The 72,089-nt window shown below is 42.0% G+C and overlaps 4 protein-coding genes across 8 annotated transcripts in view; 2 read left to right on the top strand and 2 right to left on the bottom strand.

The window, feature by feature from the left end:
* Positions 1-23,751: 23,751 nt before the first annotated feature.
* LOC110519960 (membrane magnesium transporter 1) lies at positions 23,752-33,296 on the bottom strand. The gene is made up of 5 exons (XM_021596874.2): positions 33,156-33,296; positions 32,890-33,054; positions 28,909-28,961; positions 28,672-28,775; positions 23,752-26,949 (listed from the first exon to the last, which is right to left on the bottom strand). Exons 2-5 carry the CDS (start codon positions 32,966-32,968, stop codon positions 26,793-26,795), a joined length of 393 nt encoding a protein of 130 aa, XP_021452549.1. The 5' UTR covers positions 32,969-33,054; positions 33,156-33,296; the 3' UTR covers positions 23,752-26,792.
* Positions 31,470-45,994, top strand: LOC110519961. Of its 3 annotated transcripts, XR_002472914.2 has the most exons (5): positions 31,470-31,862; positions 39,266-39,342; positions 43,148-44,171; positions 44,393-44,548; positions 44,645-45,994. XR_002472914.2 is itself a non-coding variant. In XM_036974079.1 (4 exons), exons 2-4 carry the CDS (start codon positions 43,830-43,832, stop codon positions 44,810-44,812), a joined length of 666 nt encoding a protein of 221 aa, XP_036829974.1. In that variant the 5' UTR covers positions 39,088-39,342; positions 43,148-43,829; the 3' UTR covers positions 44,813-45,994. The 3 variants fall into 3 exon arrangements, 1 of the variants encoding a protein (XP_036829974.1); XR_002472915.2 differs by lacking the exon at positions 31,470-31,862 and having other exon boundaries at positions 39,083-39,342; positions 43,148-44,182; XM_036974079.1 differs by lacking the exon at positions 31,470-31,862 and having other exon boundaries at positions 39,088-39,342.
* A 2,759-nt stretch (positions 45,995-48,753) lies between these two features.
* LOC110519957 (protein FAM122A) lies at positions 48,754-60,550 on the top strand. Of its 2 annotated transcripts, none has more exons than XM_021596871.2 (11): positions 48,754-48,996; positions 49,513-49,766; positions 50,319-50,397; positions 50,512-50,565; positions 51,357-51,400; positions 51,595-51,649; positions 54,129-54,230; positions 54,349-54,434; positions 54,559-54,623; positions 58,341-58,449; positions 58,644-60,550. In XM_021596871.2, exons 2-11 carry the CDS (start codon positions 49,657-49,659, stop codon positions 58,786-58,788), a joined length of 849 nt encoding a protein of 282 aa, XP_021452546.1. In that variant the 5' UTR covers positions 48,754-48,996; positions 49,513-49,656; the 3' UTR covers positions 58,789-60,550. The 2 variants fall into 2 exon arrangements, with proteins under 2 accessions (XP_021452546.1, XP_021452543.1); XM_021596868.2 differs by having other exon boundaries at positions 51,595-51,673.
* Positions 60,551-70,970: 10,420 nt separating this feature from the next.
* LOC110519956 (calcium-binding protein 39) overlaps positions 70,971-72,089 on the bottom strand; it is a 12,910-nt gene continuing 11,791 nt past the window's right edge. For both annotated transcript variants that reach the window (XM_021596867.2, XM_021596866.2), the window contains exon 8: positions 70,971-72,089. This exon is cut by the window's right edge and continues 2,331 nt beyond it. The gene's annotated coding sequence lies outside the window, so the exon portion shown is untranslated.

The raw sequence follows: 72,089 nt of genomic DNA, 5'->3' as shown, positions 1-72,089 counted from the left end.
GGAGTCTGTTTCTGACCGTTTGAGCAGACACATGCACATTTGTGGCCTGCTGGAGGTCATTTTGCAGGGCTCTGGCAGTGCTCCTCCTACTCTTCCTTGCACAAAGGCTGAGGTAGCGGTCCTGCTGCTGGGTTGTTGCCCTCCTACGGCCTCCTCCACGTCTCCTGATGTACTGGCCTGTCTCCTGGTAGTGCCTCCATGCTCTGGACACTACGCTGACAGACACAGCAAACCTTCTTGCCACAGCTCGCATTGATGCGCCATCCTGGATGAGCTGCACTACCTGAGCCACTTGTGTGGGTTGTAGACTCCGTCTCATGCTACCACTAGAGTGAAAGCACCGGCAGCATTCAAAAGTGACCAAAACATCAGCCAGGGAGCATAGGAACTGAGAAGTGGTTTGTAGTCACCACCTGCAGAACCACTCCTTTATTGGGGGTGTCTTGCTAAAATTTATTGTCAATCAGTGTTGCTTCCTAAGTGGACAGTTTGATTTCACAGAAGTGTGATTGACTTGGAGTTACATTGTGTTGTTTAAGTATTCCCTTTATTTTTTTGAGCAGTATATATATATATATATATATATATATATATATATATATATATATATATATATATATATATATATGACAAATCGGTGTCCAATAATGCCGATTTACAATTGTTATGAAAACTTGAAATCAGCCCTAATTAATCGGCTATTCCGATTAATCGGTCAAACTCTAATTAGGATCAAGAATCGTTACCCCTACCCGATGTCCGCCGCCTTGGAGTTGGCCATAGGAGCCCAATTCTTCACCAAACTGGACCTCTGCAACGCTTAAAATCTGGTGAGAATCAGGCAGGGAGATGAGTGGAAAACTGCCTTTAACACCCCTAGAGGTCACTGAGTATTTAGTCATGACCTTCAGAATATGGAACTCACCGGCAGTGGCCTGATGGACTGCTAACGTGAAAGTATGTAGAAAATACCATTTAGATTCATTAAGACAAATACATAAACAAATTGGGGGGGGAATAAATAATACATCTGTGTCCGTTTTTTAGTGACATTGTTTTCAACCCATTACACATGCACAATCGTACATGTGCATTTTAAAGCATTATTAAGATCCTTGAGTGTTGAACTGCAGGGGCGTTTGGTGGCCTGCTTGTCAGGGACACACATCTCCTGTTGGCTGGTCAGCTTCGCTCTGTCCTCTGCTGAATAACCCATCCTATCCAGTCAGATACACAAAAAACAGATACATTTCACGTGAACACGGGAAGTGTTCCAAAAATATGTTTTCATGTAATCTTATGTGAAGATAATGTGATAACATTTAAAGCAACACGTGATTACATTAAACTACACATGTGAAAATGTGATCACGTTGTGTTCCAAAACATGTTTTCACATGATTTCACATAAAGTGTAAGTTGGAATCATGTGGTCTTTCTGTCAGGGCAGGAATATAAGATGCATTTTGATGTTATGTTTGATGTTACATGATCTTGAACATTCAATGTTCTTTGAGGTTCTTCCATGTTCCTTTCTATGTATTTTCCATTTTACCTTCCCTCAGTCCTTTTCACTTTCCTTGGCAAAAATCAAATCAAATGTATTTATATAGCCCTTCTTACATCAGCTGATACAGTGCCTTGCGAAAGTATTCAGCCCCCTTGAACTTTGCTACCTTTTGCCACATTTCAGGCTTCAAACAAAGATATAAAACTGTATTTTTTTGTGAAGAATCAACAACAAGTGGGACACAATCATGAAGTGGAACGACATTTATTGGATATTTCAAACGTTTTTAACAAATCAAAAACTGAAAAATTGGGCGTGCAAAATTATTCAGCCCCCTTAAGTTAATACTTTGTAGCGCCACCTTTTGCTGCGATTACAGCTGTAAGTCGCTTGGGGTATGTCTCTATCAGTTTTGCACATCGAGAGACTGACATTTTTTCCCATTCCTCCTTGCAAAACAGCTCGAGCTCAGTGAGGTTGGATGGAGAGCATTTGTGAACAGCAGTTTTCAGTTATTTCCACAGATTCTCGATTGGATTCAGGTCTGGACTTTGACTTGGCCATTCTAACACCTGGATATGTTTATTTTTGAACCATTCCATTGCTTTATGTTTTGGATCATTGTCTTGTTGGAAGACAAATCTCCGTCCCAGTCTCAGGTCTTTTGCAGACTCCATCAGGTTTTCTTCCAGAATGGTCCTGTATTTGGCTCCATCCATCTTCCCATCAATTTTAACCATCTTCCCTGTCCCTGCTGAAGAAAAGCAGGCCCAAACCATGATGCTGCCACCACCATGTTTGACAGTGGGGATGGTGTGTTCAGCTGTGTTGCTTTTACGCCAAACATAAAGTTTTGCATTGTTGCCAAAAAGTTCAATTTTGGTTTCATCTGACCAGAGCACCTTCTTCCACATGTTTGGTGTGTCTCCCAGGTGGCTTGTGGCAAACTTTAAACAACACTTTATGGATATCTTTAAGAAATGTCTTTCTTCTTGCCACTCTTCCATAAAGACCAGATTTGTGCAATATAGGACTGATTGTTGTCCTATGGACAGAGTCTCCCACCTCAGCTGTAGATCTCTGCAGTTCATCCAGAGTGATCATGGGGCTCTTGGCTGCATCTCTGATCAGTCTTCTCCTTGTTTGAGCTGAAAGTTTAGAGGGACGGCCAGGTCTTGGTAGATTTGCAGTGGTCTGATACTCCTTCCATTTCAATATTATCGCTTGCACAGTGCTCCTTGGGATGTTTAAAGCTTGGGAAATCTTTTTGTATCCAAATCCGGCTTTAAACTTCTTCACAACAGTATCTCGGACCTGCCTGGTGTGTTCCTTGTTCTTCATGATGCTCTCTGCGCTTTTAACGGACCTCTGAGACTATCACAGTGCAGGTGCATTTATACGGAGACTTGATTACACACAGGTGGATTGTATTTATCATCATTAGTCATTTAGGTCAACATTGGATCATTCAGAGATCCTCACTGAACTTCTGGAGAGAGTTTGCTGCACTGAAAGTAAAGGGGCTGAATAATTTTGCACGCCCAATTTTTCAGTTTTTGATTTGTTAAAAAAGTTTGAAATATCCAATAAATGTCGTTCCACTTCATGATTGTGTCCCACTTGTTGTTGATTCTTCACAAAAAAATACAGTTTTATATCTTTATGTTTGAAGCCTGAAATGTGGCAAAAGGTCGCAAAGTTCAAGGGGACCAAATACTTTCGCAAGGCACTGTATGTACATCAGGACCAAATCGGAAAAAAAATAGGCAGGAGCAAGCCGATGTAATGCTAGCAGTAAAACCTTGAAATCAGCCCTTGCCTTAACAGGAAGCCAGTGTAGGTAGGCTAGCACTGGAATAATATGATAATTTTTGGGGGTTCTAGTCAGGATTCTAGCAGCCGTATTTAGCACTAACTGAAGTTTATTTAGTGCTTTATCCGGGTAGCCGGAAAGTAGAGCATTGCAGTAGTCTAACCTAGAAGTAACAAAAGCATGGATTAATTTTTCTGCATCAATTTTGGACAGAAAATGTCTGATCTTTGCATTGTTACGCAGATGGAAAAAAGCTGTCCTTGAAACAATCTTGATATGTTCGTCAAAAGAGAGATCCGGGTCCAGAGTAACGCCGAGGTCCTTCACAGTTTTATTTGAGACGACTGTACAACCATCAAGATTAATTGTCAGATTCAACAGAAGATCGCTTTGTTTCTTGGGACCTTGAACAAGCATCTGTTTTGTCCAAGTTTAAAAGTAGAACGTTTACAGCCATCCACTTCCTTCTGTCTGAAACAAAGGCTTCCAGCGAGGGACATTTTGGGGCTTCACCATGTTTTCTTGAAATGTACAGCTGTGTCATCTGCATAGCAGTGAAAGTTAACATTATGTTTTCTAATGACATCCCCAAGAGGTAAAATATATAGTGAAAACAATAGTGGTCCTAAAACGGAACCTTGAGGAACACCGACATTTACAGTTGATTTGTCAGAGGACAAACCATTCACAGAGACAAACGGATATCTTTCCGACAGATAAGATCTAAACCAGGCCAGAACTTGTCCGTGTAGACCAATTTGGGTTTCCAATCTCTCCAAAAAAATGTGGTGATCGATGGCATCAAAAGCAGCACTAAGGTCAAGGAGCATGAGGACAGATGCAGAGCCTCGGTCTGACGCCATTACAAGGTCATTTACCACCTTCACAAGTGCAGTCTCAGTGCTATGATGGGGTCTAAAACCAGACTGAAGCATTTCATATACATTGTTTGCCTTCAGGAAGGCAGTGAGTTACTGCGCAACAGCTTTTTATAAAAAATGTTGTGAGGAACGAGAGATTAGATATAGGCCGATAGTTTTAAAAATATTTTCTGGGTCAAGGTTTGGCTTTTTCAAGAGAGGCTTTATTACTGCCACTTTTAGTGAGTTTGGTATACATCCGGTGGATAGAGAGCCGTTTATTATGTTCAACAGAGGAGGGGCAAGCACAGGAAGCAGCTCTTTCAGTAATTTAGTTGGAATAGGGTCCAGTATGCAGCTTGAGGGTTTAGAGGCCATGATTATTTTCATCATTGTGTTAAGAGATACAGTACTAAAACACTTGAGCGTCTCCCTTGATCCTAGGTCCTGGTAGAGTTGTGCAGACTCAGGACAACTGAGCTTTGGAGGAATATGCAGATTTAATGAGGCGTCCGTAATTTGCTTTCTAATGATCATGATTTTTTCCTCAAAAAGTTCATGAATTTATTACTGCTGAAGTGAAAGTCATCCTCCCTTGGGGAATGCTGCTTTTTTGTTAGCTTTGCAACAGTATCAAAAATAAATTTCAGATTGTTCTTATTTTCCTCAAATAGGTTGGAAAAATAGGATGATCGAGCAGCACTCTTCGATACTGCACGGTACTGACTTTCCAAGCTAGTCAGAAGACTTCCAGTTTGGTGTGGCGCCAGTTCCGTTCCAATTTTCTGGAAGCTTGCTTCAGAGCTCAGGTATTTTCTGTATACCAGAGAGCTAGTTTCTTATGACAAATGTTTTTAAGGGTGCAACTGCATCTAGGGTATTGCGCAAGGTTAAACTCTTTAGGGATAGGGGGCAGCATTGGGAAGTTTGGATAAAAAGCGTGCCCAGAGTAAACTGCCTGTTTCTCAGGCCCAGAAGCTAGAATATGCATATAATAGATTTGGATAGAAAACACTCTAAAGTTTCCAAAACTGTTAAAATATTGTCTGGGAGTAAAACTGAAGTCATATGGCAGGTTGAAAATTCTGAGGTTTGTCGTTTTCAAGTGAATGCCTATTGAATATCCAGTGTCTGTGGGGTCAGATTGCACTTCCTAAGGCTTCCACTAGATGTCAACAGTCTTTAGAATGTTGTTTCAGGCTTCTATTGTGAAAGGGGAGTGAATAAGACCACTCTTAAATAGGTGGCTCAGCTGAAAGCCATGAGTTGAGTATCGCGTGTCGCCATGAGCGCGAGCTCCGTTCCCTTTCCTTTCTAATGAAAACAGTATTGTCCGGTTGAAACATTATTGAATATTTATGATAAAAACACCCTAAGGATTGATTAGAAACACCGTTTGACATGTTTCTATGACCTCAAATGGAACTTTTTTTACTTTTCGTCTAGACTTTGTGCCCGCACTCTGTGCATTTGAATTACTGGACTAAACGCGCAAACAAAAAATAGGTTTTTGGACATAAAGATGAACTTTATCGAACAAAACAAACATTTATTGTCTAACATGGAGACCTGGGAGTGCCATCAGATGAAGATCATCAAAGGTAAGTGATTCATTTTAACGCTATTTCTGACTTTTGTGACACCTCTCCTTGGCTGGAAAATAGCAAAGTTTATAGGCAACTTTTGAAATATTTTGTAGTGACGTTGCGTTTTTTGTAAGCTGTTTTTTTTTGGATCAAACGCGCTTTATAAATGGACATTTTGGATATATATGGACGGAATTAAATCAAACAAAAGGACCAATTGTGATGTTTATGGGACATATTGGAGTGCCAACAAAAGACGCTCGTCAAAGGTAATGCATGTTTTATATTTTATTTCAGCGTTTTGTGTAGCGCCTGCAGGGTTGAAATATGCTAATTGAAATGCATTCCAGGTGACTACACCATGAAAAGGTTTGAGAGAATGCCAAGAGTGGGCAAAGCGGTCATCAAGGAAAAGGATGGTAACTTCAAAGAATCTCAAATATATTTTGATTTGTTTGACACTTTTTTGCTTACGACATGATTCCAATTGTGCTATTTCATAGTTTTGATCTCTTCACTATTATTCTAAAATGTAAAAAATTGTAAAATAAAGAAAAACCCATAAATGAGTAGGTGTGTCCAGACTTTTGACTGGTACTGTATATATTGTGATATTGCAAATATGGTATACATATACATTGTCCAATCAACATCCACACATTGATTTCATTCTTCGGGTCTTAATTCAAACTCAAACTCACTTGGAATAAACTGCTCATTCAGTGTCTTGTTGTGTGTGAGAGATTAGCATTAATGTGTGTGTGGTCAAGTTTGGACGGTCGTACATATGCAAATAGCCGAGATTGTATATATATGTATAATTGAAACTGACTTTACAACTCACTGTACAGCTTTAGTGTGTGTGCGTCATAGGTACAACTGTAAGCAATGCCGTTCTCAAATGTCTGTTTAATGTGAAAAACAAAATGAAGAACACCTGTTAGACCATTACAATGCGGACTGTCAGGCATTTGCACTATTACCAACAAGATAATGAAGTGATACGTGCCATGGAGACTTATAACGGACACTTTCCTAACACCAAAAGTCCCCACGCTGAGCGATTTTGTTTACTACACTATTATGCATACAATCCAAGTCATATGTTTACTGTCATTCATACTCTTATTTTTAACTGAACATCTTTGCAAAAGTGTTCATTGTGTCAATTCAGAGCTCAGAAATATTGGAATAATGTGCTTAAGGGGACTGACACTCAAGGCGCACAACAGGATAACACAACAACCACATTTTTAATTGACATGTAATGTAGTGCATTGGTGTCTAGATCCCTGTTGGGTGGCAAAGTGTCACAAGAATCCTGTGGGGAGAGAAAACAAGAGAATACATTAAATTAATGGGTGTTAACTAATCAGGGTTCAACAAAGCACATCAAGTCCTCAATTCCTTCAAAAGAGAGAGAGAAGGAGAAAGGAGTGTGGTCCCTGCAGTAGGACTACATGCTGGCCATGAGGTTCTCCAAGTGGTACTCCAGGAGGCTGGAGAGCTCAGTGACCAGAGACTCTGGGTTAAAGTACCAGGCCAGCTGCTGGCCAAACATGTCATCTAGCAGAGCCTTCAGCCCGCCCTGAAGAGAACACCACACAACACATAGAAAATGGCTCTGAGTTACTAGCTTATCAAGAGGAGAGACAATTAGAAATACTCCCCCGAAAATGGCATTGGAACCTGGTTAACCATGAAAAATAAAAAGGAAGTACACTAAGAATATGGAAGTAAACAGGACCTCTTGACTCTTACATTGAGCAGCAGCAGGTATCTGTCAGCCTCTGGCTCCATGTTGGCAGCAGTGGGCAGGAAGGAGTACAGGGGAGCGTACAGACACTCCACGAACCCACCAGGGTGCTAAAGGAAACAGAGGAGGGGAAAAGAGGAGAGAATAGAAGAGAAGAGGAATTTAAGTGAAACTGCTAATAGAGAGATATCAAAACATGTACCAGTGAGATGCTACTTACCACCACCAGGGACTTCTGAGCTGTCATCATCCCAAACAACACCAGCTCAAAGAGGACATCTATCATGTTCACATGATGGATCTAGGACAAGAAAACACGTTGTGAATACTGTGATGTATAAAATACATGCATGTGGAAGAACTCAGTGAGACTTGAAAGAGTTAATGAACTCACCTTTGCCTCAGCCAGCTCCCTTTCAATGTCATTCCGCTTGGAGGGGTCACTCAGGTAGTCCACAAAGTCATTATAGGTACGGATGAACTTGGCCTCGTCCTATGACAAAGAAAGGAGCATCTTAGTGAACAGAACACATTTCCCCTCAGGGACGCTCTCTTTCCCTTGAAAGAGAATGAGTTAGTGAGTTACCATGTGGTTGGCCTGAACCAGTGTGCCCAGGAGGACTTTTCCCGCCACAAACAGATGGTTCCTGCTCAGAGTGGAACCAAGCAGGGTCTAGGAAAGAGGGAAGAGTTAGGGTGAGACATCTTCCTCTATGAGACAGAACAAGAAGTCACAGAGAGAAAAAGAAAAGTGGGTCCACTCACAGTGAAGGCCTGGCGCAGGGAGACGAGCCTCAGGGCGATGTCCTCCATTCTCTTGGTGGTAAGGTGAAAGGGAGGGAATGGAGCATGTCAACCATTAGAGTCAAATAGGGGATAAGAGCATTATGACCACTATCCTTCAGCATCTGACAAGCCCAGACTACACAGACATTTAGAGGAACTCACTTTAGCAGAGGAACCTCCCTCTCCTCAGGCAGCAGGTCCTCCTCCCAGCCCTACGACAACAAAACAAGCATTCAAAATCAGTGACCAGTGCAATGACATAACACACAATCGGTCAATGGAAGGATCTTAATGCTCCTAGTCAATAGTATGTGTGTGTAACATCTGACCTCATAGCAGTTGTGGCCCTCAGGCTCTGGGTCAGTGAACTGCTGAGTGGTGGGCGTAGAGAAGGAGGCAGCCTCCGACCACGCTGAAGAGAGAAGCCCGTCCAGCCCCATGTGGAGAGTGGCATACACCACTGAGACATCAGTCTGCTGATCAAAACACACACAACACACCTGTTTACCACACACACGTTATTAGAAAACACACCAAATCTAATGCAAAAATGCCCAGTAATGTCTAGTCTATATACATAGGAAATTGTTTATTTACCTGGTAGCAGCCAAGTGTCATGTCCACAGACGTCTCGTGGCGGAGGTGAGACGCATAGTGGGTCACCCTGCCAGCCACACGCTGACAGAGAGAGAATACGTGTTAAGGCCAAATGGAATAAGTGAAGAAAAGACTAATCTAATACTATTTCAGTAGTATTTACGTTTTACCTGGATCCAAGTGATGACTGCACTTTGGTGGCACAGTAGAGGATGCCCTCCGGACTAAGCCTGGCTGTCTCCTTGGAGATGGCCCACATCAGTTGAGTCTCCAGGCCTCCCACCCGTCTCACGTGGTGCATCCTCACCACCAACCGGCTGTTGAGATAAACAACAAGACAACATCAACAAAACCACTTCAGCAATTGCTGTGACACATTTCTATCAAGATCAAATGACTAACAATGTAGATTAGGATTAGGTAGTTACAAAGACACATACCTGGGATCCCCCACAGATGTAGGTGATGATGAGGCTGATGAACTGGAAAGTTCTCCAAGCTTTAACCACCGGACCGGCATTGTTCTGCACATTTCAATACATTCATGTTGGAAACAGTAAACATTGTAACCGTGATGTGACTGTGTGTGTGTGTGTGTGTGTGGGGGGGGGGGGGGGGGGGGGTCTCTTACCCTGATCACAACAGGCCCACAGTACAGGGGGCTGAACCTAATTGGAATCAACTGCCAATTGCCAGTGGCCTCCTAAAGCAGAAAGCAGACAAGATATTTGTTTCATGTCAAAGGGACACAACTTGAATATCTGGGATATTTTTCAAACACAAATCCCCAAACTTTCAGAAAATTGTACCTCAAGGATAGTCTGCACATCTGGCACATCCTCAAGGATGATAGCAGCATTCTGGACATCAAGGAGGACTGGCAGCTGTGGAACATCTGGCACATCATCTAATGGCACATCCAACTGGACCTCATCCAGGACAGTTGTTTCTAAAATGAGGAACATTGGAATATAAAATAAACTATTGTTAGGACATAAAACGTAGAAAGATTGCTAATACTAGATGGCTAGGTAGCAAAAGTCGATCGCTTAGCAACAGTTACTAACATTAATGTTAGCTAGCAAGCTAGTTAGCTACAACATCTCTAGCACAAGCATTTTTGCCAAGTCTGAATGATAGAAAGACACAACATTTCGCAAATTATAATGACATTGTTAAATGTAGTAAAATAAGAGTTTTAAACTCCACATACGCTCTTCGAAGTCGCTGTCCACCTGTCGACGACCACGAACCCTGCAAAACAGAAAAAGACAAGAAAAACAAGCCACAAATGAATTTGAACAACCTGTCGACGCAGTAGGCCGCCAACGTCCACGCACTCTCTCCGCCAGTCCTGAAAAGTACCCAGGCATTTTCCAGTCGATTGTTCTATCTCAGGTCTCAAAAATCAATCAAGTTTGTTGTCAGCAGCAAGCTGAAGTTGTTGTTTTCGCACAGAAAACGTTCCATAGAACGTTGGTTAGATGTGTCTTGGCAACACACGTTCAAAAATGATTGTTTACAAAATTGACAACTGTGTTGCCTTAGTTTGGAATTCTATGATTCCTTTAGAATCTGTTAAAATTGCTTGTCATCATTCTAGTGATGTTGACGTGCTCCTTCGTAGCTCAGTTGATATTTTATATTTTTTTATTTCACCTTTATTTAACCAGGTAGGCAAGTTGAGAACAAGTTCTCATTTACAACTGCGACCTAGCTAAGGCAAAGCAAAGCAGTTCGACAAATACAACACAGAGTTACACATGGAGTAAACAAACATACAGTCAATAATACAGTAGAAAAACAAGTCTATATACAATGTGAGCAAAGTAGGTGAGATAAGGGAGGTAGGGCAATAAATAGGCCATGGTGGCGAAGTAAATACAATATAGCAATTAAAAACACTGGAATGGTAGATGTGCAGTAGATGAATGTGCAGTCGATGAATGTGCAAAGTAGAAATACTGGGGTGCAAAGGAGCAAGATAAATAAATAAATAAAATAAATACAGTAGGGGATAAGGTAGTTATTTGGGCTATTTATAGATGGGCTATGTACAGGTGCAGTGATCTGCTCTGACAGCTGGTGCTTAAAGCTAGTGAGGGAGATAAGTGTCTCCAGTTTCAGAGATTTTTGGCAGCAGAGAACTGGAAGGATTGGCTTTGGGGGTGACCAGTGAGATATACCTGCTGGAGCGCGTGCTACGGGTGAGTGCTGCTATTGTGACCAGCGAGCTGAGATAAGGCGGGACTTTACCTAGCAGGGTCTTGTAGATGACCTGGAGCCAGTGGGTTTTTCGACGAGTATGAAGCGATGGCAAGCTAACGAGAGCGTACAGGTCGCAGTGGTGGGTAGTATATGGGGCTTTGGTGACAAAACGGATGGCACTGTGATAGACTGCATCCAATTTGTTGAATAGGGTTTTGGAGGCTATTTTGTAAATGACATCGCGAAAGTCGAGGATCGGTAGGATGGTCAGTTTTACGAGGGTATGCTTGGCAGCATGAGTGAAGGATGCTTTGTTGCGAAATAGGAAGCCAATTCTAGATTTAACTTTGGATTGGAGATGTTTGATGTGAGTCTGGAAAGAGAGTTTACAGTCTAACCAGACACCTAGGTATTTGTAGTTGTCCACATATTCTAAATCAGAACCGTCTCGAATCCCACCGTACCTTCTCCGTTGTGCAATCCACATCACCCGCGGAACAAAGGAGGAGTAGTATGAGGGTGCGGCTAAAGGCTATCAAAACTGGTCGCCTAGAGCGTTGGGGACAAAGAATAAAAGGAGCAGATTTCTGGGCATGGTAGAATATATTTAGGGCATAATGCGCAGACAGGGGTATGGTGGGGTGCGGGTACAGCGGAGGTAAGCCCAGGCACTGGGTGATGATAAGAGAGGTTGTATCTCTGGACATACTGGTTGTAATGGGTGAGGTCACCGTATGTGTGGGAGGTGGTACAAAGGAGGTATCAGAGGTATGAAGAGTGGAACTAGGGGCTCCATTGTAAACTAAAACAATGATAATTAACCTGAACAACAGTATACAAGGCATATTGACATTTGAGAGAGACATACAGCGAGGCATAAAGTAATCGCAGGTCTTGATTGGGAGAGCTTGCTAAAACAACAGGTGAAACAACAACAGCTAATCAGCTAACACAACAACAGCAGGTAAAAATGGCGATAACTAGGCAGAGAGGGTCGGATTAACTACACACAGAGCCTGAGTTCGCGGCTGGGGCCGACAGATAAAAAATAAATAAACAGAATGGGGTACCGTGATTAATGGACAGTCCAGCAGGCATCAGATATGTAGCCAAGTGATCATAGTGTCTAGAGGGCAGCAGTAGATGGAACAGGGGAGCCGCCACTACGCTAGCACTCGGGCGACACGGCGTTTAAAGTTAGTAGCCCTCCGATGGAGGCCGGTTGAAGGCACAGCGGATGGAGTAATTCGTCGGCAGACCAGTCGTGGTGGTGCGGCGGGGGGCCGTGTCAACAGAGAATCCAAGCCAGATGGCGAAAGAGGTATTGTAGAATTTAGTTTGCTAGCCGTGAGATGCGCCTGGCTTACGGCTAACTGGTGCTAGCTTCGTGGCAGTGGTGTTAGCAACTATAGCCAATCGGTAGCAGCGGTGAACCGGTGCCAAGGTCCAGAGATGCTTGTCTGGAGGGTAGTTAACACAGTGTCCAAAGAAGGGCCAGAAGTATACAGAATGGTGTCATCTGCGCAGAGGTGGATCATACACTCACCAGCAGCAAGAGCGACATCATTGATGAATACAGAGAAGAGAGTCGGCCCGTGAAATGGACCCTGTGGCACCCCCATAGAGACTGCCAGAGGCCCGGACTACAGGAAGCCGATTTTACACACTGAACTCTATCGGAGAAGTAGTTGGTGAACCAGGCGAGGCAATTATTTGAGAAACCAAGGCTGTTGAGTCTGTCGATAAGGATGTGGTGATTGACAGAGTCGAAAGTCTTGGCCAGGTCAATGAATACAGCTGCACAGTATTGATTATTATTGATGGCGGTTAAGATATCGTTTAGAACCTTGAGCGTGGCTGAGGTGCACACATGACCATGATAGAGCCTGACGCTTGCATCGCCAGGGTAGTGGGTTCGATTCCCGTCACCACCCATACATAAACGACAGCAGGTTTTGTTGTAAGTCGCTTTGGATAAAAGCGTCTGATGAATGACATTCGTTTTATATATTCACTTACTTGCTATACAATGTAGAGAGAAAAAGGGTCCATTCAAGAGGGAGCCCAGAAATTCATCTCCAAACGTCGTTTACTTTGCCTGATGTCATTAGAAATTACATAGAATTAATCATTAGCTTGTTCTCTACAATATTATAACATTCATATACTTGTACTTGACAGTGTTGATGAAATAATAACGATCATTTGCTGTGACCATTACTAGTTTAGACTGCACCGCACTTGGTTGTATGTGTTCCATAATTGGTGTTGTGAGGTTAAATTCTCAGAGTAAATCGTTGGTAACTTTTCAACCATATATGGTAGAGACATTGGGTTTAGACTATTGTTTTCTGACATAATGTTCTATTGATTGGGCATATTTGTAAACCTTGAATGAATTCATCATTTTATGTTTTTGGCTATTTTACCAGCAGATGCTTTCCTATATCGTTGGTATAGTATAAAATAAAAATACCAAATATTGTTCTTTATAAAGTCACTAGCTAGGTTGGAAGAATTATTTTTTTAGTGTGTTGTTTAACTCCTGAAAGTATAGTCTTTGCCACAGTGGGCTATAAAGTCTTTTGGAGGACATATTGACAAAATTCAGACAAGGGGGACCACAGCCCACGGGAAAAAAAGCAATGAAGGCTCTACACTACCGGTCAAAAGTTTTAGAACACCTACTCATTCAAGGGTTTTTCTTCATTTTTACTATTTTCTACATTGAAGAAAAATAGTGAAGACATCAAAACGATGAAATAACACATATGGGATCATGTAGTAACCAAAAGTGTTAAACAAATCCAAATATATTTTAGATTCTTCAAAGTAGCCACCCTTTGCCTTGATGACAGCTTTGCACACTCTGGCATTCTCTCATCCAGCTTCATGAGAAAGTCACCTGGAATGCATTTCAATTAACAGGTGTGCCTTCTTAAAAGTGAATTTGTGGAATTTCTTTAATTTTAATGCGTTTGACCCAATGAATTGTGTTGTGACAAGGTAGGGGGTATACAGAAGATAGCCCTATTTGGTAAAATACCAAGTCCATATTGTGGCAAGAACAGCTCAAATAAGCAAATAGAAACAACAGTCCATCATTACTTTATGACATGAAGGTCAGTCAATACGGAATATTTCAAGTGTAGTTGCAAAAACAATCAAGCTCTATGATGAAACTGGCTCTCATGAGGACCACCACAGCAATGGAAGACCCAGAGTTACCTCTGCTGCAGAGGATAAGTTCATTAGAGTTAACAGCCTCACATATTGCTTCCCAAATAAATGCTTCACAGAGTTCAAGTAACAGACACATCTCAACATCAACTGTTCAGAGGAAACTGTGTGAATCAGGCCTTCATGGTTGAATCGCTGCAAAGAAACCACTATTAAAGGACACCAATAATAAGAAGAGACTTACTTGGGCCAAGAAACATGATACATTTGTCCTTTGGTATGGAGTCCAAATTTGAGATTTTTGGTTCCAACTGCCATGTCTTTGTGAGATGAGGTGTGGGTAAACAGATGATCTCTGCATGTGTATTTCCTACCATAAAGCATGGAGGAGGAGGTGTTATGGTGTGGGGGTGCTTTGCTGTTGACACTGTCTGTGATTTATTTAGAATTTACACTTAACCAGCATGGCTACAACAGCATTCTGCAGCTATACGTCATCCCATCTGGTTTGGGCTTAGTGGGACTATCATTTTTTTTTATGAATTATTATTAAAAAAATAAAAACAATTGTTTGTTACTTTTACACCTTTTTCGTGGTATCCAATTGGTAGTTACAGTCTTGTCTCAGCGCTGCAACTCCCGTATGGACTCAGGAGAGGAGAAGGTCGAGAGCCGTGTCTCCTCCAAAACACAACCCAGCCAAGTGTAACGGCTGTTGGAAGGAGAGGACCAAGATGCAGCGTGGTAAGTGTCCATGTTAGATTTATTCGATAACTGAACACTGAAACACAAAGTAAACAAAAGCACAACCGAAACAGTTCTGTCTGGTGCAGCCACAAAACACAGAACAGAAAATAATCACCCACAACTCAAGGGTGAAAACAGGCTACCTAAGTATGGTTCTCAATCAGGGACAACGATTGACAGCTGCCTCTGATTGAGAACCATACCAGGCCAAACACAGAAATCCCAAATCATAGAAAAAAGAACGTAGACTGCCCACCCAAACTCACACCCTGACCTTACTAAAACTAAGACAAAACAAAGGAACTAAGGTCAGAACATGACACCAAGCCACACTGCTTCTTGACACAATGCCTGCTTAACCCGGAAGCCAGCCGCACCAATGTGTCGGAGGAAACACCATACACCTGGCAACCCTGTCAACGTGCATTGCGCCCGGCTCGCCACAGGTGTCGCTAGAGCGCGATGGGACAAGAACGTCCCTGCAGGCCAAACCCTCCCCTAACCCGTACGACGCTGGGCCAATTGTGTGCTGTCTCATGGATCTCCCGGGCGCAGCCGGCTGCGACAGAGCCTGGACTCCAACCAGGATCTCTAACTGCACAGCTTGTCTTATACCACTGTACTCAGGAGAATGAATTTGTTTTTCAACAGGACAATGACCCATCACACCTCCAGGCTGTGTAAGGGCTATTTTACCAAGAAGGAGAGTGATGTAGTGCTGCATCAGATGACCTGGCCTACACAAACCAAATTGAGATGTTTTGAGATGAGTAGGACCGCAGAGTAAAGGAAAAACAGCCAACAAGTGCTTAGCATATGTGGGAACTCCTTCAAGACTGTTGGAAAAGCATTCCAGGGGAAGTTGGTTGAGAGAATTCCAAAAGTGTGCAAAGTTGTCATCAGGGCAAAGGGTGGCTATTTGAAGAATCTCAAATATATGATATGTTTCACACTTTTTTGGTTACTAGATGATTCCATTTGTGTTATTTCATGGTTTTGATGTCTTCACTATTATTCAACAATGTAGAAAATAGTAAAAATAAAGAAAAACCCTTGAATGAGTAGGTGTTCTAATAGCAATAAGGCTCCTCTGAGGTTTGTGGTATATGGCCAATATACCAGCCCTCCTTGGGCCTTATTGCTTAAATAACCCATATCTCTTTTATAACAGGATATTATCATTGACTATATGAAAGTGCATATATGAATGAGTCTGATTTACCGTTTTCAATGGCAGGTTCACCTTCTGAAGCCAGATGAGGTTCCCAAAGCGTGCTGCGCACCCACCAAGCTCAGTCCCATCTCTGTACTCTTCTACGATGACAACAGCAATGTGATCCTAAAGAAGCATCGCAACATGGTGGTCTGTGGATGCCTGTGACACCAGTGGTAGCCTATCTATCTATTCTACATAATTTTAATCAACTTAATTGCCATTGTTCCAAAAGATACAAACAGGGTAATTTAACTTGCAACCAGCAGTTGATAGCAATAATCTGTCAATATGCTGATAAATAGTATGTATGTATCTAATATATTGATTTTGAATGTTCATTGACATGTTTCTGCCAAAGCGAGACCACAGGACTTGGTATCTGAGTGGTGAAGGCGATGAACGACATGTGTGGATTATAACACCAACCTCTTCACAAAACAGTTGTTATTTCCTCTCTTACATGGCCCCACATGAATATAGAAACTCTGTGCAATCCTAGAGCGACTGATAAGATTCAGGTATTGAAGAAAAGCTATACCAAGGGCAATCTCAATGGTGGGATTTCAACCGACACCTCAACACACTTAGTCAAGCACTTGAGACCACTCGGCCTGACAACACATTTGTCAAATGTCTCGATGGGATCGACACATGGCCCTGCCAATGCTCTGCCTAACTTTCATTGATTTCAATCAAGGGTTTTTCACTTTCACAAACACTGGCCGACTGCCAAAGCGAGAGCACAGGACTTGGTATCAGAGTGGTGAATGCGATCAACTAAAATGTGTGGATTATAACACCAACCTCTTCACAAAACATTTGTCATTTCCTCTCTTACATGGCCCCACATTAATATATAGAATCCCTGCACAATTGAACTGACACCTGAACACATTTAGTCAAGCACTTGAGACCACTCGGCCTGACAACACATTTGTTAAATGTCTCGATGGGATCGACACATGGCCCTGCCATTGCTCTGCCTAACTTTCATTGATTTCAATCAAGGGTTTACATACAGCAACTACAATTCTTTAGGGTCATTTGCCACATGGATATTACAAGATGAGGTGGCCGAGTGGTTAAGACGATGGACTGCTAATCCATTGTGCTCTGCATGCATGGGTTGGAATCACATCCTCATCGTGTAAAAAGGAAATCCTGTACCATATTATGGCACAGGAAAATGTTGACTTTCACAAACACTGGTAAGATGGCCGACTGCCAAAGCGGGAGCACAGGACTTGGTATCAGAGTGGTGAAGGCGATCAACTAAATGTGTGGATTATAACACCAACCTCTTCACAAAACATTTGTAATTTCCTCTCTTACATGGCCACACATTAATATATAGAATCCCTGCACAATCCTAGAGCAACTGATAAGATTCAGGTATTGAAGAATAGCTTTAACAAGGGCAACCTCAATGGCCGACTGCCAAAGCGAGAGCACAGGACTTGGTATCAGAGTGGTGAAGGCGATCAACTAAATGTGTGGATTATAACACCAACCTCTTCACAAAACATTTGTAATTTCCTTCCTCCTGGTGTTTTTATCCACACATGTAGTTCATCGCCTTCACCACTCAGATACCAAGTCCTGTGCACTCGCTTTGGCAGTCGGCCATCTTACCTGTGTTTGTGAAAGTCAAAATCTTCCAGTGCCATAATAACATAACGAATTTTCTTGGTTACACGATGAGGATGGGATTCAAACACATGCATGCAGAGCACAATTGATTAGCAGTCCATTGCCTTAACCACTCGGCCACCTCATCCTGTAATATCCACATGGCAAATGACCCTAAAGAACTGTAGTTGCTGTATGTAAACCCTTGATTGAAATCAATGAAAGTGAGGCAGAGCAATGGCAGGGCCATGTGTCGATCCCATCGAGACATTTGACAAATGTGTTGTCAGGCCGAGTGGTCTCAAGATCTTGATTAAGTTTGTTGAGGTGTCGGGCAGGGTAGCCTAGTGGTAGCCTAGAGTGTTGGGCTAGTAACCGGAAGGTTGTAAGTTCAAACCCCCGAGCTGACAAGGTACAAATATGTCGTTCTGCCCCTGAACAGGCAGTTAACCCACTGTTCCTAGGCCGCCATTGAAAATAAGAATTTGTTCTTAACCGACTTGCCTAGTTAAATAAATAAAAAATCCCACAGTTGAGGTTGCCCTTGGTAAAGCTTTTCTTCAATACCTGAATCTTATCAGTTTTTTTTTAAGTTGTTTTATTTAACCTTTATTTAACCACGTAGGCTAGTTGAGAACAAGTTCTCATTTACAACTGCGACCTGGCCAAGATAAAGCATAGCAGTGTGAACAGACAACAACACAGAGTTACACATGGAGTAAAAAATAAACAAGTCAATTACACAGGAGAAAAAATTTAAAAAAGCGAGTCTATATACATTGTGTGCAAAAGACTTGAGGAGGTAGGTGAATAATTACAATTTTGCAGATTAACACTGGAGTGATAAATGATCAGATGGTCATGTGCAGGTAGAGATACTGCTGTGCAAAAACGCAGAAAAGTAAATAAATAAAAACAGTATGGGGATGAGGTAGGTAAATTGGGTGGGCTATTTACCGATGGACTATGTACAGCTGCAGCAATCGGTTAGCTGCTCAGATAGCAGATGTTTAAAGTTGGTAAGGGAGATAAAAGTCTCCAACTTCAGCGATTTTTGCAATTCGTTCCAGTCACAGGCAGCAGAGAACTGGAAGGAAAGGCGGCCAAATGAGGTGTTGGCTTTAGGGATGATCAGTGAGATACACCTGCTGGAGTGCGTGCTACAGGTGGGTGTTGCCATCGTGACCAGTGAACTGAGATAAGGCGGAGCTTTACCTAGCATGGACTTGTAGATGACCTGGATCCAGTGGGTCTGGCGACGAATATGTAGCGAGGGCCAGCCGACTAGAGCATACAGGACGCAGTGGTGGGTGGTATAAGGTGCTTTAGTAACAAAACGGATGGCACTGTGATAAACTGCATCCAGTTTGCTGAACAGAGTATTGGAAGCTATTTTGTAGATGACATCGCCGAAGTCGAGGATCGGTAGGATAGTCAGTTTTACTAGGGTAAGTTTGGCGGCGTGAGTGAAGGAGGCTTTGTTGCGGAATAGAAAGCCGATTCTAGATTTGATTTTGGATTGGAGATGTTTGATATGAGTCTGGAAGGAGAGTTTACAGTCTAGCCAGACACCTAGAAACGTATAGATGTCCACATATTCTAGGTCGGAACCATCCAGGGTGGTGATGCTAGTCGGGCGTGCGGGTGTGGGCAGCGAACGGTTGAAAAGCATGCATTTGGTTTTACTAGCGTTTAAGAGCAGTTGGAGGCCACGGCAGGAGTGTTGTATGGCATTGAAGCTCATTTGGAGGTTAGATAGCACAGTGTCCAAGGAAGGGCCAGAAGTATACAGAATGGTGTCGTCTGCGTAGAGGTGGATCAGGGAATCGCCCGCAGCGAGAGCAACATCATTGATATATACAGAGAAAAGAGTCGGCCCGAGAATTGAACCCTGTGGCACCCCCATAGAGACTGCCAGAGGACCGGACAACATGCCCTCCGATTTGAGAAACTGAACTCTGTCTGCAGAGTAGTTGGTGAACCAGGCAAGGCAGTCATTAGAAAAACCGAGCCTACTGAGCCTGCCGATAAGAATATGGTGATTGACAGAATCGAAAGCCTTGGCCAGGTCGATGAAGATGGCTGCACAGTACTGTCTTTTATCGATGGCGGTATTGATATCGTTTAGTACCTTGAGCGTGGCTGAGGTGCACCCGTGACCGGCTCGGAAACCAGATTGCACAGCGGAGAAGGTACGGTGGGATTCGAGATGGTCAGTGATCTGTTTGTTGAATTGGCTTTCGAAGACCTTAGATAGGCAGGGCAGGATGGATATAGGTCTGTAACAGTTTGGGTCCAGGGTGTGTCTGCGGCAGCTTTCCAATCCTTGGGGATCTCTGCCGATATGAAAGGGAGGTTGAACAGGCTGGTAATAGGGGTTGCGACAATGGCGGCGGATAGTTTCAGAAATAGAGGGTCCAGATTGTCAAGCCCAGCTGATTTGTACAGCCCAGGTTTTGCATCTCTTTCAGAACATCTGCTATCTGGATTTGGGTAAAGGAGAAGCTGGGGAGGCTTGGGCGAGTAGCTGCGGGGGGGGGGGGGCTGTTGGCCGAGGCTGGAGTAGCCAGGAGGAAGGCATGGCCAGCCGTTGAGAAATGCTTGCTGAAGTTTTCGATTATCATGGAGTAATCGGTGGTGACCTTGTTACCTAGCCTCAGTGCAGTGGGTAGCTGGGAGGAGGTGCTCTTGTTCTCCATGGACTTTACAGTGTCCCACAACTTTTTGGAGTTAAAGCTACAGGATGCAAATTTCTGCCTGAAGAAGCTGGCCTATTCTTCAATACCTGACTGCGTGTATTGGTTCCTGACTTCCCTGAACAGTTGCATATCGCGGGGACTATTCAATGCTATTGCAGTCCGCCACAGGATGTTTTTGTGCTGGTCGAGCGCAGTCAGGTCTGGAGTGAACCAAGGGCTATATCTGTTCTTAGTTCTGCATTTTTTGAACGGAGCATGTTTATCTAAGATGGTGAGGAAGTTACTTTTAAAGAATCATCAGGCATCCTCAACTGACGGGATGAGGTCAATATCCTTCCAGGATACCCGGGCCAGGTCGATTAGAAAGACCTGCTCACAGAAGTGTTTTAGGGAGCATTTGACAGTGATGAGGGGTGGTCGGTTGACTGCGGACCTATACTGGATACAGGCAACGGGGCAGTGATCGCTGAGATCCTGGTTGAAGACAGCAGAGGTGTATTTGGAGGGCCAGTTGGTCAGGATAACGTCTATGAGGGTGCCCTTGTTTACAGATTTAGGGTTATACCTGGTGAGTTCCTTGATGATTTGTGTGAAATTGAGGGCATCTAGCTTAGATTGTAGGACTGCTGGGGTGTTATGAATATCCCAGTTTAGGTCACCTAACAGAACAAACTCTGAAGCTAGATGGGGGCGATCAATTCACAAATGGTGTCCAGGGCACAGCTGGGAGCTGAGGGTGGTCGGTAGCAGGCGGCAACAGTGAGAGACTTATTTCTGGAGAGTAATTTTTAATATTAGTAGTTCATCGCCTTAATCACTCAGCCACCTCATCCTATAATATCCACGTGGCAAATGACCTTAAAAAACTGTAGTTGCTGTATGTAAACCCTTGATTGAAATCAATGAAAGTTAGGCAGAGCAATGGGTCGATCCCATCGAGACATTTAACAAATGTGTTGTCAGGCCGAGTGCTCAAGTGCTTGAATAAGTGTGTTGAGGTGTCGGTTCAAATCCTACCATTGAGGTTGCCCTTGCTAATGCTATTCTTCAATACCTGAATCCTATCAGTCGCTCTAGGATTGTGCAGGGATTCTATATTAATGTGGGGCCATGTAAGAGAGGAAATAAGAGAAGAGGTTGGTGTTATAATTCACACATGTAGTTCATCGCCTTCACCACTCAGATTCCAAGTCCTGTCCTCTCGTGGTGGCAGTCAGCCATCTTACCAGTGTTTGTGAAAGTCAAAATCTTCCAGTGCCATAATAAAGTACAGAATTTTACTGGTTACACGATGACCAATCGGCCAACGTCTCCAGCCCGTCCAACAAAGACTCACATACCGCGCTGGACGACTACCTACTCCAGTTTAGAATTGGATTGGCAGCATGTCCAGTAGCGCGTGTTTTCTCCGAGTGGGTGGGAGTTTTTTTAAAATAAATGTAAAAAAGTTATTTGGGGGAGGCGCTGCTGCTGGAATTATCCCCAGGCCGGGAGATCCCTGGTGTGCTCAGATGATGTCTGGCGGAGCATTGGATCCCACAGAGCAACTTTTCACTGGGGGATCCCTTACCCCACCGTACTCAGCCTGGACAACCGATCCACTTTTTGACTACGAAAAAATTCACTGTCTAGGGATGACATAACACTGGAACGCTACGATCCTGTAAGGGAGTAGCCCCATGGGTCACTGCCACCCAAACCACTGGATTACCTAGGACTACACTTGGGCCGGATGCATGACAGCCGTATAGGAGGTCTCCTCCCTTTTGTTTCTTTTGTCTGCCGAAACTCGCAAGTGGGACAGACTGACATGGCGGGTAGGGACACATGGCAATCAACTGAGACACCGGACCTTCATACGGTACGAGACTCGAGGAGTTTGCCTGACCCTAAACCCACAATGTATCTATCTACAAGGACGCTGGATGGAACTCCAAGGGCGGATGCATGACAACAGTAGAGAGGGCTTGCCTTCTGGGTTTTTGTCTGCTCAAACCAATGGAAGTTCAATGACTATACCACTCGACAGGGACACATGGCAACCAACTGAGGGCCGGACCTGCATAAGGTACGCAACTCGAGGGCTTTTGCCTGATCCTACACCGAATATACCCAAACAGACCCGCTGGATTTGACTAGACATGGGTAAATTCAGAGTTAGGATCCTGGAAGGGAATAACTCCTAATTATACTCATGATTGAAAACATCCAGGACAAAAAGACTGACGGACACAGAAGTAAATACATAGACAACGTGGAGCCAAAAAAGAAGGATCCGATGGGGAGTAACTCCTAGGTTACACTATGCTTTCCACATCCGTTGACAAGCGGACCTGGACACCAATGACAATACCACTCGACAGGGACACATGGCAACCAACTGAGGGCCGGACCTGCACAACTCGAGGGCTTTTGCCTGATCCCACATCGAGTTTAACCAAAACAAACCAGCTGGATTTGACTAGACATGGGTCAATTCAGAGTTAGGATCCTGGAAGGGAATAACTCTTAATTCTACTTATGATTGAAAACATCCAGGACTACAGACAGACGGACACGGAGTAAATACATAGACAACATGGAGATAAAAAGAAGGATCAGATGGGGAGTAACTCCTAGGTTGAACTATGCTTTTCACTTCCGTTGACAAACAGACCTTGAAAGACCTACCTAACCCTACCAATTTGAAACGCCCACCCATAACCCTCACCATTCTAAAACCTAACCCTAACCATTCTCAACCTAACCCTAACCTCAACCCTAACCATCCCTTAAACCTACGGACGGACGGACGGTTTTAAGGCCAACCAACGGGCATTTCTACAAGTGGGCAACCACCAAGCGACTACTTTGAGTGGAAAAATACACCGGTCAGCCAGGCAACCACTAGATTAAGGAACACCTGTGGGCTTGCAAACAAACATTGGTGCAGTGGCTGAGGATGCCAGCTGTTGGGGTCCCATCTTGAGGTTTTGAACTGGAGCTTGGCCAACTCACTCCCCTCTCCAGTAGTGCAGTACTGTATATAGGGTGGCATTTGGGTGTCCCCATTGACTATCTCCTGGAAGAACTGTGTGGTCAACCAAAATCTCTGCTCCCCCTTCGTCAGCCATCTTGACTAGCACAGTTGAACAATTTTTCTGAGAATATACACAAGTTACCCATTTTCTTTTTCCCCAAGTTTATTTTTTAAATGAAAACATTAAAAAAAAACATTTGTGGATGGTGTTCAAACCAGAACATAAAGAATATATATTTTGAAAGTAAAAGTTGTATAAAGCCCATTAAACTGTAAACTTATATAAAGTCAATTTTAAAATCGTATGCTTTTTTTTTAAAGAAACAAAAACAAAGATTTCAAAAGGTTCTAAGTGCTTTATTAAATGTTGTGCATGGACAAAGTTTGTAATGTCCAATTGCTTAAAATTCCAAATTAGATTTTACTCCAGCCCATATAAATAAGTAAGATTTTAGATTTGTCTCTATACTCCCACATTTTGGATTTGAGACTAGGGCACCTTTTATTTGAGGGATTTTCATAAATATTTTACTGATTAGAAATGAAACCACTAGGTATCTAGTCCCCCCCATGTGAAGAAGTCATAACTATTTTGACATATACACTTAAAGTGTATTAAAGTAGTCAAACGTATATTAGTTTTTGGTCCCATATTCCTTGCATGCATTGGCAACATCAAGCTTGTGACTAAAGTCATTGGATGCATTTACAGTTTGTTTGGGTTGCGTTTTACCCCCAATAGTAACTGAATGGTGAATGAGGACTTGAGTAATTTTCTTAAATGACTCCTGTTTCTGAACACTTCTCAATTAATCCTTATGACATGATTAAGAAAAGTAATGAAAAAAAAAATCATGATGAGTGAGATGCAGTTCAGAGGCTACAACCAAACATGCTAACCTAAATTATCCACAATTCATTCATGATTATCCATAATCATTGTAGCCTCCACATGGATATAGAAGTGATCAGAAACATCTATTCTTACAATAAAATTGACTCCAAAATGGTACAAGACATTATTCACCATTCAGTTCATATTGGGCAAAACATACTGCAAATGCATCCAACAAGCTTGTAAAGACACAAGCTTTTGATGTAGTCATTGTGTGCGTGCCAAATGGCAAAAGTATTGCACTATACAGGATAGGGTGCCATTTGGGACTAAGCTCACTGGGAGCCCTAAAGTATGCACAATCTATAAAACCTAACTAATGCATCCTAATCCACAGATACACAATATATAGACAAAAGTATGTGGACAGCCCTTCAAATTTGTGGATTTAGCCATTTCACTTATTGCTGGCAGGTGTATAAAAACGAGCACAGCCATGCAATCTCCATAGCGTGACATTGAATTGCCTTACTGAAGAACGCAGTGACTTTCAATGTGGCACCGTCATAGGACCCCACCTTTCCAACAAGTCAGTTCATAAAACGTCTGCCCTGCTAGATCTGCCCCGGTCAACTGTAAGTGCTGTTACTGTGATGTGGAAATGTTTAGGAGCAACAACAGCTCAGCCGCGAAGTGGTAGGCCACACAAGCTAACAGAACAGGACCGCCACGTGCTGAAGCGCGTAAAAACTCTGTACTCGGTTGCAACACTCACTACCAAGTTCCAAACTGCCTCTGAAAGCAATATCAACACAAACAAAAAAAAAACTGTTCAGGGGCTTCATGAAATGGGTTTCCATGACCGAGCATCCGCACACAAGCCTAAGACCACTATGTGCAATGCCAAGCGTCGACTGTAGTTGTGTAAAGCTTGGAAATGCGTTCTCTGGGGTGATGAAGCACACTTCACCATCCTGCAGTCCGAGGGACAAATCGGGGTTTGGCGTATGCCAGGAGAGTGCTACCTGCCCCAATGCATAGTGCCAACTGTTAAGTTTGGTTGAGGAGGAATAATGGGCTAGGCTCCCATTTAGCTCTAGTGAAGGAAAATCTTAACGCTACAGCATACAATGACATTCTAGACAATTCTGTTCTTACAACTTTGTGGCAACAGTTTGAGAAAGGGCATTACTTGTCTCAGCATGACCATGCCCCCATGCACAACGCAAAGTCCATACAGAAATAGTTTGTAGCAGTCGGTGTGGAAGAACTCAACTGGCTTGCACAAAGCACCGACCTCAACTCCATCGAACACCTTTGGGATTAATTAGAACTCCGACTGCGAGCCAGGCCTAATCACCCAACATGTGTCCGACCTCAAAAATGCACTTGTGGCTGAATGGAAGCAAGTCCGCGCAGCAATGTTCCAACATCTAGTGCAAAGCCTTCCCAGAAGAGTAGAGGCTGTCTTAGCAGCAAATTAATCCATATTAATACCCACGATTTTGGAATGAGATCGACGAGCAGGTGTCCATATATTTTTGGTCATGTAGCGTATATCTGCAAGACATTAAATGCATTCGGTTTTCTTCGACCAATAAATGCAGAAATGCATCTAACACACTGACAACATCATAGATTTTAAGTTAAAACACTATGTTGAATCTTAAAAGGCCAAATAAAAAACACTGCCCAAACAAAATGTACCATTAGTCTCTACTTTGTGTTCACAGTGTCATTAGCATTGCTCTAACACTGACTTACTCTGCTTTCCATGCTGCATCCTTCAGGCTTGACCTGTGTGACTTCAATGACCGTGGTAACTTTATTGCATACAGAATAATCACCAAAGCCTAATTTTAAACTCCAGGAGATCAGGTCATGAATTCTCTCAACAGAAGTGTAGACTTTTTACTAGATAAAACAAAATCTCATATCTGCAGATAAAAAAAATTAAAAAATAGTTCCAGACAGCTGTATTGTGGCAAACAAAACATCATGCCCCTTGTCTAAAAAAGGGGAACACTTGCTTAGGAAGTCTTAAAGGATTTGACACATACAGCTTACCCTACCCTTACCTAAGTAAGGGGAAGATGTGTCAAATCCGTTTACTTCTAAGCAATTACAATTATATACAAAAAAATCTGCCTGAAAAACTGTTGACAGTCAGACTGGTTGACAGTCAGGAGTTAAATATGGTAACCATTTTTATGGGAGGAGATGCACATTTGTACAGCATATTAATATATGTACTAAGGCAAATTAAAAGTAGAAGAAATTACTTTGTGGGTTCCAACCAAAAAGCTTATCTGTGCACAGAAATAAAGACATGTGGGTGGGGAAGGCAAGTATCAGTGCAAATGCTTCAGCTTGCGTAGCCGCAGGGGGTTTCGCAGGGCCTCTGCGTTTGGGATGTTGGAGACCTCTCGGTTGGGAGAGCAGAAGAGCACCCTACCACGATGATTGAACATGTAGAAAGACGGGTGGTTCCTCAATGTGTCAAACGTCCTAAAAAATGAGAAGAGGGCAGTGAATAGTTTGAACTATACTCATGATTATGTTCAGTGCGATAGGTCAATAACAATAGGGCCACTCATATAGGCAAGTCAATTATTATGCTGATTTGCAACACTATACATGCCAACTACAACAAGTGAAATCCCTGGAACACTTAACAAAGAGCTGCAGTCGGTTTCAGAATGGGGTGGCCTTCTGGCCAGCATCCTGGAATCATCTCTTCACTGTTGATGTTGAGACTGGTGTTTTGCAGGTACTATTTAATGATGCTGCCAGTTGAGGACTTGTGAGGTGTCTGTTTCTCAAACTAGACACTGTAATGTACTTGTCCTCTTACTCAGTTGTGCACCGGGGCGTCCCACTCCTCTTTCTATTCTGGTGAGAGCCAGTTCACGGTGTTCTGTGACTGGAGTAGTACACCGCATTGTACGAGATCTTCATTTTCTTGGCAATTTCTCGCATGGAATAGCCATCATTTCTCAGAACAAGAACAGACTGACGAGTTTCAGAAGAAAGGTCTTTGTTTCTGACCATTTTGAGCCTGTAATTGAACCCACAAATGCTGATGCTCCAGATACTCAACTAGTCTAAAGGCCAGTTTTATTGCTTCTTTAAATCAGAACAACAGTTTCAGCTGTGCTAACATAATTGCAAAAGGGTTTTCTAATGATCAATTAGCCTTTTAAAATGATAAACTTGGATTATCTAACACAACATGCCATTGGACCACAGGAGTGATGGTTGCTGATAATGGGCCTCTATGTAGATATTCCATATTTTTGTTTTAATTGGCCGTTTCCAGCTACAATTGTCATTTACAACATTAACAATGTCTAAACTGTATTTCTGATCGATTAGATGTTATTTTAATGTACAAAAATGTTTTGCCTTTCTTTCAAAAACAAGGACATTTCTAAGTGACCCCAAACTTTTCAACTGTAGTGTATCTACAACAGAAGCTAAGATGGCGAGAAGTCTGTCCATGATAAAGTGCTGCTCTGCCTTCTTAATAACACTATCAATAAGGCAGGTCCTACAGGACCTAGTTTTGTCGCACCTGGACTACTGTTCATTTGTGTGGTCAGGTGCCACATAAAGGGACCTCGGAAACTTACAATTGGCACAGAACAGGACAGCTGGCCCTTAAATGTACACGGAGCGCTAACATTAATAATATGCATGTCAATCTCATGGCTCAAAGTAGAGGAGAGCTTGACTTCAACACTACTTGTATTTGTGAGAAGTATTGACATGTTGAATGCGTCGAGCGGTCTGTCTAAACTACTGGCACACAGCTCGGACACCCATGCAAACCCCCACAAGACATGCCACCAGAGGTCTCTTCACAGTCCCCAAGTCCAGAACAGACTATGGGAGGCACACAGTACTACATAAAGCCATGACTACATGGAACTCTATTCAACATCAAGTAACTGATACTGCAGTAGAATCAGATAAAAAAAAAATATAAAAATACACCACATGCAACAGTGGGGACTGTGAAGAGACACACGCATATACATGGATTTTGAGTTGTAGATATGTGGTAGTAGAGTAGTGGCGTGGCCTGAGGGCACACACTTAATGTGTTGTGAAATGTATTGTAATGTTTTTAAAATTGAAAACTGTCTCAATTCTGGTGGACCCCAGGAAGAGTAGCTGCTGAGCTAATGGGGATCCATAATAAATATAATTACTGAAATGAAGGCTTACTTGTTTTTCAGCTCTGAGGATGCATCCATATCTTTAAACTCTCCAGAGATGTGGACAATACCATAAATGGTCAGAACAAAAGCTAACAAAGTCTGTAAAACAATCTGCAAAACAAAATTAAAACAATAGATATATTTTTATTTTGAAATATGTTAAGTCAAAACGGTACAATTAATAGAATGGATCTACATCAAAGAATGGAATAACTTACTTGCTATTTAGTATTAAATAACTTACATCTATTGGTAGGGTTTCATTTTCTTTTTCTGTCAATCGCATGTAGGATCGATCTGGTGGGGGAAAAGAACAACATTTATCACACTGGAATCAATGTGGCTACAGCTGAGACAAGTGGGTAGCTAGTCTCACTGCATCCATAGCAGATGTTGCAAGCGGCAAGGTAACTTGCGTAACTGTTAGTACTTTGGCTTTTGGAGCATAGCTTCCAACTGGATCGTGGATTTCCTGACGGGACGACACCAGGTGGTGAGGGTAGGAAATGACTCTGTACACTGATCCTCAACACAGAGCCACCCCCTCCTCCACGGATGTGCTTAGCCCCCTGCTGTACTCTCTGTTCACCCATGACTGTGTAGCCATGCACAACTATAACTCAATCAAGTTTGTTGACTACACAAGAGTGGTAGGCCTGAATACTAACAGCGAGAGACTACAGGGAGTAGGTCAGAGCCAGGGAAATAACCTCTCTCTTAACAAATCGAAGGAGCTTATCCTGGACTACAGGAGACAGAAGAGAAATCACACCCGATCCTCAGGGTCGCAGTGGATAGGGTCAAAAGTGGAGGTTGGACGATTAATCGGAATGGCCGATTTCAAGTTTTCATAACAATCGGAAATCGGTATTTTTGGGTGCCGATTATTTTAGTAATTTTTTTTTACAGCTTTATTTAACTAGGCAAGTCCGTTAAACAACACATTCTTATTTTCAATGACGGCCTAGGAACGAGGCAGTACGACAGTTTTTTACCTTGTCAGCTCGGGGATCCAATCTTGTAACCTTACAGTTAACTAGTCCAACGCTCTAACCACCTGCCTCACGAGGAGACTGACTGCCTGTTACGCGAATGCAGTAAGCCAAGGTAAGTTGCAAACTTAGCATTAAACTTACCTTATAAAAAACAATCAATCAACGACTGTCGTTGCTCCAATGTGTACTTAACCATAAATTCAATGCCTTTCTTAAAATCAATACACAATTATATATTTTTAAACCTGCATATTTAACCAAAATAAATCCAGGTTAGCAGGCAATATTAACCAGGTGAAATTGTGTCACTTCTCTTGCATTCATTGTACACAGAGTCAGGGTATATGCAACAGTTTGGGCTGCCTGGCTCTTTGCGAACTAATTTGCCAGAATTTTACATAACATTGAAGGTTGTGCAATGTAACAGGAATATTTAGACTCATGGATGCCACCCGTTAGAAAAATACAGAACGGAATAAACGTTTTGTTTGAGGTGATAAGTTTCCGGATTTGACCTAAGGCTCGTATTTCTGTGTGTTTATTATAGTTAAGTCTATGATTTGATATTTGATAGAGCAGTCTGACTGAGGGGTGGTAGGCAGCAGCAGGCTCGTAATAGTCAAAGGTATATGGTTTAGAGAGAAATAGTCGACGCGTTATAATTTCTGTAATAACTTGCGGCTGAACTTGAAGGGGTTCCTTCGTTATGTTCATGTCTTCCATAGAGAATGTTTTGATCTAATTCAAATAAGGTCTGTGTTTCGTGCAGGCTTAAACCACCTGGGCGTTTTGATACCCGTGTAAATCTCACTAGGATAAGGTAACGTTTGTCAAAATATTTTCATAAATCCACTCTACAAAAAAAAAAAAAAAAAAGATCTTTGCTTATATTTAGCCAATATTGATCAGAGTTACCTTGTCCTATGGATATCTACACAGTTGTAAAATTGGCAAGGTGGTATAAGCCTACACAAGACACAGACCTTATTTTAAGTTAATCTAAAAATATCCTATGGAATAAATGAATGAACGCTTTTCAGATTTTGCTAGGTGTCATGGGAATTATGACTCGCACTTTGGTAGTCAATTCTTACCATGTCCATTATTAAAATAGGATTTCCTGCATATAGAAATTACAGTTTTTGTTTTCAACATTCATCACAGGCAACTTAAACTCTATTTTTTTTTTTTTTTGTCTTCCAATAATCAGTATCGGCGTTGAAAAATCATAATCGGTCGACCTCTATTCAAAAGCTTTAAGTTCCTCGGAGCGCACATCACTGAGGACCTGAAATTGTCTCGCCACACCGACATCGTGGTGAAGGCACAAAAGTGCCTCTACAACCTCAGGCAGCTAAAAAAATGTTTTGCCATGGCCCCTAACCAGTGGTGTAGTACTCGAGACCGGTCTCGGTTTTGTCTGTGTTGGATACATTTTTACCCTGTCTTGACTCGGTCTCGGAAAATGACAACTAGTCATTTCTTACCGAGACCAGTGGAGTGAAAATTAATAATTATCAGCTCCCATTCAGCCAGCCCATAAAACCACTTCGCCAGGCTAATGTAGTCACACTCCTTCACGACACAATATCTTATTGTCTATTGAAACCTGGGCTTCCTACTTTACTTGTAACATTACTGTTCTTTACTTTAGTTGAAAAATATCCTCAAGTTCATCAGAATTTCCTTGACTCACTGGTAGGAAAGAGTGGGGTACATTGTTTGAAAGTTGCATGCTCACTATTAATGAATGGTGACTGGGGGAAGTCTCAGACCCCTAGCCGGTCTCCCGGTTCTGACTTGAATCAGTCTCAGTTTAGGTGGTCTCGAACACAACACTACCACTAAGACCCTCACGAACTCTACAGCTGCACCATTAGAGCATTCTGTCAGGCTGCATCACCGCCTGGTACGGCAATTGATCTGCCCTCAACCGCACAGCTCTCCAGAGGGTGGTGCAGGCAGCCCAACGCATCACAATGCTGCCTGCCCTCCTGGACATCTACAGCACATGGTGTCAAAGGAAGGCCAAGAAGATCATTAAGGACCTCAGCCACCCGACTGTCCCGAGCCACTGACTGTTCACTCAGCTATCGCCCAACAGAGACAGGACAGCTGCATCTTAGCTCAGACCGAGAGGCTAAAAAACAGCTTGTATTACCAGGCCATCACTGTTGAACAGCTATCGCTAGCCGTCTACCAGGTGATGCTTACTCACACAAAACACACAAGCTATCACACACACTACATACTCACAAACACATACACAAAGCCAATGCTGTCCCACGCTATAGATATTAAACCACTCGTAATTTCCCATTTCACACAGTATTTAAATACTGTATCCCCGACATAGCTCATAATATTTCTACTGTACATTGTTTATATTCCATAAAAATAGATAAAAAAATATATTTAAAAAATCTGCCGTTTCCAGCTATGATAGTCATTTACCACATTGTCAATGTCTACAATGTATTTCTGATCAAGTTGATGTTATTTTAATGGACAAAAATATGCGCTTTTCTTTAAAAAACAAGGACATTTCTAAGCTTCTGAACGGTAGTGTATGAACTTTTTTACATTCAATTCTAGCTGATCTTGTGTAAATTCTCACATAGTACATACGTAGATTGCATTGGATTACTGCCTCGCTGCTATTTAATCAGATTCATCCCGCAGTTCTTGATTCCCTGTCTTTTTTCCCCATGCAGTAAAATGTCAGACAATTCAAATGTATTGTTAGGATAAGGATTTCGCTGCACCCGCTATAAAACCTGCTAAATTGTGTACGCGACCAATAAACCTGCTAAATTGTGTACGCGACCAATAAACCTTGATTTGATTCCTTGTTTTTCATTGAGTACGTGTTAATATAAAGTCACGTACATCTAACAGAACGCGTTGGCAGCAAGACATTGTTAGCTACTGTAACGTCAGTAGCTTTGACGTGTCTGTGAACTAAAACATGTTCTGTCCCGACGGTACCAGCTAGCTGCATACTGTGCCAATAACATTACATGCTAAATCGCTAGCTAGTAGTTAGCCATCTGGTTTAAGGTTAATTCTTCCTCGCTTGATAAACTGGTTTGGTTTATGTTTAACGAAAGTTAGCTAGCACGCGCTAGTTAACAGGCCGCAGTACACTGCATGGTTGATATGACTGTGTATTTAGATCTAAACAGCGAAATAAAAGGCCAGATATGTGTATCTTATTGTATCGCACTTACGTTGTGCCGCTGAGAAAGCAGCATGAGCCAGGGCAAATAGACCAACCCCTACGACATCTCTCCAAAAAGACGAAACCATGTTCAAGAGAAGTTATCTATTTTTCTTCTTCGATGGGGTTTAAGAGCGGTTGGCATCCAATGTTAATGTTGCATTACCACCACCAGCTGGACGGGGTATTGAATAAGACACAAACAAAACATTACGGGAAATGGGAAAAACGACATAATACAAAATTAAACACGTCAACTAAGAAAAACCATCCCACCTCTTCAATCACAGTCCACTGCTAAATACATCCCTACTCAGGGGCCTGTGATGGCGGAACATTCACTGACAGGATTTCCTGCACTGGCTCGGCTGTGAAATCACAACGCCCAAAAAACGTTCAGCAGCATTCAATTTTCTTCTACTTCTACTCTTGTGCTGTACATTTTTTTACCATATCAATAAAAATACAAAGTCCACCTTTTTAACATGTAGCATTTCAATATTCTTTGTTTTTATTTCACCTTTATTTAACTAGGCAAGTCAGTTAAGAATACATTCTTATTTTCAATGACGGCCTAGGAACAGTGGGTTAACTGCCTTGTTCAGGGGCAGAACAACAGATTTTTACCTTGTCAGGGATTCAATCTAGCAACCTTTCGGTTACTAGCCCAACACTCTTAACTACTCGGCTACCTGCCGCCCCACTGTCCTTTGTATTCATGTTACCTGATTAAATTGCTGTACAATATGATCTTGTTGCCGTCTGATGCACATTCAGATGTCATAAATCAGCACTGCAGAGCTCTCCCTGTATTATGCCGTGCCTTGATTCTATTACTGTTGATGATATCCAGAAATGTGCACGTTCACCCTGGCCCACCTACTGTTGCTATCCCCAATTCTAACTTGCGCTCTGATATCTGCTTCACTGATTTCTGCTAAAATGGATCAATTGAAAGTGTGGGTTCACAGCTCCAATCCAGATGTGTTGGTCATTGCTGAGACGTGGTTAAGGAAGAGTGTTTTGAATACTGATGTTAACCTTTCTGGTTATAACCTTTTTCTGCAAGACATATCTTCCAAAGGTGGGGGAGTGGCAATCTTTACCAAGGATCACCTTCAGTGCTCGGTTGTCTCCACAAAGTCTGTCCCCAAACAATTTGATATGCTGGTTTTAAGCATGAAGCTTTCAAATAGCTCTTTGTTGACTGTTGCTGGGTGCTATCGTCCTCCATCAGCCCCGGCCTGTACCCTACATGCCCTAAGCTCTCTCCTGGCCCCTTACACTAAGTCTGAATTTGTCCTGCTAGGTGACCTAAACTGGGACATGCTTAAACCACGGGACCAAGCCCTAAAGCAATGGGACTCCCTAAATCTTTCTCAGATTATCACCAATCCCACAAGGTATGACTCCAAACACCTAGAAAAGGCTACCCTCCTTAATGTTATCCTTACAAATAATCTTGATAGGTATCAGTCTGGTGTTTTCTGTAATGACCTTAGTGATCACTATTTTACAGCCTGTGTTTGTAAGGCCTGTGAGTGAAACGACCTGTCCTGATTTGTCATAGACGCTTGCTAAAAAACTTTAATGAGCAAGCCTGAAGCAAGCATGAACTGGCCTCTGTAAAATGATATAGCATCAGCTTGATCCCCTCTGTTGAAGAAGCTTGGACCTTCTTTTTTGTTATTTTCAGTGGTATTGTTAACAAACACGCCCCCGTGAGAATGAGGATTAAAAACAGGTTCAGACCCTGGTTCGACTGTGATCTTGCAGAGTTACTCCACCTCAGGAATTGCATTTGGCGAAAGGCTTGGCACATGCATACTTAGACTGACTGGCTATCGTTCAGGCAAATTAGAAATAAGTGCACTCAGGCTATCCGGAAGGCCAAAGTTAGTTACTTTAAGGAGCAGTTCTCTCTCTGTGGGTCTAACCCCAAGAAGTTCTGGAAAACGGTTAAGGACCTGGAGAATAAACCCTCCTCCTCACAGCTGCCCATGTCCCTTAATGTTGATGATGTGGTTGTTACAGACAAGAAGCACATGGCTGAGGTCTTTAATCACCACTTCATTAAGTCAGGATTCCTATTTGACTATGCCATGCCTCCTTGCCCATCCAACATTTCCTCATCTCCCACCCCTTCTAATGCAACTATCCCCGATTCTTCTCCCTCTTTTTCCCCTGCCCCGCTACAAAGTTTCACCCTGCAGGCAGTCACTGAGTCCGAGGTGCTAAAGGAGCTCCTTAAACTTGACCCCAAACTTTAGACCCTTTCTTCTTTAAGGTTGCTGCCCCTATCATCGCAAAGCCTGTCTCTCCTTTCTGGGGAGGTTCCCATTGCTTGGAAGGCAGCCACAGTTCGTCCTTTATTTAAAGGGGGAGATCAAGCTGATCCTAACTGTTATAGGCCTATTTCTAGTTTGCCCTGTTTATCAAAAGTGTTGGAAAAACTTGTCAATAATCAACTGACTGGCTTTCTTGATGTCTATAGTATTCTCTCGGGAATGCAGTCTGGTTTCTACTCAGGTTATGGATGTGTCACTGCAACCTTAAAGGTCCTCAATGCCCTTGATTCTAAGCAATATTGTGCTGCTATTTTTATTGACTTGGCCAAAGCTTTTGATATGGTAGACCATTCCATTCTCGTGTTCCGGCTAAGGAGTACTGGTGTCTCTGAGGGGTCTTTGGCCTGGTTTGCTAACTACCTCTCTCAAAGAGTGCAGTGTTTAAAGTCAGAAAATCTGCTGTCTCAACCCTAGGCCCCACGCTTTTCTTAATTGACATCAACAACATAGCTCAGGCAGTAGGAAGCTCTCGCATCCATTTATATGCAGATGATACAGACTTATACTCAGCTGGCCCCTCCCCAAATTGTGTGTTAAATGCTCTACAACAAAGCTTTCTTAGTGTCCAACAAGCTTTCTCTACCTGTCACGTTCTGACCTTAGAGAGCCTTTTTATTTCTCTATTTGGTTAGGTCAGGGTGTGATTTGGGTGGGTATGGTTCCCAATCAGAAGCAGCTGTCTATCGTTGTCTCTGATTGAGGATCATACTTAGGCAGCCTTTTTTTCCACCTTTAGTTTGTGGGATCTTGTTTGTGTGTAGTTGCTTTCTGCACTGAATGTAGAGTTACGTTATTTTTTGTTGTTGTTGTTGTTGTTTTTTTCAGTGTCATTTAAATAAAAGTGAAATGTATGCCTACGACGCTGCACTTTGGTCCAATCCATCTCTAAACGAAAGTGACACTACCCTTACCTTGTTCTGAACACCTCCAAAACAAAGGTCATGTGTTTTGGTAAGAAGGCCCTTCTTCCCACAGGTGTTACTACTACCTCTGAGGCTTTAGAGCTTGAGGTACTCACCTCATACAAGTACTTGGGAGTATGGCTAGATGGTGCTGTCCTTCTCTCAGCACATATCAAAGCTGCAGGATAAGTTTAAATCTAGACTTGGTTTCCTCTTGTAATCGCTCCTCTTTCACCCCAGTTGCCAAACTATCCCTGATTCAGATGACCATCCTACCCATGCTAGATTACGGAGACATAATTTATAGATCAGCAGGTAAGGGTGCTCTCGAGCAGCTTGATGTTCTTTACTATTCGGCCATCAGATTTGCCACCAATGCTCCTTATAGGACACATCACTGCACTCTACTCCTCTGTAAACCGGTCATCTCTGTATACCTGTTGCAAGACCCACTGGTTGATGCTTATTTATAAAACCCTCTTAAGGCCTCCCTCCCTATCTGAGATATCTACTGCAGCCCTCATTCTCCACATACAACACTCGTTCTGCCAGTCACATTCTGTTAAAGGTCCCCAAAGCACACACATCCCTGGGTCGCTCCTCTTTTCAGTTCGCTGCAGCTAGTGACAGGAATGAGCTGCAACAGACACTCAAACTGGACAGTTTTATCTCAATCTCTTCATTCAAAGATTCAATCATGGACACTCTTACTGACAGTTGTGGCTGCTTTGTATGATGTATTGTTGTCTCTACCTTCTTGACCTTTGTGCTGTTGACTTTGCCCAATAACACTGTAAAAAATGAACCACGGGCTTAAGTAAAGATTGCAAAAGAAAATCAATGATTTTTTTCTTAAAATAATAGGTTTTTGGTTTTCCTTACATTTTGGAATATAATACTTAATTTGTGTTGAAAAAGACTAATTTGCAAATAAAAATCCAAGATAATATGCTTCTAAATTAGAACAAAAAGTAACAACCAACAACTTAAAAATATGATATTCAAAGTATCATTATTATGTTGGACTGACATGCTAAATCTAGTTCTGAATGTCAATTGTGCTTGGAACATTTCAACAGACTTTGTCTTGATCTTTCTCCTCTGGAATGGCCATGAGGCAAGTAAGGACCAAATTATAACTTGGAATGTAGTTTGGATCTGTCTACACATATTTGCCCATGCAATTTAATGTTTGCCTGCTAGGCAAGCTAGCCAGGCAGAGACAGGAACGAACAATACGTAGCTAGCTACAGTGCCTTGCGAAAGTATTCGGCCCCCTTGAACTTTGCGACCTTTTGCCACATTTCAGGCTTCAAACATAAAGATATAAAACTGTATTTTTTTGTGAAGAATCAACAACAAGTGGGACACAATCATGAAGTGTAATGACATTTATTGGATATTTCAAACTTTTTTAACAAATCAAAAACTGAAAAATTGGGCGTGCAAAATTATTCAGCCCCTTTACTTTCAGTGCAGCAAACTCTCTCCAGAAGTTCAGTGAGGATCTCTGAATGATCCAATGTTGACCTAAATGACTAATGATGATAAATACAATCCACCTGTATGTAATCAAGTCTCCGTATAAATGCACCTGCACTGTGATAGTCTCAGAGGTCCGTCAAAAGCGCAGAGAGCATCATGAAGAACAAGGAACACACCAGGCAGGTCCGAGATACTGTTTAAAGCCGGATTTGTATACAAAAAGATTTCCCAAGCTTTAAACATCCCAAAGGAGCACTGTGCAAGCGATAATATTGAAATGGAAGGAGTATCAGACCACTGCAAATCTACCAAGACCTGGCTGTCCCTCTAAACTTTCAGCTCATACAAGGAGAAGACTGATCAGAGATGCAGCCAAGAGGCCCATGATCACTCCGGATGAACTGCAGAGATCTACAGCTGAGGTGGGAGACTCTGTCCATAGGACAACAATCAGTCGTATATTGCACAAATCTGGTCTTTATGGAAGAGTGGCAAGAAGAAAGCCATTTCTTAAAGATATCCATAAAAAGTGTCGTTTAAAGTTTGCCACAAGCCACCTGGGAGACACACCAAACATGTGGAAGAAGGTGCTCTGGTCAGATGAAACCAAAATTGAACTTTTTGGCAACAATGCAAAACTTTATGTTTGGCGTAAAAGCAACACAGCTGAACACACCATCCCCACTGTCAAACATGGTGGTGGCAGCATCATGGTTTGGGCCTGCTTTTCTTCAGCAGGGACAGGGAAGATGGTTAAAATTGATGGGAAGATGGATGGAGCCAAATACAGGACCATTCTGGAAGAAAACCTGATGGAGTCTGTAAAAGACCTGAGACTGGGACGGAGATTTGTCTTCCAACAAGACAATGATCCAAAACATAAAGCAAAATCTACAATGGAATGGTTAAAAAATAAACATATCCAGGTGTTAGAATGGCCAAGTCAAAGTCCAGACCTGAATCCAATCGAGAATCTGTGGAAAGAACTGAAAACTGCTGTTCACAAATGCTCTCCATCCAACCTCACTGAGCTCGAGCTGTTTTGCAAGGAGGAATGGGAAAAAATGTCAGTCTCTCGATGTGCAAAACTGATAGAGACATACCCCAAGAGACTTACAGCTGTAATCACAGCAAAAGGTGGCGCTACAAAGTATTAACTTAAGGGGGCTGAATAATTTTGCACGCCCAATTTTTCAGTTTTTGATTTGTTAAAAAAGTTTGAAATATCCAATAAATGTCGTTCCACTTCATGATTGTGTCCCACTTGTTGTTGATTCTTCACAAAAAAATACAATATCTTTATGTTTGAAGCCTGAAATGTGGCAAAAGGTCGCAAAGTTCAAGGGGGCCGAATACTTTCGCAAGGCACTGTATCTAGCTACACCTGTCCTTGCAGAAACCTTGTTGTTCACATATTCACAACATGTTCAAGGAAGCAGTGCAAACCTTGACCTTGTGCAGAAGCCATTTAGTCAATAATCTAACAGCCAAACTAGCTAAATGAAATAACTGGGCTGGCTAGTAAGATAGATAACAAGCAGCTCTTCCAAGTCAGCTAGGATTGAGATGTTTCTGCTAGCTATCTAAAGCTGAAGTCGAGTTTTATTTTCCTGACATTGTCATAGATTTTAATACAACTCCTCTTTTTTAGGTAACGTTATAGGTATTCACGTATTCAGATGTTCCTGAGTACTGGACAGACCATATTTTCCAGAATACATTGACAAGGTATGTAAATATCTTCAAATGTCTGTTTTTTGATTGTAGCTCACATTAGGGCTTATAAAGCCCTATGATTTCCGCAATGCGGAATCCAGAAATTTAAACAGAATACACGGTACCCCTCGGACAGGATACGCAGGATATTTTTATTACAGTTTCCCAACATTAATGTGAATAATCGGTAGTAGATATATCCTGTATTTTTAAATAAACCAAATGGTTTGAACAAGTTAGGCAACAAAAAGTAAACACGGAATTTCAGAAAATAAAACAGCAAAAGTATTTCATAGGGCCCTATTAGTGTTTTACACAATGCGTTGTCGCCCAGGCAGGTATTGACAATGTGTCTTCCTTATTTTAGAATGAGATAGCATATAATATAGTAATAATGTTTTAAGCTTATATATACACACAAAAATAATTGATTGTATCTTAATTCCGTAGGGATCAGGCGGCACATGCAATGTAAGACGCAATGATCTGCAGTTTTGCTGCATTCAAATAAACAGAACTTTTGAAGCACTATAGACTGAGGCATGGACGTAATCGAACACTGCCCTGCCTCCACCCAGATTGCATCTGTTCCTTCAAAACATGGGGTTCCCTTAAGATACATTTGTCAAGGCAACATGCAACTGGCAAGTCAGTAAGGCCAGGAGAGGTATTTTCTTTAAAATGTGAAATTTGCAGAGCTTGCAGTTTTTCAACAGATTTTTTTTTTTTTAACACCTTGGAAACCATCTAAAGAAACACGAAACTGTCTATCAATCAATCAAATGTATTTCTAAAGCCCTTCTTACATCAGCTGATGTCACAAAGTGCTGTACAGAAACCCAGCCTAAAACCCCAAACAATGCAGGTGTAGAAGCATGTCCTCTGTGTATTTGACAAATGCGGATTCAGAACAAATGTATATGGTACGCTTTCATCTCATAGGAGTCGAAAACACAATCCTCATTCTCTGGGCGACTTTAGAACTATAATACAAAAACATATTGACTATTCAAATAGAAGAGGAGGAAACTATAGAAGAACAAGAATTACAAAATGACACTGAGCAAAAAATGTCACCTTTTGCTAAAATTGGAAAGTATTTACAATGTGTCAAACAAGTGTATCAATGAGGGAGTAGAGGAACTGCAATTCATATCGTGCTCTGTGTCAGGTCCAGTCATATAATACATTGTTAATTCCTGTTTAAGGAAACATGGCTGTGTAATTGACAATTACATAATCTCAGATTTGGTTCAAGATGTCTGTGACAAATCCCGTGAGTGTTACACTTTTCTTCTGTTGAAAGAGAGGAGGACCAAAATGCAGCGTGGTTATTTGTAAACACCTTTAATAAAGATGAAAACACAAACAATATACAAAAACAATAACCGTGAAAAACCAAAACAGCCCTATCTGGTGCAAACAAACACAGAGACAGGAACAATCACCCACGAAACACTCAAATAATATGGCTGCCTAAATATGGTTCCCAATCAGAGACAACGATAAACACCTGCCTCTGATTGAGAACCACTCTAGGCAACCATAGACTTACCTAGACTACTTCACCAAACCACAATCCCATAACCTACAAAAAAAACCCTAGACAAAACACACCACATAAATACCCATGTCACACCCTGGCCTGACCAAAATAATAAAGAAAACACAAAATACTAAGGCCAGGGTGTGACAATGAGCACAGTTTTAGGGCCGGATAGACCCCTCGCCACACCGTACAAGAGGAAGCAGTTTAAGAAAACGTTTCTGTGGTGGAGCCGGTAGAATATATACTTGATGCAAAGAAAGGAAGAAGTTTACAGTATGTTCCTATTCTGCAGTCACTGTTACAAGTATTGAGCAACAAGGACATTCAGGAGAAAGCTTTAAAAAGTAGGAGTATTTTTATGATGGCACACATTTCAAAGAAAATTACTGTTTATCAGGAGATGAATTAACCCTATCTTTACTTCTCTATGTTGATGACTTTGAAGTGTGCAATCCCCTTGGAACATCCCACAAAAATCACAAAATCACAGGAGTCTATTGGGTGTTGGAAAATGTCCCATTACAGTTTAGGTCTACACTCAAGTCTATTTACTTAGCTGTTCTCTGCAAGGCTGCTGATGTTAAAACATATGGATATGGGAAGGTGCTAGAGCCACTTTTAAAAGATCTTGCACAATTAGAGGAGGAAGGACTTTTTATTCCTGTGCTGGGAAAGATACTGAAGGGCACTGTTTTTTGTGTGGCGGCAGATAATCTCGGAACCCACTCTATTGGTGGATTTGTAGAAGGTTTTAGTGCAACGCATGTCTGCAGGTTCTGTTTTGCAGAGCTATCTGTGATCCAGGTAAAATAAGGTAGAACTGGGGCATTCCAACCCAGAACAAAGCAGCAACATTCTGAACAAATACAGACAGTTTTAGAAAATCCAACCTTAATACATTACTATGGTGTGAAAAAGCAGTGTGCTTTGGCTGAGAAACTGAAACATTTTGATGTACTGTCTGGCTATCCACCAGATGTGCTGTATGATTTTTTTTGAGGGAATCCTGCCTCTGGAACTAGCATTGTGCTTAAAGGTTTTAATCAATAATACATATTTTACTCTGTTGGAACTCAACAATCTTAGCACACAGTTCCCCTGTAAGCGGATAGATAAAACTGACTGCCCAGAATCAATTCCTCTTGACTTGATGAATCCAAGGAAAATAAGTATTGGAGGAAATGCTCATGAAAACTAGTGCCCTACTGCATCTGCTTCCATTCATTATAGGAACTAAAATACCTGTAGGTGAACCATCATGGGAAATTCTTATGGACCTCAAAGATATTGTTGAACTTGTGGTTTTGCCAATTCACACAGAATAATCAATTTGGTACCTTGACAGCAAGATCTCAGAGCACAGGCATAGATTCTTAGAGGTTTTTCCTCGGGATAGTCTTATCCCAAAACATAATTTCATTGAACACTACCTACCCGCAGCTGATGAAGGCATTTGGACCCCTTATAGCTTTTTGGACTATGCGCTTTGAAGCTAAACAGTTTTTAAGCGGATTGTTCGACAGACCAACACCTTTCAAAACATTTTGCTGTCTCTTGCAGTGAAGCATCAACTAATGCTTGCGTACCATCTGCATGGCACCAATCTTGTCAAGCCTGCCCTATCTGCCACAAAGCTGTCCACTGTTGCTTTGGAAGTGTTAAAGGATGACATAAAGGAAGCGGTACAATTTTCTTTTCCAGATGAGACTTTTGTTCAGATGGCAAACACACTTTCCTGCAATGGTACCAACTACTCGGTTGGAAGGATCCTAACCTACGGATCGACTGGAGGTCTACCAGACTTTGTTGAAATACTTATAATGAACGTTGTTCATGGTGAACTCGCTTTTATTGCCAAGTGTTCAGAATGCTTGGTATAATGAGCACCTTAGGGGGTTTGAGCTGGAATCCACACAGAAGCTTAAGGTCATTGAGCAAAAGGAATTGGCAGACATCTACCCACTAACAGCATATGCTGTTGGCCAAAAGTGCATGGTAACCCTGAAGCACCATATTTGCCTGTAATATTAGGTAACAATCTTTTAAAATTGAATAGTTTTAAATTTGGTGTATTTATACATGGGTTTAAAAAAATGCATTGCTCATAGAGCTCATACCGAATGTAATATTTAGTGTAGAATAGAAATGCTTGGTTTTGCATGTTTATTATTATGAGATCTAGTAAGCAGCACTTGATATCGATTTAATGGAATACCAATGTTTGACATCATACCCATTTGATAACTTTTATTCATTTTTTCTTGACAGGATCACTTTCGCTACAACAGAACAGAAACATCAGGCTACGGGTCCTATTGGAGGGCCCCTGATATCCGTAAGCTAACATTGCCTTTTGGAATCCCTGCTACTGTGGCTGAGCTTGGCACAATTGTGCAAGAGACATTTCAGCTTCAAAAATAATTTGTTCTACAATACATGGAGAGTGCATATGGAGATCAGTTATTTTCTTTGCTTGATACTGAAGACCTAAAGGATAAAGACACCATCAAAGTGGTTGACCTTGACGGCCCACCTCTTATTACTTTAAATGTACAAGAACTCAATAACATCTCCACAGATACATCAGATGAGAGGTGCTGCCTTGGATCACGTGATACTGTGATATTGTCCTCTCCAGAAAGTACCTCTTCCCAACGCTCCAGTCCGTGGCCATCTGAGTTTGAAGTTCCTCGCTTTGCTTATGATACAGAGCTCATTCTTGAGGCAGCTAATGAAGCACACATGAAGGATGGAACACTACTCAACAATCTGCCTGTGAAATCAGACATCCTGGAAAAACTGTCTGAAAGGATCTTCCAGTTTAGAGCCTATCCGTCAAGTCTACAAATTTGGCAGGTTGCAGAAGCTTTGGTAAAAAAAACACCCATGTCTTAAAGAGCTTGGGTCCTTCTCAGGCCTGTACGGATGGCAAACCAGCCGAAAGTACAAGATGGGCAATTACAGATCGAAACTGAGAGGAATTGGTTGCCTAGAACTGGAAGTGAACTCTGTCAAGAGAAAATCACCAGAGGACAAGCCCGTTGCCAAGAACATAAACAAAACAAAGAAGGCGGAGGTAAATGACCTCCCACCCCACCCTGCTGGAGAAACAGATGAGACCCTGGAGAGGGAGCGAGTGGAGCTACTGGGAGAAGTACAAATACGTGACAACCACAACATTGTGAGTGCCAAAATGGCAAGGACCTTCTCATATCGAAGACAAGATGTCATTCAGGCCCTTCCTGTGAAGGACTTCAAAGATAGCTGGCCAGCCTTGTTTGAACCCATTCAGGTACAGTCAATGTAGGTAAAAAATGTGTATTGATTTAAATATTTTGTGTTGTCTTGCCCTAATATTCTAATCTACAATTAAATATGTATTAAAGATTAGTCTAAACATTCTCACTCTGCACATGCTTTGGGAGGGGTTTCCTAATAGCATTCTGGCTCTCAGATCATCCTTTGTCCTTATCTGATCAGAAGATGTTTCCTCCCCCGTCTCCTCTCTCTCAGATTAAGGAAGACTTGAGAAGAATTACAACTGTTGCTCTTGAGTCCACCTTTATCCAGAAGCTGGACAAATATACACCAAAACTATTGGACTTGTTTAAGACAAAAGGAGGTGCTGTAAAGGAGGACATGCAGAAAATCCTTGAAGTTCTGTATGGGGTATGCACAGTAACACTTTCACAATAGTATATAGGTTGTACTGTGTATTTATTTGCCGGTATTAAATGCAATTATTTGTATAACATCATATTACAGTGCAACACCAGCCAGGAAAGTGTAATCCGTGGCCTGATCATATACCTCGGTGAGAGGGTTGAAGAACTTATCACAGAATACAAGGTAAAGGTTTTTATTTTTGTATCCTTATTTATCTCTAAATTAGATCTTCCCTCTCTCTCCTCTCAAGTTGCACAGTTAATCTAGTAGCCTAGTCTGTTATTTCTTATTTTCTTTCACCCCGGATGCTGACGACACCATGATCCGAGAGAACCTTGTTCAGCATGTGATGAAGGTGTTCACTGTGAAGGATCTGTACCAGAATATAGAGCATGGGATCTGCACCAGAATACAGAGCATGGGATCTGCATCGAAGGAGCAGAGGAGAGGAGGTCCTGGCTGGCCTCATCTATGGCTTAAATCTAAAGTACCCCAAAGAACTGAAGTATACCTTTGAGGTGTTCCAAAAACTATTCTTGGAACTTGATGATCTCAGGACCTCCCCACGCGTCCAAGCTCTAAAGATGAAGTTACTTGTTTTCAGAGATATCTAAAGATACCAATGAGAACTCTCAAAGGGCCACTCAAACTGTGGTCTAAACCCTACTCAGTAAGCTGAAAAGCTAGTTGCTAGGTGGTATAAGCGCTACAGTTCCCATGATGCTCTTTGTCAGGTGAAGTCATAAAATACATTGTCAATTCCTGTTTAAAAAAACAGCTTTGTTTTAAAACTTAGTCCATATGCACTAGTGGATATCTGAGATTATTTGTCAGGTGCAAGCTATATGGATGTAACTTTACCTAAGGAGGCATGGTGGAGTTATTCCCAGAATGCTTATACCTGTCAAAAATATGTCCATATGGGCTTCACTAGTGCATATAGAGTCAGGTTTAAGGGAGAATTTGGCATATATTTTGTAACAATATGTGCAATGTATGTTTTGAAAACCCATGTTTTGATTAATATAAAACCGTTTGAATGAGGTTGTATTTGAGCTAAAGTTCATATTGTGCTTTGTGTAAAGTCTATTAAGACAAATCGTTAATTTATGTTTGTTAAAATATTTCTTTGTTGTTAAGGGGTACACAGACCACCAGAAATGTTTTGCCAAACTGTACAAGATGTGAGGTCAAAGTGCTAATCCCAAACTATCACCTAAACCTTATGCAGTTGTGAAGATTTAAAAGTATTTGTAGTCAGGTGCAAGCTATCTGGATGTAACTTTGCCTAATGAGGCAAGGTGTAGTTGTACTCAGATTGCTTACAGATGACAAAATATGATTGCCTAAAAAGTAGGGTTTAAGGGACAATTTGAGATTGAAGTTTGAAAAAATTATAAAATGATAACATTTATTTTATTCAAAATAAAGGTGTGGAAGTTTGAAGTTGAACACTGTTTCTTTTGCATATTCCCTTGTATAGAAATGATACTTTTTTGTAAATTATCCTAAGTATATTGAGGTAACTATTTGCATCAGCTTTTTAAGTATAGTTGTGAGTATATATTTGAGTAGTAGGAACCCAATTTAAATACATTTTACTAACCTGAGTACCATAAGTAACTGAGCAAAATACATTTGTTGATAAAACATAGAATATCAATTACGATACTGAGTAAATTCAGGAAATTAAACGTACAATATTAGTACTGATTATACTGATTACATTAAGTATATTAGACTTATAACATTAGTTATGGGACTTGAAGGATTTAAGCAGGTCAACAACAACAAAAATGTTCTGAACCTGATAAAATTAAGTTGAATGAAAGGAATTTTTGAGATCCAGTTAGTAGATTGCACTTCATATATTTAAATCGAAGTGTATTATACTTAAAATATCCTCCTTGTTGGATTTACTTAAAAAAGCTGATGCAAATAGTTACCAAAAATGTTTTAAGTAAAAGGGGCACAATATTTTTTACAGTGAACGTTTGTATCATGTTTTTGTGCTGCTACCATATTGTGTTGCTACCATGTTGTTGTCATGTTGTGTTGCTACCATGCTGTGTTATGTGTTGCTGCCTTGTTATGTTGTTGTCTTTAGGTGTCTCTCTTGTTGTGATGTGTTTTTTGTCCTATATCTATATTGCATAAAAAAAATTGAATCCCAGGCCCCGTCTCCGCAGTAGGCCTTTTGTCTTTTGGTTTGCCGTCATTGTAAATAAGAATTTGTTCTTAACTGACTTGCCTAGTTAAATAAAGGTTAAATAAATAAAATCCTCAGTTGATGAGAAACCTTACGGTGGCAAAAAACATTTCTATACATTTTGCTTTCAATTGTTTGGTTTTGATTTCAACATCCATTATTTCACTGTCTTCGAAAATATCCTGTTTACATTTTCAACTTTACTTTTCTTGTTTACAATTTATTTTATTTGAAATTCAATACATATTGTGTGAAATTGGCCCCATACTATATACCTGTTTTCAAAACATTCAGTACTCTCATAACATTCACTTGACGTACTGGCAATCAAGCTTCTTTCCTGGACCGCTGAAAGATGCTCTCTTCCCTTCTTCTCTAGACTCTTTTACCACCGGCCAAAGTTTTTTCCCTAGCAGCAGCATTTACACATATTTATACACATTTATACATAATACAAAATTATCAACGACTTACAATTTTTTTCATATAACTAGGCAAGTCAGTAAAGAACAAATTCTTATTTACAATGACAGCCTACCATTCTGCCCCTGCCTTGTTCAGAGGAAGAACGACAGATTTTTTACTTGTCAGCTCGGGGATTCAATCCAGCAAACTTTCAGTTACTGGCCCAACGCTCTAACCACTAGGCTACCTGCCGCCCCTACATTGCTACATCAAACATGTATAACAAAACAAAACACAGGTATAAAACAAGAAAATACTACACACAAAAATATATATATAAATAATAATAAAACAAATTCTAGTGCAATTGTATTCACTCTGAAATAACGTCTTAACGAGATGATTAAAATCAATCCAAAATATTTGTAATTTGGGTATAGCATTCTGGAATATTTGTTTGTGTATAAAGTATTTGGCAACAAGAATAAAAAATTCACAATCATTTCAGTGGTCTTGTTATCATTGCAATAGTAACATATATCCTTCATATCAAAAACATGGGTAGTGTTCAAAATGGTAAATAAATATTCAGCAAGGTTTTTCCAAAATTCTATCACAAATTAACATTAGTGAGTCAGATGTTCACCTTTTTCACAGAAAATGCAGATATCAATAGCCACAAATTTGGACAACATATTTGGACAACATGGATATATTTTATGTAGAATATTTAAGTGCACTTCCTTAAATTTGTTTGGTATACAGATTCGTAAGGTATTAACCAAGCTTTCAGGAATAAGCATGTCCAGAAAAAGTTTTCAATCGTGTTGTTAGACCACTGGGAATGGCTTTGATCACAGAAATAAACTCTGAAAGGTATTGGAAACTCATTCAACGTTATAAATTGTTCATATTGTAATGACCTGACTAGATCATAAAGGAACAATTATCCAGACAGAGGATTGAGTTTACGAATTTACAGTTTATTAACCCAACTTCACACAGGCTACTGTTTGGCCGTAGCCCACGCCAAATAAATGAAGTTACCCTATAAAATAACCGTGACCTTCTCTTGTGAAGGCCAGATGTGTAAGAGAGAGAACAATGGCTAAACCTGGTCTTAACTTCCAATGCTCCATCCCCCTGCCCAACCCCCCTCCACGCCACTCTGCCAACCACCAGGATGCCAGGCAGATAGCAGTATGATTGGCATGTCAGACCCCACGAACACTGGGTATTGGTAAGTACAACACAACCAACTAATAGCCTAACACATAAGACACAGTTTACAATATGCCAATTTAGCGGGTAATCTTTCAGGAATATAATTACATTTCAGTAAAAATTGAAGACCTCCCAATTTATTAAACACATTGTTTGGAATGAAATACCAAATTGATTCAGCATTGACCAAACATATTTTCAACCAACTGATCTTGAAAGTGTTATTTATGGCAACACCTCCAGACCTCCTTCAGCTCTTTTACCTAGCAGCAGCATCAAGTTAACCGACATTTTGACTGTATGACGCCACCAGGAAATAGCTCACAACCGCTGCAACCATTGGCCACTTGTCTGTCTTTCAAATTGAGGCAATTTAATTGGATCCGTCTGCTGTCGGTCACCCTGCAAGCATCAAAAGGGGCGGGAAGTTTGGTATTGGAGATTTCTCGGCGGATCCAGTAGCAGATTAATAAACACAATTGATCATTGAGTTCAGCGACCTACACGAAATAATTTTACTCAAGAGTTAACGTATTGTGAAGAAGGGAAATGCTCGATATATGGCTGAGGGAAAACTGTACAAGTTATGTAGGTTGATGATCGTCTGAACATGGTAATGAAACTTTCAAGCTAGCATAGCAACTTCATCAATAACCATTTGATATAACGGCGTTAGCCAGCTGGCTTGAAACCATAATATTCGAGCTAACTCGCGTAATAGTTAGTAGCGAACTAATACTATTTTGCTATACTACAAGCTAACACGACGTTATACAAAGTACACCGTTTTGTTGGATTGGTGATTTCAATTGTCGACATGTTTTAATTTGTCTAACTGGTCTTTCTAAACAGTTGACTACGCATCACTTTCTTGCTCGAGACCAGTAACGTTAGCTCGCTTGCTAGCTAGTTTAATTAGCAAGTAGCTAGCTAGCGACTAAGGAATTGTGCCTGTGTGGCTAGGCTAACTAGCACAGGCCAGGGCTTTGAGTGATCTGTGATTTGCTAGCCTATTAGAAAAAACTACGTCGGTTTAGACGAATAACCAATAAAGAATCTTCAAGAGCGTCACTTGCTGGAACTTGGGCCAATATAAACTAACTTTATACATGTCGATGATATTTTTCAGATCCATCAATCAGCATTGGAGTAGCTAACGTTACCTACGTAGAACGTTGCTTTGCATCACCATGTAGGTTCACATACTGGTGGCCTGGAACGTTGCAGGCGTTTCTGAAGACATCTCGAGCCAGCTAAACGAAAGGACACCAGGATGAGCAAACAAGAGAAGATGGAATTGGACCTCGTAATCCCATCAACACTAGTTCAGAGCGACGGACACCTGAGACGATCCAACAGCGCCCCAATGATTAATGGCCTAAGGTTTTAAGAAAATGCCTTTCACCTCACTTGTATCACTTTAAATGTCAATTTGGTCTATTCTCCTCACAGTATTTCTGACTTGAGATGTTGATCTAGTCAAACTGCATGGCTGTCAATGTGCTGTGAAATGTAAAGTGTGTATATATATTTTTTTTGAAGTGCCTTCAATTCGCTGGACCTCTGCAGTAGATAATATGGGGGGGGGGGGGGGGGGGGGTCTGTAATAATTACACACACCTTCTCTGATGTCAGGAGTGTGGACAATTAAGTAATGCCACAGCAGACCAGCGACGTTAACAAGGCCACCAGTTTCTCAAGATCAGGCTGTTGGTAGGATAATGCTGACATTCAGAGCATAGTAGTAGATTAATGTGTTCCAAATGTCGTCCTATTTCCAATACTGTGCACTACTTTTGTCTAGAGCCCTATCGCACACTATTGCCTACATAGTGGGCTATTTTGGGACCTGGTGAAAATAAGTGTACTATATTGGGAATAGGGTGCCATTTGAGACTCCAAAGTGGTGGTGTTAATCTTTCTGTCCATTTTTAGTGACAATTCCCAGGTTTTCCACAGAGAGATTCTACGCAGCAGGCGAAACAGCACCACTGTTGTCAACCGCCCTAATATGGTATGGAAATTGGAGTATAATCAAAATAGTATGCATACTACTCTTACTAAGAAATATCTTATAGACTGGGGGATTCATTTAATTCATCTTGCTCACCTTCACACACACACGCAGGTCCCTTCATCGCCCATTCGTGTCCCCAGCACAAGGCTTCATCAGATCAAGCGGGTAAGTACCACTGCAGTGCACACACTTGTCATGGAACCAAGCGATGATTTTAGCTGCTTTGCATTTCAGGCCTTCATCCATAGGGTGTGTCAGTGACTGACAGACGTGCCATAGACTGCCTCTCAAATGGCACCCTATTTCCGATATAGTACACAGAGCTCACGGTTTCCCAGAGCAGACCAATTGGTAGTACTCTCCAACAACGTTCACTCTTGACTGTCAGCCCGTTTGAGCCATAGGTGAGATACTGTAATATCACTCACCAACTGAATGTCTATACTTCTTGTTTATTTTTGGGTGGGGGGATTAGATCAGCTTCAATATTGCAGATAGATTGTAGCTTCCATAAATGTAATTGTCTGCGTCACTTCCAATACCCCATTATATTTGCAAAAAAATATATATACATGTGATGAACATGCATATCTATCTCTCTTTAAAAATATTAATTTTCCTTCATTACCCTCCAACCCTATCACCCCTCCCCCAATTGGAGTAAACTAGTGAACAACAACGCTTAGGCCTTTTATTTCCAGCTTATCTATACTATATACATTTTATGGACAGTTTATTTTACAATAGTTCTATTTTATTTGTTTTTACTCCTGTCGACCCTCAACCTCACCCATCTCTTTCTGATGTCCATCCGGTTTGATTTCTATTTGCCATATCTTTCAAACTGCTCTTTCACAAAAGTTCTTAACATATATATGTTTTACGGGCTCTGTATGTTTTACATTGGTTATCTTGTTATTAGTTATCGTCTATGCTACTTGTTTTTGGTACTACAGGAGGAAGGTGTGGATGTGATGAATAGAGAGACAGCCCATGAACGGTAAGAGACATGTATGGATTGGGACAAGTTGGTGCATGATGAAATTCAGTTTATTGGCCTTTAAAAGCATTTTATTTATTAACCGCTCACTCGTCTTGTGATGGTATACTATGTCAATAACCGCGGTTGAGTATCATTGGATCAACCCTTTTAGGAAAAAAGCATATTCATAGATGTCTGTGTTATCATCACAGGGAGGTTCAAGCAGCCATGCAGATGAGTCAGTCCTGGGAGGAGAGTCTGAGTCTGGTGAGAATTGATGATGCTCCCATGGTAACAATAAATCTGAATTTGAATTCCCCCCCCCCCCCCCCAAAAAAAAATACTAGGCTTACGCACTCCAATATTTAGGAGTGTCTCACCACTTCAGCATTCATGCAATTGGGCAGTGCATTAGTATGTTAGATGACTAAGCCATCACCCCAAAATTAAGGTAGTGCACTAAAGAAAGAATGGGGTGCTATTTGGGGTAGAGTTTTTCAGTTTGTGTATTTGGTTTGATAGCCTGCCTCCACATTGCATTTTGTGTCCTTCGGCCAGTGAAAGCCTGTCTCTTTTGTAGGGAGTGTGGCCCATACTGGGCCACCAGTCTCTCAAGAACAGAATCAGGGGGACAGCTGTGGTGAGGGGACAGTTTGTGTGTCGGTTACATTGTGCAATATTTATGCTCCAAATGCAGACTCCCCTGAGTTCTTTCATGCAATAGTACAAACACTACTGGGATGTGGTGACGCCCCTATAATACCTGGCGGTGACTTTAATCAGATTTCAGACAGACGTTGACAGATCCAGCCCTTTGCCCCAAATCTGTGCCAAAGAATTAAGGCTGAATGATATGTGAATTTTTTTTATTTTATTATTAATATTTTTGGCCCATCATGGCACTTATACCAGAATTGATAATTGGTGATTATTTATTTTTTAACCTGGTGAACGATATTAAGACATTGGAACTAAGCTTTTCTCACTCTAGAGATAGGACCACAATAAGTAAGATTATTCGAGGCAAGTACAGTATGAGCTGAATAAGTTTTACCACAAAATAAGATGCTCCATTTCAACTGAATCTGGAGAAAATATGAGCCGCTGCATATACACTGAGTGTTCAAAACATTAGGAACACCGTCCTAATCTTGAGTTGCCCCCTTTTGCCCTCAGAACAGCCTCAACAATTCGTTGGGGCATGGACTCTAAAAGCCGTTGAAAGTTTTCCACGGGGATGCTGGCCAATGTTGACTCCAATGCTTCCCACAGTTGTCAAGTTAGCTGGATGTCCTTTGGGTGGTGGACCATTCTTGTTACACACGGGACACTGATGAGTGTGAAAAACCCAGCAGTGTTGCACTTAAAATATTTTCTTGCCCTTTCACCCTTTGAATAGCACACATACACAATCCATGTCTTAATTGTCTTGAAGGCTGAAAAATTCTCCTTTAACCTGTCTCTTCCATCTACACTGATTGAAGTGGATTTAACAGGTGACATCAATAAAGGATCATAGCTTTCACCTTAGACAACCTTATACCAGGGGTTTTCAAACTGCAGTCCGTGGCCCCAAAGTACTGCAGGGGGTCAGTTTTATAATTGTTTTTATTTTTAATGTTTTGGGGGATTTTATGGTAAGTATTTTATATTGCTAGCTGCAACAGACTACCATTGTGGATACCGTTTTTATGTTTCTGCATCCCAGATGAAGGAAGTTGGAGGTAGTTTCACAAGCCAATACTAACTAGTATTAGTGCAATGACTTGACGTTTACAGGAACAATTAGCATAAATGGCTTCTTTGAAAAAATCTCAAACTATCTCTTTAATATGGAGGAAATTAGTATTTATATTTTTGTAAAAAAAAATGTCACTTCCCCACAGTTCAATGGCAAGAGGAAGTCAAAACAATGAAACTGTACCAAATCTATTTTAAAATGTTGATTACGTAGATAAAAAAAAATTCTTAACATATGATGGGGGGTCGCCGGTTTGCCTGTGCGGGCGTCCCTGGGCAAGGAACGTTTTGAAAACTCCTGCCCTAACCCCTACGTTTACAGGAGCACAGAAGAATCCAACAATTTCCTCGTCCCGGGAGGCTCTGATAAATCTATTTATATTGTACAAAAATCTAAACGCAACCATGCTAACAGATACCCATAGACTTCGAGTCATTGCACTAACAGTAGTTATTATTGGCTAGTGAAACTACCTCTTAACTTCCTTCATATGGGACACAGACATAAAAATTATATCTTGAGTTCATCTGGCTCTTGGTAAGTAGATAAAGGGTCTCATTGCCATACTCCTGAAGTATCCCTTAAGGGCACTGGCACTGATTCTGACTGGGTATGGGGTCCATTCCTGCAGTGGTCAGCAGGTGGAGCTACTAACTAGTTATCCATGTTCTTAGATACACAATGATCTGAGAATATAATGATATAGACATATTGGGGTAACTAATCAAAAATATGCCACATTATGAACTGATGAATGAAATTGGTCGTTGGCCTGCCTACCTCTTGATGGGGTGGGTGGGAATAGAGAGAAGAAAGTATGGTTTATGTTTGTCTCGCATGAATAAATCAATTATATATTAAAATAACAGTCATTCAGTCGTATATTAGCAACAACCACCTCATTGGTATAATTTGTATGCTCACCACCACTTTACAATTGAATGAATGGTGGTACAATAGTTTGATTAATGCTGATTACAATTTTGCTTGTGCTAATCCCCATAGAGTGACAATGACTTTGAGAAATCTGCTTCATCGTCCCCAAAGCGCATAGACTTTGTGCCTGTGTCCCCAGCACCATCCCCTACAAGAGGGATAGGGAAGAAGGTATGTGCATTGTGCAGCCACTGCAATTTGTATGGATGCCTGGCAGTTAGGACCACAAATGTTTCTCTGGCAGGGAGTCCTGGCTCATAATTATACATTTCCTTCCTCCAATGAGCAGCAGTGCTTCTCCCCTTCATTGCAAATTCTGGTGAGCAGCAATGGCCTATCCCCCAGCCCTATACCTAGCCCAACGCGACGCTTCAGGTGAGTGCTCTAAGGGAATCTCTGATCACTGACAACTCCCATTCATAGTTCAACTGATGATCAGAATGCTTATTTAGTAACTGCTATAAATGTTGCTTTGTTGTCGGTTTTCTCTTTTCTCTAGCCGGCGGAGCCAAAGCCCCATTAACTGCATCAGGCCCAGCATCCTGGGGCCCATCAAACGTAAAGGTGGGTCTGTATTTTTTCTATATAGATATACACTACCGTTCAAGAGTTTGGAGTCACTTAGAAATGACCTTGTTTTTGAAAGAAAAGCTTTTTTTTTTTGTCCATTAAAATAACATCAAATTGATCAAAAATACAGTGTAGACATTGTTCATGTTGTGAATTACTATTGTAGCTAGAAATGGCTGATTTTATGGAATGTCTACATAGGTGTACAGAGGACCATTATCAGCAACCATCACTCCTGTGTTCCAATGGCACGTTAGCTAATCCAAGTTTATCATTTTAAAAGGCTAATTTATCATAAGAACCCTTTTGCAATTATGATAGCACAGTTGAAAACTGTTCTGATTTAAAGAAGCAATAAAACTGGCCTTTAGACTAGTTGAGTATCTGGAGCATTAGCATTTGTGGGTTTGATTACAGGCTCAAAATGGCCAGAAACAAGCCCTTTCTTCTGAAACTAGTCACTCTTCTTGTTCTGAGAAATGATGGCTATTCCATGTGAGAAATTGCCAAGAAACTGAAGATCTCGTTCAACACTGTGTACTACTCCCTTCACAGAAAAGCACAAACTGGCCCTAACCAGAATAGATACGGTGGGGGGCACCGGTGCACAACTGAGCAAGAGGACAAGTACATGCCAACCCAGGACCTCCGTATCCGGCTTGTTCACCTGCGGGATCGGTCAATTTAAATTGGGTGGGCCCATAAATACTCCTCAGTTTCATCAGCTGTCCGAGTAGCTGGTTTTAGACGATACCGCAGGTGAACAAGCTGGATGTGGAGGTCCTGGGTTGGCATGGTTACATGGTCTGCAGTTGAGGCCGGCTGAACCTACTGCCAAGTTCTCTAAAATGACGGAGGTGGCTTACAGTAGATAATGTAACATTAAATGCTCTGGCAACGGCTCTGGTGGACAGTCCTGCAGTCAGCATGCCAATTGCACGCACCCTCAACTTGAGACATCTGTGTTGTGACAACTTAACATTTTAGTGGCCTTTTATTGTCCCAAGCACAAGGTGCACCTGTGTAATGATCGTGCCATTTAATCAGCTTGATATGCCACACCTTTCAGGTTTAGGGATTAATTTGGCAAAGGAGAAATGCTCGCCAACAGGCATGTAAAAAATGTTGTGTACAAAATTAGTGAAAAATAACTTTTCTGGAATCTTTTATTTCAGCTCATGAAACCAACACTTTACATGTTGCATACATGTTTTTTTTGTGTGTGTATATGAGTGTACAAACAAACAAATTGGCGATTTGTTGGGACACTAAAAGCCCATCTGAGGGGTAGAATTATTTTTGTAATACTTAATTTTTTATTTTATTGGAAGGACGAAAGATTTTACGACATTGGAACTAAGCTTTGCTCACTCTAGAGATAGAACCACACTAAGATTATTTGAGGCAAGTATTAGCTGAATACGTTACAACAGAATATGCTCTATTTTGCCTCCCGAATGGCGCCGTAGTAAGGCACTGTGGCCGCTGTGCCACTAGAGATCCTGTTTCGAGTCCACAGCCGGCTGTCCCATCTCACACTAGCAACTTCTCTGCGGGCCGGGCGCAATGCACGCTGACGGTCGCCAGGTGCACAGCGTTTCCTCCGACACATTGGTGCGGCTGGCTTCCGGGTTAAGCAGGCATTGTCGAGAAGCAGTGCGATTTGGCTGGGTTGTGTTTTCGAGGATGCACGGCTCTCGACCTTCGTCTCTTGAGTCCGTATGGGGGTTGCAGCTACAAGACACACTTCCAATTGAATAACACAATTGGGGAGGGAAAAAACGTTTAAAAAAACAGTTCAGTATGAAAACCCAGCACCGTTGCAGTTCTTCACCCAAACTGGTGCGCCTGGCACCTACTATACCCTGTTTAAAGGCACTTAACTTTTGTTACCCTCTGAATGGCACACATACACAGTCCATGTCTCAATTATCTTGATGCTTAACAATCCTTCTTTAACCTGTCTCCTCAACTTCATCTACACTGATTTAAAGTGGATTTAACAGGTGACCCCTAAGGGATCATGGCTTACACCTGGATTTACCTGGTCAGTCTGTCATGGAAAGAGCAGGTGTTCATAATGTTTTGTACACTATATACAGTACAAGTCAAGTTTGGACACCTGCCCATTCAAGGGTTTTTCTTAATTTTTTCTACTTTCTATATTGTAGAATAATAGTGAAGACATCAAAACTATGAAATAACACATGGAATCATGTGGTAACCCAAAGTGTTAAAACAAATACAAAATATATTTTGATTTTAGATTCTTCAAAGTAGCCACCCTTTGCCTTGACAGCTTTACACCGTCTTGGCATTCTCTCAACCAGCTTCACCTGGGATGCTTTTCCAACAGTCTTGAAGGAGTTCCCACATATGCTGTGCACTTGTTGGCTGCTTTTCCTTCACTCTGTGGTCCAGAGTAGTTGTCTTAAGTCTCCTTTTATGTAGTGTTGTCTCTCTTGTGTGTGTTGTCCTGTATTGTATTTATTTTTAATCCCAAGCCCCTGTCCCTGTAGGAGGGCTTTCGCCTTTTGGTAGGACGTCATTGTAAATAAGAATTTGTTCTTAAATGACTTGCCTAGTTCAATAAAAAATTGGGTTGAGGTCAGGTGATTGTGGAGGCCAGGTCATCTGATGCAGCACTCTTATCACTCTCCTTCTTTGTAAAATAGCCCTTACACAGCCTGGAGGTGTGCTGGGTCATTTTCCTTAAAAACAAATGATTGTCCCACTAAGCGCAAACCAGATCGGATGGTGTATCTCTGCAGAATGCTGTGGTAGCCATGCTGGTTAAGTGTGCCTTGAATTCTAAGTAAATCACTGACATTGTAACCAGCAAAGCACCATCACACCACCTCCTCCATGCTTGGCGGTTGGAACCAAAAATATCAAATTTGGACTCCAGACCAAAGGACAGATTTCCATCTTTCAAGGCAAAGGGTGGCTACTTGAATGAGTAGGTGTCCAAGCGTTTGACTGGTATGAGCATAAATATAAACACAACATGTAAATTGTTGGTTTCATGAGCTAAAATAAATGTTCCATGTGCACAAACAGCTTATTTCTCACAAATGTGTTTACATCCCTGTTAATGACCATTTCTCCTTTGCCAAGACCTCACTGGTATGGCTCTCAAGAAGCTGATTAAACAGCATGATCATTACACATTTGCATCTTGTGCTGGGGACTATAAAATACCACTTTAAAATGTGCAGTTTTGTCACAACAATTCCACAGATGTCTGAAGTTTTGAGGGAGCATGCCATTGGCATCCTGACTGCAGGTATGTCCACTTGAGCTGTTGCCAGATTATTGAATCCCTCATTCAATAAAGATTCTGAAGAGTATTTCTGGCTCCAATAAAGCCCTTTTGTGGGGAAATACTCATTCTGATTGGCTGGGCCTGGCTGCCAAGTGGGTGGCCTATGCCCTGCAAGATCCACCTATGGCTGCACCCCTGCCCCGTCAGATGAAATCCATAAATTAGGGACTCATTTATTTCAATTGACCGATTTCCTTATGAACTGTAATTCAGTGAAGTCTTTGAAGTTGTGTTTCGTGTTTTTGTACACACACACTATACTAGTACCACTTCACTTGCCCCTTTGAACTCCTGTTTAGGTGAAAGGGAATTTTGTGTGAGGTGTTTTATGTCCTATGGATATGTTGGTTCTCTTTTGATGAATGTCTGTGCCTCCCCTTCTCTAGGGGAGATGATGGAGATGGAGAGCCAGCCAAAGAGGCTCTTTCATGGGACCACTACCATGTTGTCCTCTGATTTGCCTACTCCCCAACAACTGACAGACTTCAACTCCTGGTGAATGTTCCTCAAACTTCATAAAAGCCACTGCATGTTTAGGCCATTTAGTTCAATTTAAACACTTTCAGTTCCCTCCCTGCCATTAGGCTAAACCCTGCACCTTCATATGATGAGCAGAATCGCAATGCGACCCACTGTCATTGAATATCGTAACAGTTTGTGTGCTGAAATGCATCTTCTTCACTTGCCAGTCTCTGTCCACCAGACGTGCTAGACGGCAGCCTCAGCAGCGTGGGTTCTTCCACTGGCTCGCCAGCCAAGATGGAGGGAGTCTCAGAGTGTCCTTCCTCCAGCAACTCTCCCTTCACCCCCCTCCATGACCACTCCCCAAAATAAACAAGGGAACATGAGTCTCTAAACAAGGGTGAAGACGAGGCATAAAAGCCACCTTGGCTGTATGAGTTTCCTTTAGACTCACCTTTTTCACTTTTCTTTAGTTAATGTGGGATTCCCTTCCCCTGCTGGTTGCTTTCGCAAGGCTGTTTGCTAGGGGAGGAGAGGAGGTGTGTGTGTTTGCATTGAAAGGAAACCAAAGCCTTGGATGTGTGCTGTGTGGACGCACCATGCTGTAGTAGGCCCTAGTAAGAGTAGGGGGTGATTGTGGATGCTATGTACACCAGCTGCTAGATATAGATCCTTTACATGGTGCAGCTTAGCACCACAGTGGTCAGAACCACCATGCCGTTTACCCTGCATCACATGACCATGTCAGCCACAGTATTGGATGGAAAATTACTGCCTGGATATGGAGAAAGGCCCCCACTAAGTTTGTGTTTTCTAAAAAATCCCCAGGCCTTTTGGTGTATGTGCACGAAATTGTCTGCAGACATTGTATGAATGAAAGGATTAAACTTGTTTTTCCTGCTTTACATAATTTTGTAAGTATGTACATAATTGTCAATTTATTATTATTATAATTATAGGTTTGTGATTGGCCCTGTGCCCGTATTAACCGCACAGCTTCAACAGTGAACGGACAATTCCTTCTAAACAGCGGATTAGAAATTCTGTTTCCTTACTCTTCCAGGGGTGCGAATATGGTCGTTCTCTACTCGTCCTTGTACTGTAAGAGAAGAAAATGGTTATCCTCTGTAGTACTTAGATGTAGGGGATCAAGGAACTGTCAAAAGGTAGAGCATCAACCAGAATGTTAGCCCTTAATCTAGTCCTGCACTGGCATGCTGCAACTATAGTTGCCAGTGAGTTGGGTAGTGTCACGTACAATCTGCAGGGATGATGGGTGGACAAGGGGAACAGCACGAGAGCAGGCTGTCAGGATTAGAACACGGGAGACTCCGATCTCTGAATCCTGTGTCTTTGCCTAGACATTGCCATAGACGTGCAGCCAAGTTAGTTTTCACTTCAGAACCTTTTTATGAAATAAATAGTTTTCTTGTTTGGAGACATTTTTTTGTAAATGGATTTTTAAAATTTTTTTTTGGCTACATAATTGCACTGGTTGATACTAAATATTAGAGTAGCGCATCCTGTTCTCCTTTTTACCCTGAAATTAAATCAATAGAATGGTGTAGGACAAACACACTGTAGTGCATGGAACAAAATCATGCCATTATATAAAAAAAAAAGGGACATGTGTTGTGTCCATATCCTGTGGTCAACATTTGGCATAGCTTTTAGTGCAAAATGTTTCACTGGATGTGTTGTTTATGAATACAATGTGCAATGAACATTCGTAAGCAATACCAAAGATTGACCAGGGGAAATGTAAAGGCAGACTTAGTTTTTCTCTGAAAATCCAGTTGTACACTGATTCACAAATGTGATTTTAGACCATTGTAAAACATTTGGGGGCTAGTCATTTCAGTTAATCCTGTTCGAATGGTCTCTTAAATTGATTTTAGTTATTTTTCCTGTTTTATTACAAGGTGTGCCATCTTACGAAGGGAGTGTGAAACTCCACTTTGTCATAAGTAAGCAAGAGTGATTGTAAATCCTTTTTATGGAAGTAAGTCATTGATCTATTTTTTTCTGAAATTATTAAGTTTTGAATACAAAAATGGCAAGCCGGTCATTCAGGTCTGCTTGCCCTGCTGTCAATATGATTGGTGTGATTTATTTTTGTCCATGATGTTTTATTTTGTCCTGTTCATTTTTCAATGTCTGCAATATGTCTAAGGCATGAGATGGGCAGAGTAAATCAAAGTGTTTATGTACGTGATGGGAGGGTGGTAGACTAGTTAGACCAACCCTTTGCTCGTGTCCCTTGCTGGACTCAAACATTTCCCCTGTGATCCTTTCATATCAAAGACATCTAAACACGTTTGTCTAATATTTCCATTCAATGACTGGTGTTCTGCTTTGTTGTTGATAGACTTAAATGTTTTTTTTTATATATATATATATATATATATATATATATATATATTTCCCCCTCTTAATAAACCATTGGATTGACAATTGGTCGGAAGAGTGGATTTGTTTCTGCCCATCTAGTCATAATGCATTTGATGGCCTTGTAGCAAGTCCCAACTCAACTGGCAACACAGTCCAATCGGAAAGTATTCAGACCCCTTCACTTTTTGTTACCTTACAGCCTTATTCTAAAATGTATTAAATTGTTGTTTTAAAGTATTCAGACCCTTTGCTATGAGACTCTAAATTGAGCTCCGCTGCATCCTGTTTCCATTGAACATCCTTGATGTTTCTACAACTTTGTTGTACATTATTTGGAAAGGCGCGCACACACCTGTCTATATAAGGTCCCACAGTTGACAGTGCATGGCAGAACAAAAACCAAACCCTAAGGTTGAAGGAATTGTCCGTAGAGCTCAGACATGATTATGTCAAGGCATAGATCTGAGGAAGGGTACCAAAAAATATCTGCAGCATTGAAGGTCCCCAAGAACACAGTGGCCTCCATCATTCTTAAATGAAAGAAGATTGGAACCATTAAGATTCTTGCTAGAGTTGGCCTCCCGGCCAAACTGAGCAATCGGGAGAGAAGGGCCCTGGTCAGAGAGGTGACCAGGAACCTAATGGTCACTGACAGAACTCCAGAGTTGTTCTGTGGAGATGGGAGAATCTTACAGAAGGACAACCATCTCTGCAGCACTCCGCCAATCAGGCCTTCATCAGTCGCAAAAACCATCAAGCGCTATGATGAAACTAGCTCTAGCCCGCTCTCCGGCCTCTCTTTCTCCGCCTCCTCTAAACGCAGATGACTGTTCCCGAGGGATCTGTATATCCTTCGCCTCGGGCTCGTCAGAGTCGTGAAAGAAGAAAAAGGATTCTGCTAGTCCGTGGTGAGTAATCACAGTCCTGATGTCTAGAAGTTATTTTCAGTCAGACAGTAGCGGCAACATTATCCACAAAAATAGTAAAAAATCTAAGAGTTACAAAACAAAGCAGATAAACAAACAAAAAACACAATCGGTTGGGGGCACTTAAAACGTCTGCCTTCTGCTCCGGTGCCATTTCACATGTACAGTGCCTTGCGAAAGTATTCGGCCCCCTTGAACTTTGCGACCTTTTGCCACATTTCAGGCTTCAAACATAAAGATATTGTATTTTTTTGTGAAGAATCAACAACAAGTGGGACACAATCATGAAGTGGAACGACATTTATTGGATATTTCAAACTTTTTTAACAAATCAAAAACTGAAAAATTGGGCGTGCAAAATTATTCAGCCCCCTTAAGTTAATACTTTGTAGCGCCACCTTTTGCTGTGATTACAGCTGTAAGTCTCTTGGGGTATGTCTCTATCAGTTTTGCACATCGAGAGACTGACATTTTTTCCCATTCCTCCTTGCAAAACAGCTCGAGCTCAGTGAGGTTGGATGGAGAGCATTTGTGAACAGCAGTTTTCAGTTCTTTCCACAGATTCTCGATTGGATTCAGGTCTGGACTTTGACTTGGCCATTCTAACACCTGGATATGTTTATTTTTTAACCATTCCATTGTAGATTTTGCTTTATGTTTTGGATCATTGTCTTGTTGGAAGACAAATCTCCGTCCCAGTCTCAGGTCTTTTGCAGACTCCATCAGGTTTTCTTCCAGAATGGTCCTGTATTTGGCTCCATCCATCTTCCCATCAATTTTAACCATCTTCCCTGTCCCTGCTGAAGAAAAGCAGGCCCAAACCATGATGCTGCCACCACCATGTTTGACAGTGGGGATGGTGTGTTCAGCTGTGTTGCTTTTACGCCAAACATAACGTTTTGCATTGTTGCCAAAAAGTTCAATTTTGGTTTCATCTGACCAGAGCACCTTCTTCCACATGTTTGGTGTCTCCCAGGTGGCTTGTGGCAAACTTTAAACGACACTTTTTATGGATATCTTTAAGAAATGGCTTTCTTCTTGCCACTCTTCCATAAAGGCCAGATTTGTGCAATATACGACTGATTGTTGTCCTATGGACAGAGTCTTCCACCTCAGCTGTAGATCTCTGCAGTTCATCCAGAGTGATCATGGGCCTCTTGGCTGCATCTCTGATCAGTCTTCTCCTTGTATGAGCTGAAAGTTTAGAGGGACGGCCAGGTCTTGGTAGATTTGCAGTGGTCTGATACTCCTTCCATTTCAATATTATCGCTTGCACACAGTGCTCCTTGGGATGTTTAAAGCTTGGGAAATCTTTTTGTATCCAAATCCGGCTTTAAACTTCTTCACAACAGTATCTCGGACCTGCCTGGTGTGTTCCTTGTTCTTCATGATGCTCTCTGCGCTTTTGACGGACCTCTGAGACTATCACAGTGCAGGTGCATTTATACGGAGGTGGATTTACACACAGGTGGATTGTATTTATCATCATTAGTCATTTAGGTCAACATTGGATCATTCAGAGATCCTCACTGAACTTCTGGAGAGAGTTTGCAGCACTGAAAGTAAAGGGACTGAATAATTTTGCACGCCCAATTTTTCAGTTTTTGATTTGTTAAAAAATCCAATAAATGTCATTCCACTTCATGATTGTGTCCCACTTGTTGTTGATTCTTCACAAAAAAATACAGTTTTATATCTTTATGTTTGAAGCCTGAAATGTGGCAAAAGGTCGTGACGTTCAAGGGGGCCAAATACTTTCGCAAGGCACTGTATGTCTTACAGAGCCTTTTCATAAGTCTATTCAAGTTTCTTCAACTGTGATTAGAGCGACTGTCAGGCTGTGTATGAAGGTGAAGTCAGATGCAGGAGAGCAGAGTATGATTAAATAAAGCGCACTTTATTATAGTTCGAAACCGGGAGCACAACGAAAACAAACGCGCTCCAAAAAAACGGAACAATAAAGTAAAGCGCTTAACAACCACAACATAACATGAAAATAATTACACACAAAACATGATGGGGAAACAGAGGGTTAAATACAAGTGGGTTGATTGGGGAAATGCAAACCAGGTGTGTATGAAAACAAGACAAGACAAATGGATATATGAAAAATGGAGCGGCGAAGGCAAGAAAGCCGTTGACGTCGGTCGCTGAATGCCGCCCGAACAAGGAGAGGAAGTCGTGACGGTACCCCTACTTTGACGTGCGGCTCCAGCGGCACGCCGACGGTGAAACTCCCGCAGCAGTTCAGGATCCAAAATATCTGCAACCGGAACCCAGCACCTCTCCTCCGGTCCGCACCCCTCCCACTCCACGAGGTACTGAAGGCCCCCTACCCGACGCCTTGAATCCAGGATGGAACGAAAGATGTACACCGGGGCCCCCTGGATGTCCAACGGGGGCGGAGGGACCTCCCGCACCTCAGAATCCTGGAGCGGATCAGCCACCACCGGCCTGAGGAGAGACACATGGAATGAGGGGTTAATACGATAATCAGGGGGAAGTTGTAATCTGTAACATACCTCATTCACCCTCCTCAGGACTTTAAATGGCCCCACAAACCGTGGACCCAGCTTCCGGCAGGGCAGGCAGAGGGGCAGGTTACGGGTCGAGAGCCAGACCCGGTGCGAACACAGGGGTCTCACTGTGGTGACGACGTGCGGCTCGCTGGAGATGGACACGAGCGGTCTCCCATGTTCCTCTGCGCGCCTAAACCAGTCATCCACCGCAGGAGTATCGGTCTGACTCTGAAGCCACGGTGCCAGAACCGGCTGGTACCCCAATACACACTGAAAGGGGGAGAGGTTAGTGGAGGAGCAACGAAGCGAGTTCTGTGCCATCTCGGCCCAGGGCATGAACACTGCCCACTCCCCCAGGCCGGTCCTGGCAATAGGACCGCTGAAACCTGCCCACATCCTGGTTGACTCTCTCTACCTGCCCATTACTCTCGGGGTGAAAACCTGAGGTAAGGCTGATCGGGACCCCCAGACGTTCCATGAACACCCTCCAAACTCTCGACATGAACTGGGGACCCCGATCCGACACTATATCCTCAGGCACCCCGTAGTGCCAGAAGGCATGTGTAAACAGGGCCTCCGCAGTCTGTAGGGCCGTAGGGAGACAACAGGACATAGAAAAACGATCAACAACGACCAGGATCATGGTATTTCCCTGTGAGAGAGGAAGATCTGTTAAGAAATCCACTGACAGATGTGACCAAGGTCGTTGTGGAACGGGTAAGGGATGTAACTTACCTCTGAGCCTTACACTGAGCACACACTGAGCAGGAGTAAACAAACTCTCACGTCCTTTGCCAAAGTGGGCCACCAGTACTTCCCAGTAAGACAGAGCACCGTAGGACCGATCCCCAGATGACCAGAGGAGGCAGACGTGTGGACCCAAGAGATCAACTGGTCATGGACAGCAGACGGAACGTACTTACGCCCAACGGGACACTGGGGGGGGGGAGCGGGCTCCGTTAGCAATGCCTGCTCAATGTCCACATCCAGATCCCACATGACCGGCGCTACCAGGCAGGAGGCCGGGAGTCTGATCCATGGGCCGCTCCTCTGTGTCAAAGTCTGGACAGTGCGTCTGCCTTCTTATTCTGGGAACCTGGTCTGCAGGATAAGGTAAACACAAAACGAGTAAAAAACATGGCCCACCTTGCCTGACGAGGATTCAGTCTCCTCGCGGCCCGGTTGTACTCCAGGTTGGATAAATCTCCGGTAGTAATTGGCAAACCCTAAATATCACTGCACCTCCTTTACCAATTACGTATGGCTGAAATGCGGTCACTCTCCATCTCCACCGCTGATGTGGAAATGTGATACCCTAGGAAGGAGTCGGCCTGCTGAAAGAACAGGCATTTCTCAGCCTTGACATACAACAGTCGTCCAAGTACCTTGCCCACCAAGGACACATGCTCGGCGCATGTAGCGGAATAAATCAGAATGTCATCGATATACACCACTACACCCTGCCGTGTAGGTCCCTGAAAATCTTGTCTACAAAGGATTGGAAAACTGATAGAATATTCTTCAACCCGTGAGGAGGTACTCATAATGCCCTGTGGTGGCACTGAACTCTGTCTTCCACTCGTCTCCCTCCCAGATACGCACCAGGTTATACGCACTCCTGAGATCCAGTTTCGTGAAGAAGCACGCCCCATGCATTGACTCAATCGCCGTAGCGATAAGAGGTAGCGGGTAACTGTACCCCACCGTGATTTGATTGAGACCTCGATAGTTAATGTACAGGCGTAAACCTCCATCCTCCTTCTTCACAAAAAATAAACTCGAGGAGGCAGGTGAAGTAGAGGGCCGAATGTACCCCTGACGCAGGGATTCAGAGACATATGTATCCATAGCCAGCGTCTCTGCTTGCGACAGGGGATACATGTGACTCCTGGGAAGCACAGCGTCTGCCAGGAGATGTATTGCACAATCCCCCCGTCGATGTGGTAATTGAGTCGCCTTCTTTTTACAGAAGGCGAGAACCAAATTGGCATATTCTGGGGGGGATGTGCACGGTGGAGACCTGATCTGGACATTCCACCGTGGTAGCACCAACAGAAACCCCTACACACCTCCCTGAGCACTCTCGCGACCACCCCGTGAGAGCCCTCTGTTGCCAGGAAATAGTAGGGTTATGCAGAGCTAACCAGGGAAGGCCTAGTACCACAGAAAATGCAGGTGAGTCAATGAGAAAGAGACTGATTCTCTCCTCATGATTCCCCTGCATAACCATGGCCAAGGAGATGGTGGCCTTCCTAATTAGCCCGGACCCTAATGGTCGACTATCTAGAGCGTGTACCAGGAAGGGTCTAACTATAGGAAAAATGGGGATCCCTAACCTAATGGCTCTGTCGATAAAATTCCCAGCTGCGCCTGAATCGACGAGCTCCTTATGCTGGGAATGTGGGGAAAACTAAGGGAAACAAACAGGCACAAACAGTTGATCAACAGAGGACTCTGGATGAGTGTGGTGCAAACTCACCTGGGGTGATGCCAGAGTGCCCTGCCTGTTGCCTCGACTCCCAGAGGAACCAACACGGCACCGACCGGCAGTGTGTCCTCTGCAGCCACAGATGGCGCAGACACTATAAGCTTCTACCTTCCCTCTGCGCGGGGTTCTTCGGCTCTCACCTGAGCTCGGTTCCCCGCATCTCCATGTTGCCTGGGTTGCGCCCGACCGGCTCCATTTCCCCTCTCCCCGTTAGACACGGCCGCATGAGGCACCCCCTTTGACCATAAGGCACGGCCGCATGGTGCACCCCCTTTCCCCGTTAGGCATGGCCGCGTCCGAAGGGGATCAGGGGTTGCTGGTGAACCGGGTCTTTGAAATCGAAATCTCGAAAACATCGTTATTTTTTAAACAAGCCATAGAAAGTTGGTTCCAATTTCAGTTTAATCCACCAGAAGACAGAACAAATAATACAACAAATATTGTGGTTTAACATCAAATATTAACATTTTTTAAAAACCTTTATTTTTAATTTTAGAAAGGTAAAACTTTGTAAATTACATCATAAATAGGACTGGTGGACCTGTCACACATGCAGCTAACAAATATGGAAATGTCTGCTATACACAAAATTACAACCAACTAATTGCAGCATTACTGCAAAAATGAATGAGGCAAATGGAAGTGGAAAAAAATATTTCAAACACTTGTTTTTCCACAAGGGCTATTAGCAGGACAATAGACACGATGTGGTCCCAAAAACCCCTCTCTGACATAGGGTACAGCATATCTCATTGAATGTTTCGCCAGCTTTGATCCATGCCTGGGCCTGCAAGGTTCTTTGTTTGTCAGCCGAATCATTGGGTCGAAACAAATACAGAACAGTACAAGACAACACACATGGTTAATGTTCTGGGGAAAAAAATATATTATTTATATCTATAGTCTTAGAGCCTTTCCATAAGTCCACTCAAGTTTCAACTGTCGTCTGACTGTGATTAGAGCGATGTTGATTGCCTTTGCCGATCGCTCATCATCTTCAACCATCAGTGAGTCCATCATACCAAGTCCACCAAGTGCATTGTTAAGTACTCTAAAAGCAGATTTGCCCCAACAAAAAAATGCAAATATAGGGGTTGGTTCCCCTCTCTCCACTGGGATTCTCTGCCTCTAACCCTATTACAGGGGCTGAGTGACTGAGTGACGGCTTACTTGTGTTCTTCGATGCCATCCCTAGGAGGGGTGCGCCCCCCCCCCCCCCCCCCTGTGGTTGAAGATATCCCTCTAGTGGTGTGGGGGCTGTGCTTTGGCAAAGTGGGTGGGGTTATATCCTGCCTGTTTGGCCCTGTCCGGGGGTATCATCAGATGGGGCCACAGTGTCTCCTGACCCCTCCTGTCTCAGCCTCCAGTATTTATGCTGCAGTAGTTTATGTGTCGGGGGGCTAGGGTCAGTCTGTTATATCTGAAGTACTTCTCCTGTCTTATCCGGTGTCCTGTGTGAATTTAAGTATACTCTCTAATTCTCTCTCTCGGAAGACCTGAGCCCTAGGACCATGCCTCAGGACTACCTGGCATGATGACTCCTTGCTGTCCCCAGTCCAACTGGCAGTGCTGCTGCTCCAGTTTCAACTGTTTCTGCCTGCGGCTATGGAACCCTGACCTGTTCACCGGACGTGCTACCTGTCCCAGACCTGCTGTTTTCAACTCTCTCGAGACAGCAGGAGCAGTAGAGATACTCTTAATGATCGGCTATGAAAAGCCAACTGACATTTACTCCTGAGGTGCTGACTTGTTGCACCCTCAACAACTACTGTGATTATTAATACTTGACCATGCTGGTCATTTATGAACATTTGAACATATTGGCCATGTTCTGTTATAATCTCCACCCGGCACAGCCAGAAGAGGGCTGGGTCTTCCTAGGTTTTGGTCATTCTAGGGAGTTTTTCCTAGCCACCGTGCTTCTACACCTGCATTGCTTGCCGTTTGGAGTTTTAGGCTGGGTTTATGTACAGCACTTTGAGATATCAGCTGATGTAAGAAGGGCTATATAAATACATTTGAAATATATCAATGTATTATTCACCATGGCAACCAACAAAATGTATTTCTTAGTTAGGTTGGCTTGTTTGCAGAATTCACAGCCTGCTACGCTTGTGATAAACAAAATGCCTTTTATATAATTAAAATGCAGGGTTAATAATAACGATCATTGGATAGCAGATCACCGTCACAATATTAAAAACTTTGAAATGCATCCATGAATTAAATCGCTTTAGCCGACATGAGGGCAGAAATTATTAAAGCATTAGACATCTCACTAAAGGCGTTAGTCATACAAAAGTTTTACTTCAATCCAAACTGGTTGGAGATTAGAGTACATGGCCATAAAGGATAGATCATTTTTCAAGCTGTTAAAACATTCATAGATGACCAGTCATATAATAAACAGTGGTTATAGAGGGTGCAACCGGTCAGCACCTTCGGAGTAAATGCCAGTTGGCTTTTCATAGCATTCAGAGGTCAAGACAGCATGTGTGTGGGAGCGAGAGAGAGAGGATTGAACACACACAGTAACACGTGGATATAGCAATAAGAATGGAAGTTTAATATGCAGTGCAGATCACCTCCTATTACCCTTCTCAGAGTTTTAAGAATTGTGTGTGTTCAATTATGTGACATTGTGGAATCTAAAGCTTATTGAAGATGGAAGCAATAGGATTTGAAGCAATAGCCTACCTGTGTGTGGTCAACTATTTCAGCTCTGTTTCATGCTGCTGAGACAAGCATGGGGACTGGTCTTGATAAATCATTTGGGTATTGGTTAGACAACAATTAGGGTGTGGAAATGTTAGGATTATTTAGCTTTTAGTACTGTAGCCTACTCCCTACAGGTCACGTTGTGCGGCGCCATATTTTTTTTCCATTCAGGTTTTCATTAAATTTTTCTTGGAATAGAAACACCATATTAATCCAATTAATTAAGCTACATTTCTTATTCTCTAGTGCAGCCACTATTTAAAACAGTCAAATGCTTCTCAAATATGCCCTCTGGTGGTCAAACTAGCATTAAATAAAATGTTTATTGGTCACATACACGTGATTAGCTACACGTGTTATTGCAGGTGTAGCAAAATGCTTGTAAATGGCATTAATGGAAACTATGGCTGACAAATAACGCGGCAGCCCGCAAGGTGTGCTGCAGTACGACGTACAACTTTTACAGGAAGAACCACTATATGCACTGAATGAAGCTGTAAGCAAGATGAAGTAGACATTATGAACATTACCTTGCATCTTGTATTGAATAATCAGTACATAACTTAAGGAAATAATTATAGCTCAAGTAAGCTAGCACTTTGCCTTAATCATTTAGACAAATGTAGGCTTTTTAGCTAACTTAATGGCCGCAGTTTTAAATGCATCCCAATAAATAGGCTTTTTCATCCAAGAAAGGAAGACCTAAGTTATATGATATATATTTCAATCCTAATGATTAGAGGCCAAGGTTGAGAAAGGGGAGACAACTGATAGAAAATGTATTGTGAATCAGGGGGCCATCCTTGTTGACTCTGGTGGAGAACAATATCTGTTGGTCTGGGAAGGCTGGAGCGCTCAAGGTAACAGAGCCATTATTGTCCTTTTCCATACACAGAGGAGTCTCTATAGACAGGACATCTACAAGGCTACTCTACAGCGGGTAAAACAGAGGAGAAAGGAGGCACTGTTTCAGAGGATCATCAAAGAAGACTTGGAGAGTGCGGCTTTGAGCATGAGGACTACAGACAGGGACAGAAAGGCGGAGAGCAGTAGGTGTATCTGGAACAATCGTGACATTGGGGTCCACGAGGTGGAGTAGGACAGATGCAGGATGAGGGCTAGGCTGAGAGAAGCAGTGGCGGAGGCCAAGAGGAAGGGGGAGGATCTGCTAGGCCTGCTGGAAGAGCAGCTGGGCCTAGCCAGGCAGGAGGCTGCATGGAGGACACTGCATAAGGATGCACTGCAGGCAGAGGAACACAAGATATCTGTCCAGCTTCAAGCACAAACAACCGAGGCCAAAGACACCATGGAGAAGAGGATGCTATGTGAGAAACTGAAAAGAAAGTGTTGAAAGAAGCGCAGGAAGCCAGGAGAGAGAATGAGACTAACATTGGATAACAAGAGGCTTGGAAATCAGCTGACAATTAAAATACAGAGGCAGGAGGACTCTGTTGGAGCATGCTATAGCTCTACAGAGAGACCTAGAGGAGACGTTGTAATAAAAACACAAAGTGGCGTCTTAAATTTTTTTAATGTTTCCACACATTCACCTTTTAAAATAAAGCTATGTACACATGTAATCTTTCCCACAGTAAAAATAAATCAGATACACAAAGCCTATTGGAAACAGAGTGAAAAAAGTAAAGCATAAACATTTTAAAATTCTGAATCACCCAACAATTATTTAGCCTTGATAATTTTATATTGCCATTGAGTTATTATACTAGCCAAGTAACCAGAGGTCTGAAAATGATCTGAAACATTTAGCTTTATATTGGATTTCCTCTAAGAAATTATTCAGTTTGAAGTTGTGATAAAACATTTTGATTAATGCTTGGTATACCACAAAACAGGTGATCTGAAATTCCAATAAATAATAGTATGTGGGCTGATTATAGTGACCCAGATTAAACATACAGTACTAAACTGCACTTTTTCCAAAAGTCCTAGAATATCGTCTCTAGTCCAGAAGTATTCCATTCACGGTTTATCACATTTGCAGTTAATTATTTACCAATTTAAATTAATTTTATCTGGGCCTGTGAAGTTGGCGTTATGTTTGGGACTTGAAATGCATTATTTTCCACCTCAAATTACCTTTGGTTAAGAAAATTGAGCACATACATGGTCTTAACAATCAAATAAAAATTCTGAAAGTAAGGCAACATTCATACTTTTGTGGGGCCAATCCTGTAATTCATTATGAATTGACATGAGGCACCCAACAAATACATTTAGTTAAAGTCTTTCCCCTAAGAGAAAACCAGGTCCCACTCCCTGCTTAAGTTCAAACAAAAACATTGATTTATTTAGCATGCATAATACAAACCAATGCTGTTTATCCAAAATATCAAATCAAATATATTGTCAAGGAAAGTAGAGAACACAGCACTTATGAACTCAAAACCCCATGAGGTATATACAAGAATTGTGCAAAACAGACACCATATATTTTTTGTAATCTGTTATTATGCAATTTAAGTGACACCAGGTAAGGTAAAAATGCTGTCATTTCAAGATACTCTTTTTTTTTAAAGTAATTATTGATAGAGTCGAACACCCATTAAGAGAATGTGGCCAATTTGGTGCTTTGGATTCAACATAAATCATCCCAATTGGCTTCAAGTTTGA

This window comes from Oncorhynchus mykiss, chromosome 3, assembly GCF_013265735.2.
Source record: "Oncorhynchus mykiss isolate Arlee chromosome 3, USDA_OmykA_1.1, whole genome shotgun sequence".
NCBI classification, from domain to species: Eukaryota; Metazoa; Chordata; class Actinopteri; order Salmoniformes; family Salmonidae; genus Oncorhynchus; species Oncorhynchus mykiss.
This window is presented reverse-complemented; position numbering and strand designations above follow the sequence as displayed.

Bases quoted from the DNA above. Each gene is read 5' to 3' on its own strand.
- LOC110519960 (XM_021596874.2), bottom strand. From the start codon at position 32,968: ATGGTTTCGTCTTTTTGGAGAGATGTCGTAGGGGTTGGTCTATTTGCC. The intron at 28,962-32,889 runs GTAAGTGCGATA...TTCCCCCACCAG, and splicing joins TGCTTTCTCAGCGGCACAAC to ATCGATCCTACATGCGATTG. The intron at 28,776-28,908 runs GTAAGTTATTTA...TTTGTTTTGCAG, and splicing joins ATGAAACCCTACCAATAGAT to ATTGTTTTACAGACTTTGTT.
- LOC110519961 (XM_036974079.1), top strand. From the start codon at position 43,830: ATGGGCAATTACAGATCGAAACTGAGAGGAATTGGTTGCCTAGAACTG. The intron at 44,172-44,392 runs GTACAGTCAATG...CCTCTCTCTCAG, and splicing joins CCTTGTTTGAACCCATTCAG to ATTAAGGAAGACTTGAGAAG. The intron at 44,549-44,644 runs GTATGCACAGTA...ATCATATTACAG, and splicing joins TCCTTGAAGTTCTGTATGGG to TGCAACACCAGCCAGGAAAG.
- LOC110519957 (XM_021596868.2), top strand. From the start codon at position 49,657: ATGAGCAAACAAGAGAAGATGGAATTGGACCTCGTAATCCCATCAACA. The intron at 50,566-51,356 runs GTAAGTACCACT...TTGGTACTACAG, and splicing joins GGCTTCATCAGATCAAGCGG to GAGGAAGGTGTGGATGTGAT. The intron at 58,450-58,643 runs GTGAATGTTCCT...TTCACTTGCCAG, and splicing joins CTGACAGACTTCAACTCCTG to TCTCTGTCCACCAGACGTGC.